The sequence below is a fragment of the Camelus dromedarius genome, chromosome 17, assembly GCF_036321535.1.
Source record: "Camelus dromedarius isolate mCamDro1 chromosome 17, mCamDro1.pat, whole genome shotgun sequence".
Taxonomy (NCBI): domain Eukaryota; kingdom Metazoa; phylum Chordata; class Mammalia; order Artiodactyla; family Camelidae; genus Camelus; species Camelus dromedarius.
The window spans coordinates 15,249,386-15,321,474 of record NC_087452.1 but is presented as its reverse complement, the minus strand read 5'-3'; the positions used below and the strand labels follow the sequence as shown (position 1 = coordinate 15,321,474).

Sequence of the window (72,089 nt, the reverse complement as noted above, 5' to 3'; positions counted from 1 at the left end):
ATATATCTTCTCCCCTCATTGAGAACTACCATTAATGAAATAAAGCCTTCTACCAGGAATGATTCACAATCTAATAAGAATGGATGGTTTGGGGTGTTTTTTGGCAGGGAGGGAGCGGGTATGATGCATTCTCACAAACTGTTGGACAAGAGGAATTTATCACCATTCCTCCACTCCAGTGTCCCCATAGACTTGTGCAGGTGATAAGCAAAATCATGAGTGTAAATGTATCTTCTTAGGCTATGACTATAAAGAGACCCCTGGGAATGCCTGTGCCTGTCACTTTACTGAGCATTTAGGTCTTATCAAAATAATAGCACTTCCTTTTTTACGATTGCTACTTTGGGTCTAGTGACAGAGTGAGTCTAAATATCATACTAGGAAATTGAGTTCTCTTACATCTAAATTATTGATATTAGAAATGATGGCAAGCACACAGAGTTGAAGGCAAAATGAAAGGGCTGATACCAGCTTTGGTATATTAAATGTTTAGAACTTGATAGTTATTTCTAATGGTTCCCCTGATTGTCTGCTACTATTCACATTTGCATGGTGGTTTAGGAGAAAGCTGACATAAAATTAAGAGGTCCTGTTCAAATGAGAGGAAGGTGGATAAGGTCAAGAACTGATTAAGAAAATAACTGGTGTACTACATGTTGAGATTTAAGCTTCTTAAGGTTACCATCTATTTAGATGCCACGGTATCTGGCATGCAAAGGATGACCATCAGAGCATGCCCTGCCTTATTTCTTTAACACACATTATTTCCACAAATGCCAGCTCAAAATCTATTTTCCAGCCCCTGTATCTCTGTCTGAAGAGTCTTTTTCCACTGCTGCCTGCTCTGCTTGCCTATGGGCAGGCTGGAGTGTTGGAAAATTAAAATGTCTGGGAGTAGCCCTCAATCACTGACTGACAAATATTGGTGGGTAAATACCCCAGCTCCCTCTCCTCTCAACTCTTTGTTGTCTATTCTAGAATTCCATCCCAGGATTCTACCATGGGAGCAGACTCAAACTGCCCACACTAGTAAATTCCTTGATATTATGTTCTTTATTGGCTTCCTTCCTTCTCTATCTCACTTATGCACCCTTCTACCAGCATTTCCTTGGATTTGGGCCCCAAATAAACCACTTGTACTCAAATCTATGTTTCATCATCTGCAACTGATAATTTTCTGACATCAGTAAAAAAACTGAATTTAAATAATACTTAATGGTTTTAGTTATTATGAGAATTCTTCCTCCTCCTCTCCTTCTCCTCTTCTTTTCCTTCTCCTCTTCCTCCTCCCCCCTCCTCCCCCTCCTCTCCTTCCTCTCCTTCTCCTCCTTCTTCTCCTTCTCCTCCTTCTTCTCTTTCTCCTTCTTTTTCTTCTTCTTTTCCTTCTCCTCCGTCTCCTCTTTCTTTTCCATCTTCATTTCCTTTTTGGAAAATTTGACTTAACTCCCAGCAAAAAATATTTGGAAATTTGCATTCTCATACATCCTCCTATTTACACTTCTCCCATCACTAGATTTTTATTAACTATTATTATCTGATGTATTCAAAGTTTATAACATTTACACTCCAGTCTGTAGCATGGCTACTATTTTAATTCTATTATGAATGACACCATAGTTGAGTGATCTAGTTTTTAGATCTCCAAAGATCCCCAAAAGCTCTTATCCTTTATTTTCCTTTTTAAGGTATGCCTTTTAAATGCATTTTATTTTAGACCAGGATTTTTTTTTTGTTTTTGCATTTATGACTTGTGTTTAACTTGTCACTAATATTGTTATACAACTTTGTTAAGGTATAATTGAAAATACCATAAACTAATCACTTTTAAATTTTCAATTTATTTTTATGGAAGTATAGTTGGTTTAAAATGTATTAATTTCTGATGTACAACATAGTGATTCATTTATACGTATATATATTCCTTTTTTTATTAGTAGACTTTATTTTTTTAGAGCAATTTCAGGTTCATAGCAGAATTGAGCAGAAATACAGAAATAAACTACTCATATTTAAAAGTACAATTTGATTGGTTGCAACTTATGTATGCTCCCTTGAAACTATTTCCACAATCACCGTAACAAATATTTCCACCACCCGTAATAGTCTCTTCATGCCCCTTTCAGTCCATCCCTTCTCTTACCCCTGTCCCCAGTTAACCATTAATCCACTTCCTTTTACTATGCATGAGTTTTACTACACATGAGCACATTCTAGGATTTATATAAATGGAATCATACATTATGTACTCTATTTTACTTGGCTGTATCACTCAGCATAATTGAGATTCATCCAGATTGTTGCATGTATCAATAATTCATTCTTTCTTATTGTTGAGTAATATTTCCTTCTTTGGATTAACCTTAGCTGGTTTATTCATCTTCCTGTTGATGGATTTGCTTGTCTCCAGTTTTTGGCCATTAAAAATAAAGCTATTATGGACGTTCATGAACACATCTTGGACATATTTTTCCATTTCTTTGGGTAAGATCTAGGACTGGAATGACTGGGCTCTATGGTAAATGTATGTTTAACTTTTCAAGAAATTGCTAAACTGTTTTCCTAGTTGGTTGTACCACTTACATTCCCACTAGCAGTTCATGTTGCTCTATATCCTTGCCAAGATTATACGAACAGTCTTTTTAGTTTTAGCCAATCTAGCGAGTATGAAATGGTATCTCATTGTGGTTTTCAGCTGCCTTTTCCTAGTGACTAATGATGTTGAACATCCTCTCATTTGCTCATTTGACATTCATATGTTTTCACTGGTGAAATATCTATTCAGACCTTTTGCCCATTTTATTAAAAATTGGATTGTTCATAGCTTATTCTTAAATTTTAGGAGTCATTACATATTCTGGATATAAATCCTTTGATGTACATGTTGCTAATATTTTTCATTAGTCTGCCTCTTGCCTTCTCTTTTTCTCAATTTGTCTTTCCAAGATCAAAAGATTTTATGATGGTAAGGTTCAATTTCTCAACTTTTTTGGGGTTTGTTTTATGCTTTGTGTTTTAAGAAATGATTGGCTGTCTCAAGTTGCAAAGATTTTTTTCCAGAAATTTTATAGTTTTAGGTTTTATACTGTTATAGACTGAATATTTGTGTCCCACCAGAATTCATATGTTGAAATCCTAAACCCCTATGATTGCACTTGGAGGTGGGGCCTTTGGGAGGTTATTAGGTCATGAGGGTAGATTAATGCCTTTATAAGAAGAAACACGAGAGACATTATTTTTCAGCCATGTGAGGACACACAATCCATTTTGAGTTAATTTTTATGTTCGGCAAGAGATAAGGGTTGACATTCATTGATTTCTGTATGTTTATCAGTTGATTCAACAGTTGACCCAACTGACTTGTGTCTAGCTGAATATTAATGTGTGGATCAATACTGAATAAGGGCAATTAAAGGCAATAGGCCTTTGTATCCATTCATTCACTCATTGATTCACTTAATATCTACCAACTAACTATTAAGTGCTAAAGTCCCTAGTAGGCTTTGAGATGCATGATGAATAAGATACAATGCCAACCTTCAAATAGGTATACTTTAATTCAGGAGATAAATATAAAAATAATTATAGTGTGGTATGAGAAAGGTATACTAGAGCTGTGTTTCATACTACAATTTAAAAAGTCACAGCCAGCTTTTGAGGGGAGGGTAGAGCTCAATGGTAGAGTGCGTGCCTACCATGCACAAAGCCCTGGGTTCAATCCCCAGTACCTCCATTAAAAAAGTAAATAAATAAGTAAACCTATTCACCTCCCTCTGCAAAAACAACAACGACAAAACAAACAATAACCTAAGAAAAAATGTTCCAAGTAACATCTTGGAAATGAAAATCAAAACAATACAGAGATATTATTTTTTTTTTCTCATCAGATTGACAAAAATTACTGAGTCCACAAGAGTGTGTGCATGCACATAATTTTGGAAGGTGACAGTGCTGTTTGAGGAAGTCGATTGCCAGGGTCGATGAAAAATGTGCCCATCCAAGAACTGCTCTCCTGGAAAAATGGTCACATAGTCACAGAGACACTTGCAGTAGGAGCACAGGTAATAATAATAGCGTAAAGGGGGTGGGGGTATAGCTCAGTTGGTAGAGCGCATGCTGAGCATGCATGAAGTACTTGGTTCAATTCCCAGTACCTCCATTTGAAAAAAAAAAAAAAAGAAACCAAAATGAATAAAAACAGCATAAAAACATAATCAAAGATTTGCCAGGCACTACTCTGGATCTCTTTTAATCCTCAGTCTTTTATGAAGTGAATACTGTCTCTAGTTTATAAAAGAGGACACTGAGATTTGACTTATGCGAGGCTTGTTTTTAACAGAGAAAAAAAATGGATAGCCCTCTATGTCATTCACAGGCGACTGGTTAAATAATAATATTCCATCCATACTTCAAAGTACTAAGCAAACTAATAATTTAATTAGTATCTCTAAAAATAAAACAGAAAGATCCCAAGACATATTGTTAAGTAGAAAACCAAAAATCAAATTGCAGAAGAATATGTTCCCCTTTGAGAGAAAGAGAGAAATTTAAGCCCAAAATGACTGATTTCAATATATGTTTATGCAACAAATAGGCACTTATCGAGCCCCCCAACAGTATACAGACACTGCACAAGGCTTCAAGGCACTTGGGAAAAACTAGTGAACAAAACGATTTTCTGTCCTTGGGTGTTTATGTTCTAGTAATGCAGACATAGGCAATAAACATATTTTTAAAAGGAAATGACAATATGTTACGAGATGAACAGGGCCATGAGCAAAAGAAACAAACAGAGCAGGGTATGGGGTTGGGGGTGGGTCAGGGGTGCAGGAGAAGGTGAGGGTGCCAAGTCACTAAGTGTGGCCTGAGTAGGAGACTTCATTGAGAGGCTGGGACTCAAGCAGATGAAGAGGTCCTGTGGATATCCTGGGGAAAAGGGATCCAGGCAGAAGGAGGAGCTAGGGCATCTTCTAGGTGGGGCGCATACTCACAGCTTAAGGATCCACCCTGGAGGCCAATGAGCAGCTTGAAGAAGGGTTGCAGAGAGGGGCGGTGGTAGGAGATGAAGTTGGGGGAGGGGAGTGGCACACTGTGTCTGTAGGACCAAAGTATGGCCACGGTAAGGACTGTGGCTTTTATTCTGAGCGAAATGAGGAGTAACTGCAGGGTTGGAGCAGAGGCACGGCATGATCTGATCTCCTTATTAACAATCCGTGTTGAAAATCAATTATGGGAAGGCAAGGATAGAAGGCAGAACAGTTGGAGGCTGCTGTGGTAATACAGGTGAGACACGTAAACCCCTAACAAACATCTGGAAAGACTCCACAAACTCATAAAGCTCCAGCTAGCAGTGGTGGGTATCGGGTTGGGGGACAGCATCTCAAGAGGCTTTTGTTTGCTCTGTATTCTTTGAATTGCTTTATAAAACATTTTTTATCAGTTATTTGGAAAATTTAAAATTATTATTATTGTTATTATAAATACTAATCATTTTTACCCTTCCTTCTGGAATAATTCAGTCTCAAACCAGTTAAGTGTGGCCAAGAAAAGTAGGAATCTGCAAGGGAGGGTGGAGAAGGTGGCCTGGTGCTGAGTGTCAGAGCCCAAGAGAGATGTGAAGGGCAGCTGTTAAAAAGGGACTGGCAGTGGTGACAGGTCGCATGTGCACCCAGGAGGTTGATAGAATAAATGTATATATTGAGGAGAATGGCAGCCAGATTGTTTAATGTTGGAGAGTTTTATATATATATGGAAAGGGAGAAAGCTGGAATGAATCCTCTAGTGTTGGACTGGAACTGGAAGCTGTGAACTCAGAGTTTATATGTATATAAAAAAAAATCTATATATATTTATATAGACAGATACAGAAATAAATATATGCATGGATATATCTGTCTGCCAATAGGGCCTGGGAGCAATGCTACCCCAATGGCGATGAACACCCTAGCAGCCTCACCTACATTCCTGTATAGCATTCCTCACCTAAAAGGACGTCTTGAAGAAATGGCTAATTCCAGGCTGGGAAAGGAAGATACAAGATGAGCCTGGAATAACCTTTTAGTACCAGAAAATAAAGAAGTGCTCCATGTGTGATGTGGACATGTCAAAAGGATGCAGAAGTCAGCTTGAAGAAGGTCTCACTGGCCAAATTTAGGAAAATTGAGGTATCAAAACAAGCAATGATCTCAATGAATCCTAACCCATTGAATAAAATAGGAATCAGTGAGTCTAAATTATTTATAAATAAAAAATGAATAAATGAGAGAAGATGACACTTCCCTTATGGTAGGATGTAAAAGGTATGATGGCGTTAGAAGACACCTTTGGCAACCATCATAGTAATAATTAATTCAACCAAGCAACATCAATGGATGTGAAAACTCCAAGAGTGAAAATTTAATGAGAAATGGGATATTTACAAAGTTTCAAAGTCCCTTCCCACAAAACACTTTTAATTACTATAGTGGGCTGGATGGTAGCTCTCGGAATGGTATGTCCACATCCTAATCCCTGGAACCAATGACTGTTGCCTTCTCCGGAAAAAGAGTGTTTGTAGATGTGATTTATGTTAAGAATCTTGAGCCGAGGAGATCAGCCTGGATCATCCAGATGGGCTATTAATCCAGCATCTAATGTCCTTTTAAGGGTAAGATCAAGGGAAATTTGACAGACAAGGCTGTGTGACGGCAGGGGCAGAGACTGGTGTGATGCACGCATAAGTCAAGGAATGCAGAAGCTGGGAGAAGTAAAGAACGCACTCTCCCCTAGAGCCCCCAGGGAGGGTGTGGCCCTCCTGACATCTTCGTGTCCAACCCTGGCCTCCAGGACTGCCAGAGAACAGATCTCTCTGTTGTTTTAAGCTGCCCATTTTATGTAACTTGTTAAAGCAGCCACAGGAAACCAATACAATTACAAAGGGGAAAAGCGTGATCTGAAGAGAAATCTGGCAGGCACTGCCTTTGTTACATGTTCAAAGTGAACATCACTGGTAATGGGACAAGGTAAAGAAAGTCAAGGGAAGACAGGAATCCTCTCAGCCTGGAGGAGACCAAAGCAATGTAACTACTGAATGCAACCTGCGACCCAGGACTGGATCCTTCTCGTAGAAAGGATATTATTGAGTCAATTGGTACAACTTAAATAGGTCTGAGGATCAGACAGAGGTAACATATCAATGCTAATTTCCTTATCTTGCTAGAATTGTGGTCAAGTAGCAGAGCATCCCCAGATTTGCATACTAAAAGAGCATGAAATTTTGGGGATTTCACGATATGTATTCAATAACTTGAACTCTCAAATGGCTCAGAAAAAAAATGTTCTTTGTGCTGTACTTGCAACTTTTGGGGGGAAGTTTGAAATTATTTCCAAAAAAAAAAAAAGTAAACCAAATCACAAATATTATTTTGATTTTATTCTTGACCTAAGTAACAACAATAGTTAATTTTGGTCGAGTCAGATGACTTGCTTAATTCTCATGCAAACCTAGGAGTCAAGTACCACTATTAATTCCAATCTGCAGATGAGGAAACTAGGGCATTTTGATGTTAATCATTCACCAGAGTTCACACAGCTAGGGCATGATAAGCCAGGGATTAAATCCAGATCTGTTTGATTTTAGACTTTTTTCTCTTAAGCAGTACTATTCAATTTTGCCATATTCAGTTATTAAATATTGTGGGTGTACATGTATGTGTCCATATATGTGTATATATATGTATTTGTCAGGATTTGGCAGAGAAACAGAATAGAGAGAGAGAGAGAGTATGTGTGTGCCTGTGTGCATAGGTATGCATTTATTATAAAGAATTGGCTTATAATAATCAGTGATTATGGAGGCTGGCAAGCCCCAAGATCTGCAGGGTCAGTCTGCAAGCTGGAGGCCCGGGGGAATCAATAGTTTAATTTCAGTCCGAGTCTAAAGCCCCAGGAGAGCTAATGCTGTAGTTCTAGTCTGAAGGCCAGTAGCCTGGAGACCCAGGAAGAGCCAAAGTTTCCATTTGAGTCCGAAGGCAGGCAAAAAAGCCAATGTCCCAGTTTGAAAGCCATCAGGTGGGAAGAATTCTCTCACAGTCAGGGAGAGGGGATGTCAGACTTTTGTTCTATTCAGGCCTTCAACTGATTGGATGAGGCTCACCCATGTTAAGGAGAGCACTTTGCTTTACTTACTTTACTGATTTAAAAGTTACTCATTTGAATGTACTGATTTAAATGTAGCTCAAAGAACACCAAGAATAATGTTTGACTGTGACTGAATATCTGGGCACTCTATGGCCCAGTCAAGTTGACACATATAATTAACCATAATGGTTTATATTTGCGTCTTTGTCTATGAGTCTGTGTATAGAGAGAGACCAGGCTAAAAATGGATATCTGATAGCGAAGAATTAAGTGCTACCCAGTCTTGCCTGAGGGAGAGCGAGAAATGGTGTTTCTTGCACACTCTGGAAGAGTGGAGGAGTGTACTCCTCACAAGGAGTGTGTGTGTCTGTTTGTGTGTGTGTGTCTGTGTGTGGATGGATTTGGGATGGTGTTTGCAAACAACACCCACAGTCTGGATGAACTGTCTCTCAGATTAGTCATTTGGTTGAACTCCATATGGCACCATCTGGCCTCCTGTGTGAGTTGGTTTGGGCCAGTCAGGCCTTGTTGTACTCATCTTTTGGGGGTCCCTGGTCACTGCTCCTCCTCCTTCTCTGGAAACTCTCCAGTGCCTGGCCTCTCTGTCCCCACATCCACGGCCAGAGTACTCAAGTTCACCCTGGGAGACTCTGTGTTCCAGGCCACAGTTGAGTGGACACTTGGTCCAAGTTGGGTCAGATAGTCTGGTTGTGACTGAGAGATGCTGATCAGCTGTCTTAGCAAGTCATTGGAAACAACATCTACCTGTGAGCAGTAAACAGTGATTCAGAGAGAGAGAGAGAGAAATGTGCCCGGCTGAAGAGAAGGACTATTGGGTTCACGAGAGTCCTGGATCTCATGGAGCACCCTACTCTCCTCATAAATTCCCATTTTCTTTCACACGGTTTGAAGTGAGCCCCCTGACTGCAGTAAAACTTAATGAAGGCCTCCACCTAGGCAGAACTGACTACTCTTTGCAGCCTCCTCTCCAACTCTGCTCTTCGACCCCGCATCGCCGCCAGCAGCAGCCACACCGCAGTGGCACCACAGAAAACAACCCCGGGTCTTTTGGAGCAGACCTTTGGTTGCCCTTATTTCCAGTAAAAAACTATTAGCTTTTGGAAACCTCTGGAAAAAAAAAAATTTACACAGTTGATATGTGAAGCTACCCTTTCATTTGTTTAGAAAATTGTATTCACCTTAATTTGTCCACTTTCCTACCTCAGCTTCCTCCTGGTACCTGTTGCGATTACAGATAAGGACTCAAAAGCATGAATTAAAGACCATGAATCTCAAAAGAGCCTCCAAGTCTTTCTGTAGGTGTTTTAACTCAGCCTATTCCATGTTCTTCAGCCCTTGTAGACGGTGTGTGGGTCTTCCTAGACCTTTCCTCAATCCTTCTTCCTGCCCCTTCCCACAGACTCATCTCAGAGTGATGGCCCAGCTCTGGTCATTCTCCCTGGGGTTACAAGAAGATCCTTGCATATTTCTTCTGACATAGTCCCAGCTCATTTCTCTTTCCCCCTTTCTTTCTGTCTGCATTGTCTACTTCCTACTCTCCGTCTTCAAGCTTTTCCCCTCCTGCCCACCCTGAGAGCAATGGGCTGGTCTTCTTGCAAGTCCACATTTGTTTAAGGTCCATGTCCTCCATTACACCATGACTCTGTGGGGGAAAGAGATCCCAGACTTGTCTTGTCCCCACACCAAGAAGGCCCTCATGGACTGTTTGCCTGGTAAATACCATTTCCTCTGCCTGGAAGCCTCTTCTCTTTCGGTGCAAATCTTTTCCAGTCTTTAAGTGAGTTCCTTCCAAAAAGCAACTTCCATCCTAGCCTAGAAGAGATTTCACTGGCCTCTGACCACCCGCTTTGCATACTTGCCTTCTACTTTGCATTGGAGTCTATACTTATGTCTTATCTCTCCTGGTGGTTTGCAAACTTCTTGAGGACATGAAAAAGCCTGGGGCTCTGATATCAGTTTAGGTTTGAATCATGGATCTGTCACTTGCCTGTGTAGTTGTGTGACCTTGGACAAGTTAGTTCACTTCTTTACATCTCAGTTTCCTCTTCTTTTAAGTGGGGATAATAATATCCCTTATCTCATAGGCTATTTGCAAGGATTAAATTGGATATTTTTATAAAGTGCTTAGAAGAAGGCTAGACACATGGAGAATACTTAATAAATCCTAGCTGTTACAATTAGTATTCTCATTTGTTGCATTAGTTACCTATTGCTGTGTAACAAATTATCTCAGAATTTAGAAGCTGAGCACAATTATAAACATTTGTCATTTTCATAGTTTCTGTGCATCAGGAATTGAGCCGCAGCTTAGAGCAGTGGTTTTGGCTTGGGATCCCTTATAAAGGTGTAGTCCAAATGCCAGTTGGGGCTGCGGCCATCCGAAGGATTTCCTGGGGCTGGAGCACCCATGTTAAAGGCATCAATTCTCCCTTTGGGCAATTCCCCAGGACTGCTCCGATGTTCTCGTGACATGGCAGCTGGCTTCGTCTAGAGAGAGCAGTCCAAGAGCCCAGAGCAGAAGCCTCAGCACCTTTTATGACTTAACCTCAGAAGTCAAGTGTCATCCCTTCTACCATGCTTATTGTTCACACAGACCTGCTCTGATTCACATGAAAGGAAACTACACTGGTGTATGAACCCCAGGAGGCAAGGATGACTGAGGGCAATCATGGAGCCTGGAGGTCATATTTTATTCTGTTTTGCTCTAAGGGAACTTGTACCAGTAGGAGGCTCTAGCAATCGCAGACATTGGGTTGCATGCTGGCTAGAAAAGAATTCCAAGGCAGAAGGAAGAAACGAACCAAACAAAATAATTCTTCAGCCTTATCCCTTGCCTCTTCTCATGGTGCACTCTTAAGCCAGGTTGAATTTCTTGTGGCTCTTCAGAAGCCACTTGGCTCTGCTCTCTCATTTCAAGGCCGGTGCACTTACAGTTTTTCTCTTTGAAAGATTCTCCTCTTCAGTTGGCTACTTTCTTCTCTTAATTCAGGTCTCAGTTGAAACGCTACTACTTCCTCTAGGGAAACTTTCCCTGATTCCCTTGGGCTGCCACTACTGTGTGTACTTTGTCTCCTTTCATGGACCTTCTCCAGTTTCCAGAAGTCGACGCATCTCCAAGTGAGGGGAACTGCTGACGAAAAAGGACAAAGCAAGGTGTGGAAGAAATGGGGATGGTATGGTCTCTAATGGAGAATTTCGAAAGAACTTTTGGCGATCATGGAATTTTCTCTCTGTGGGCTGTACAATATGAAAGTCACTAGCCATGTGGGGCTACTGAGTGCAGGAAATGTGGCTAGTGTGACTGAGAACGGAATTTTATTGAAGGACTCAGGAACTGAATTTTTAATTTATTTGATTTTAATTAGTTCAGAATTAAACACCCATACATGGCTAGTAGTAACTGTATTGTCCCCCACAGTTCTTACAGGAAGACACCTGCCAGAAGAAACTACAGGGTGGCATAGAGAGTGGAGGCCAAGCTTTGCTATGTAGAGGACAGGCCCCTTCAGACTGGAAGGGACAACAATAAACTAAATGCAGTGGGAAGAAAGTGCTGGCCAGGTGTGATGATACCACCCTTATACATCCCCCTGTAAGGCTATTTGTAATTGAGTGGGATGCTTGGACTAATGAAAGGGTCTAAAGACACTAGGGACTGGTCCTCTAATGGCAAAATTGAGAAAAGTATTTTGGGCTGGTGGGGGCTTTTGCCTACACCTCCCACCTAGGGTCAAGGTCAGAGCCACTGTCTTGTAAGAGGGTCAGTAGTTGAGATGACTGTGTCCAAATTTGCACCTTCTAACACCAGTCAAGGAGAAGTCTACTGTGCTCCTCCTACCCTTTCTCCCTTCCTTTCATGGCTTTAAGCTAAGCTTTGAGAAGAGAAGGTGGAACAATTCAGTATCTTTTCCTTGAAAAGTTCACAGACAAGGAAAGCTAATAAAAATGTCCACACACTAGCTGGTTGCCAGGTGTTTTGGGTTCTGCTGCTGTTTTGTCAGACTAGTTCTCTACGGCTCAGCGATACCACTTGTAGTGTCAGGGCGGGAGAGGACTTCTGAGGTCTCCGCCCTCTCTAACTTCCTGGGCGCTTATGTAATGTAATCAAAATCATAATGATAATAAAAACAGCAGCCACCATAACAGAATGCTTACGAGTTCTAGGCACTGCGCTCAAGGCTTCATCGTCACCATTTCACTTAAGCCTAGGGGCTGTTTTGCAAACTGCCATTTCGTAGATGAGGAAACTGAGGCTACGTGAGTTTTAAGTAACTAGGTCACCTAGGGAGTAGTTGAGCTGGGCTTTAAATCCAGCTGGTTCCATTACCTAAGCTTTTAATCCCTTTGCTGTGTGCATTGTTTCTCTTCAAGGGTGGGTCAGTGACGAGCTTTGGGTTCAGGCAGTGAGGTATTTTAGCTACAATTATTAATAATATTGAGAGTCTTTTAATGCATACTGTAAGCGCTATGCGTACACACAATTTTCACAGCAACTATATAGGGTGGTCCACCCTAGTGCCCTTATTCTACAGATGGGGAAAGGGAGGCTCAGAGAGACTCCGTAAATTGCTCAAGGTCACACAGGTAGCAAATGACACGGATTCACATCCAGGGGGCCTGGCCCCACCCCCTGCCTGGGCCACTCCTCCTCCAGCTCCGCGCAGGCACCTCCAGCCACCCCCCAGGGGAGAGGCGGGGCGGCTGCGCCTGGCGGGTCAGGGGCGGGTCCGGACGGCACGCCTCCGCCGCGCACGCGCTCTCGGGCTCCGGGTCGGGGCGAGCCGCGGGCGCGAGGACGGTGGCGGGGAGCGTGCGCGCGGTGACGTGCCGGGCGCCATGTTGGAGGGCTGGTGGTAGCGGCTCCGGGAGGTGCTCGCTCTCTCGGTCTCGCTCTCTCGCTCGCTTCCCCCGGCTCCCTTCGGTGCCCCCCCCGGTCGCCTGCGTGCCGGAGTGTGTGCAAGGGAGGGGGAGGGCGGCGGGGGGGTGGGGGGAGGCCATCCGGTCCCCGGGAGACCCACGGAAGGAGGCGGAGGCTGCGAGGGACTTCGGGAAGCCATGGACGTCGAGAGGCTGCAGGAGGCGCTGAAAGGTGGGGGTAGCTGCCCTCACTCCCTTCCTCACCCGCCGCGGTCCTCCTCTCTCTTCGGGGCGGGTGGCTCCGCGGGCCCAGGCCGGGCCGGGCTGTGGGGGGCGGCGCGCTTCTCCGGCTCCCATCCCCCTCCCACCTCCCCAGGGGCGGGGAGACCCGTGGGCAGCTCCCTCCCGCCCGGCTCTGGGCTTTGTGTCGGCCGCCGGCGTCTGGGCTGGGGGAGGGGAGCCAGGAAGCTCTCGTAGGGGCCCCGGCCTCTCCCCCCCCCCCCCCCGGGGTCAGGTTGTGGGCCCGCAGCCCCCTCCCAGGCAGGTTTCGTTCTCCATCAGGCACCCGCACGCCGACCTCGGGGGGAGAGAAAAAGTCAAAGGTTTCGGGAGGAGACTGAGTGGCAAAGCAACTTACTTGAAAGTGTCTCAGGAAGCCTTTTTCAGTGCTTCTGAAGTCTCTCCACGCGACCTGATTCTAAGGTGGTCGCCTTCCAAGCAACAGGCTTTGAGACCAGTGGTTCTCAAACTTAGCGTAGCATGATTTCAGCGGTTTGAGAATTAGGCTTTGACACCCAGGATCACTGGGGACTGTTACAAGACTGTTGGCTGGTGTTTCTTAAAACGCAGATTTATGAACCTAACGTAAAAAAACAATTGGTAGGAATCAGGGCCTGGGATTTGTTAACTGGTCTTGCTGATGAATCTGGTCCTGGTGTTCCCCCGGACCACACTTTGAGAAGCAGTGCAGTAAGGATGGTTTGTAGAGAAGTTGAGTATCCTCTTTAGAAGGATTCTTGTTACCTGTGACGAGAGTGACTTTCGAAGTCGAACATAGAGAGTCAGAGGTGGATAGTTGGTTGAAAGACTGATTTTTAAATTTTTTGTTTTTTATTTGCTGGATATGAGGAAGGACTGGGGGGAAAGTTTGTTTTTGGAGGGCATTGGAAATGGTTGGTGGACTTTGAGAAATACTGATAACTTTTCTTTCTTCCCTTATCTAGATTTTGAGAAGAGGGGGAAAAAAGAAGTTTGTCCGGTCCTGGATCAGTTTCTTTGTCATGTTGCCAAGACTGGAGAAACAATGTGAGTTGAAAATTTGTAATCGTTGTTACAGACTTGTGTATCCTTCGTAATTGCTTAGGAACTGGACAAAAGTGTATTCAGAAGCATTGAATGATCCATCTGTCTAAACCCTACAAGCCCTGGTGATTTAAAGCATTTACTAAATGTGTGGTTTTATTTACTTCATACATGCACTGAAATGAGTTTTAAAAATTTGTTAAGGTTTTATTTTTATGTATGCTTTTGCACATTTAGAATTTATTAGTCTGGAAGAGCCAGAGAAAGGAAGAATGCATGTTCCATTATGACCCTTTTTGGCCCTGACAAACAGGCCTGTTTCCAGAATTTTGTGGCTTAGATTCTGTTTCAGATTCTTTTGTTAGTGTTATTTTCTCATATTGTCCTGTATCCAACCTTTTGTTGTCATATTTATATATGTGGGTGCTTGAAGTGTCACTTCTGTTTATTCTCTTGAGAACTCAGGATGATTATCTGACAAATTCCAGATGCTGCAGTTTTGACTGTCCTGTAAACTTTCTAGGATAGCTGACTTGTTAACATATGCTCAGCATTTTATTAGGCTTGTTTCCAAACCTTGTGAATCTGAAACTTAAACTATGAAGTTAGAACTGTTTTCAAAGGAACATTTCAGTTCATTGTTGTGTGTGTAGTTTGTTTGGCAGGAATTGTTTCCACTCAGGCTAAGTTTATTTGTAGAGGGCAGTACAGATTTGGTGACTTAGTGTGGTCTTTGTGTAGGGAGTAGTGAGCAGGAAGGGGAGAGGGTTCTTTATGGGTAGTGTTAAAAGGTGGGCTTTCTTTTGGCTCCTCTACTTCAGGCCTAGTTTGTAAAATTCTTTTTGAGGCCCAATAAAGGAGTGTAAGCTTCAGCAAGTGATGTATACTTTCTTTGGCTTTATTAACAAATGTTCATTTCTCAAAAGATTTGCTTATGGTTGTAGCATAGCCTTTTGATGACTAGCTCGATTTTAGAAAGGAGAAAAAAAAAACTCTTCAATGGTTGTGCAAACAAGCTGGAACTCCTTAGTGCTTATTAAAATTACCAGCTAACTTTATGACTGTGATGTCTTCAATCTTAAATTTCTATTTAGTACACTTAAAAGGTGGGACCCTTTAGGGAAAAAAGGTCATTTCTGCCTCTGAATTATAGTCTCTTAGAACATCTTGATTGTTCAAAAATTTATGCAAAGTAATTTGTGCTTAAATTGATTGCTGGTTTGTCCAAACTTATACCTCTCTACAGTATCAAGAGGAAAAGCATTTTACTTTCAGAGTTTTGGTAAAAAAGATTTTTTGGAGTTAAATACTTAAAACCTCTTACCAAGCCTGTGCAAACTGCCCTCCCATTTTGATAAAATACATTGGCTGTAAATGTATAAATAGTTAAAAGTTTCTGCAAGAAAGCTTTTTAATATCCTGTCTGACTGGATCACCAGGTGGCTAGGGAAATTTAACCTGATTTTTCTGGACAGTAACTTGTCCTGATAGAGGACTTTGAGAAAAGGTCGTCAATTGTTCCCCTCCCTCTCCCCCTTCGGTTTTTGTACACTTACTAAGAATAGTTTGTATTAAAATGATTGGTTGTCAGTTCTTTATGAAGTTTGGAAAATATTTTTAAATTTATGATTCAAACAGCTGGTGTTTTCACATTTACCTTTATTTAGCCTGTTTGTTTTTTTTTTTTTTTTAATCAACATGGGCATGCCTTAACTTTGGTGCTGAAATTTATAGTTTCTGTAATTATTTTTGGCTAAACTGAGCTTTAACTGCTTAGATTGTAAACATGGGAATGAAAATCTGAAGAATAGCTGTTTAGATCTTTTTGGTGTTTTAGAATGGATAGCTTTCTTAAGATGAGAATTCCATAGTTCTCTTTCTATTTTCATTGATGCAATATAGTAAAGTATCACTAAGAAGAAATATGGAAACCTTTGTGGATGAAAATCAGTGACAGCTTAGGGTGTTTATCTTTTATTTGAAAAAACAACTGATTTGACACTTGTGTTTTTAGCTTTAGAGGGTTTCTAGAATTATAGGTTCTTATTCAGGAGGAGGTTATAGGGAAAATTAAGAGCACTGGAACAATTTTCTTTTTTAGTCTATTAAAAATTACCGTAAACGTCTAATATAGGAAATTTGGAGAGATGCCAAGACATGGGTTACTAAGCTGTTACGAAGGAGATTATTTGAAACAGTTAATCCCCAAATTAGTTGTTTTTGGCCACTTGAAAAAATTATCTTTGTGTTGGCAAGGTTACTTTCTCCTAAAAATGGGAATTTTCCTTGAGCAACAGTTTCCTGAAGGTAACAGTTTCTTTCTTAATGTCAAGTATAAATTATGTGCTGAATAAATGGAAACATATGCGGTAGGTTTCAATCATAAATTTGAACATTTGATGGGTTTTGGTTGTAATTATTCTTCTTGATGGTCAAATTGCCTCATCTTTGGCCAGTGGGAGCCTCTTCCAGTTGTTTCCCAGAGTCCTTTTGGCTTGATCCTAGTAGGCTTTGATGGCATCCTTATTCTCTGTTATGAGAATATATTCTAAGCTCACTCCTGTCCCTGACCTGAAATCAAACCATTTTTCAAGAAGCCGTGTCTTTTTTTAGTGGGTTATGGTGTTCAAAGACTACAACCTGGGTACTAGAGAAACTTATTACTGAGTTGGTCATTGTTTCTAGCTTCTTCAGGGGGCAGAACTAGATAAAATATTTCATGATTCATACTGATACTTCCAGTTCAAAATCGGGACTATAGGGTCTTTAACTTAACTTCTTCCACATCCAAAATTCTGGCTCTCAGGGACTCAGGGGTTGGTAGAATTAGAGTATCCTGTAATTGTTGATTATATTTAACAGTACACACCAAAAAGTCTGAGAATCAGGATACCTGATTAGTAAGAACATAAAATTTTTTTACTTATCTCCCGATTTCTAGTTCCCATTTAAAAAAACTACTTGCGTCTACGTTATCTGAGCATATAGCTGTTATATAACTCTCCCTTTTAACTGTCATTTAGTCTTAGTTTTGCAGTAGCTAAGTAGCTAATACCACCAGTCCTTTTGTCAGTGTCCTTTAGTCAGTTTGGTTGCCTGAAGCTCATTCTTTCATAGATTGTTTTGGCAGGGCTCGTGGGAACAATATTCCTTGAGTTCTTGTATGGTGTTAACAGTTTGTTTCCTTTATTCTTGAAGGTCAGTTTGGCTGGAAATAAAATCTGAAGATCTGCTTTTTGTCACTGTAGATGAATTTCTGTGTTCTAGAATTTTATATAAATGGAATCATACAGTGTGAATTCTTTGCCTTTTTTTTTCCCTCAGTATAATTTGAGGTTGACTCATGTTGTTCACTTATCAACAATTCATTCCTTTTTATTTCTGAGTAGTATTCATTACATGAATATCCTACAATTTTTAATACATTCCACCTGTTGATGGAAATTTGAGTTATTTTCATTTTTTCCTTTATTTAAAAAAAAGCTGCTATGAACATTTGTGTACGTGTCTTTGTATAGACATATGCATTCTTTTCTCTTGGATAAAAACCCAGCAGTGGAATGGTTGGATCATATGGTGAGTGTATGTTTAACTTAAGAAACTGCCAAACTGTTTTTCCAGAATGATTGTACCAGTTTGCTTTTCCACCAGTATTAAGGGAGTTTAGATCAGTTTCTCCACATCCTTTCCAATGCTTAGTATGGTCAGTCTTTCTCACTTTAGGTAGTCTAATAGGTGCATATTGCATAGTGGTTTTAATTTGTATTTGCCTAATGTTTAATGATGAGGATCTTCTCGTGTCTTGATTTGCCATTTGTATATCTATAGTAAATTGATTCCTCACAGTCTGCCCATTTTAAAATGAGGTTTTCTTATTGGGTTTTGAGAGTTCGATGGATACAGTTTCTTTATCTAATGTGGTTTGCAAATGCTTGTTACCACTGTGTAGCTTATCTTTTCATTCTCTTAATGGTGTCTTTCAAAGTGAAATTTTAAATTTAATTCCATTTTGACTTTTAAAAATTTCCTCCTTTTAAAGACTTCCTGCACTATCATTGTGATCATTTGTTCTTGTGTGCTTCCTAGATTAGTCTTTATTTCCTGAAATTATTTTTTCTCTTTTAATTCTTTGCTGAATTCTGTTGCTTCATTTTCTGAGTTTCTTCAATTCTGACTTATATAATTTTTCTCAACGTCTTTAGCTCTTTTGAACTGGTACATGGTTTTGATCTGTTTTTAAGCAAGTCTTTCTAGCTTCCCTTCACTATCTTTAGGGATTTTACTTTGCTCCTTATTCTCATTTTCTCTTAAGACGATTTCCTATTAGATTTGACCTTGATATTTTTCTGTTGTGCATTTTTATGTGAAATTAATTTTCCCGAACTTTGAAGAGGAGACATGGTTCAGAGTAGCTGTTCTAATTTCACAGAGCTTGTTGTTTTTGCGAAGTGATAAGAACATGGAGCTTGCTTTCTGAAATTTCTAGGCTCTGTTCTCCACTGTTACTTTTATTTTGACCTTGTCTTTTCCTTCATCTCTGTTCTCCCTTCCTCTTGTCTGTGGGGTCTCCTCTGGATGGGACTTGATGGGTTACCTTCAAGAGCTGGTGGGAGCATGACTCCTTCTCCCTTTCAGCTCTCTGGAGGTCTCTGATTCACTTAGTACTGGAGTGGCAGTGGCAAAACCCATCTCAGTTTCAGCTGCTGCTGTCAGATTGATCTGTTATGATTTCTTATGAATACCTGTTGGCTATTTTGTGGTTTTCCTATTCTTAGGCCCTTTGGGTGCACTATGACTTCTTTTTTCTCTTGTATACGTTCTGATAATTTACAGGTCGTGTGACCATCAGTCTGTCCTCATCCACTTATTTTTTGAGGTTTATGAGACAACCTTATCAGCTAGTTTTGTTGTAAATTTTTTTTTTTTTTATTGGCTTTGGGTTTTTCTGTCTAGTTATGTCTGACGTATGGGGTTTTGGAGAGATGAAAAACTACCACCTCTGCCGTGCTCTCAGAATTTCACTTTTTAGGAGAACTTTTTAAGTCAGTCCCTATTAAGTTAGTTTCATCATCTATAAAATAGGGATGGTAATAGTACCTCATAGTATGAGTACATAGTACATGGGAAGCTTAGGGCAGTGCGTGGTAAACAGTAAATGCTCAGTAAATAGTAGTTGTTATTGTGTTGATAATGCTTATATTGAGTCTACTTTTTTTCCCCTGTGGTTTCTGTGTTCAACAATTTTGACGTATCAGTAAAAAAAGAAAAGTTAAGTTACTTAAAAAGTAGTAGTAATCAACAACTGAGATCTGCATTATTTTAAATGAAGTCTCCTGAAGTCTTTCTGTTACATCCTTCTGTGGTTTTCGTTAGGGATGAATTTTGTTTTATCTAACAGTATGTATTGAACACTTGAACATTATTTCTAAAATGTCATTTCACATACTACTTTCATGATTTTTGCCACAACCTTCTAACATCTGTATAATTCTTTCCTTAATGCTCTTTTTTAGGTCAGCTTACTTTTTTTGTTCATTTTTTTTTAAGATGGAAAAACACTACAGATAGAGGTTAATCTCTCATTTTACCCCTCCCTAGAGGTATAATCAATATGTTAATTTTTCCCCTTATTCTTGTGAGAAGTAGGTCTGAAACCATTGGTTTGTTTCATTAGTTGTATCTTTCTACATCATTTTAAAATCTGTAAATACCAAAATAATTAATATAGATTATCCATGTGTTACCTAAATTTCTCTCATGTACTATTATCACAATGTACGCAAAGGAAGCACAGTAGATTTTCAGAAAATTTTAAAGTAACTGCATATAAATATTTTAGTAACTGCATTGATTAAGATGGGAACATGAAGAAAATTATAGTTGCTTTCTTTTGTTTCATCACATGCTGTAAACCTGATGTGTCTTGTATGCTGCACAAAATCTACTGAATGATGCACTGGAAGCTAGACATGCCAGCTTTGTTTTCTGACTGGAATTAACTTCAAGTCTTCAATCTTTTTAGTGTGCAAGTGAGTTCATATTTTCCATGTTCAGTCCAGATTTTTACCAGTAGTTGGCCAGTTCCCTAATTTTATGAAAGTTAGCATGTGGTAATGTCATTCTTGGAAGGCGCATGGCTTGATTCTGAATTTAGCTTGGCAGCTTCTCTGTGTGAATTAGGGCAAATCACTTGTGAGCTTGGTTCCTCACTTGAAAAATGGGGTTTATACTGGGTAGTTGCCTCAGGTATTGTGAGGATTTAAATAAATGAAAATAAACTTTGGGAGAGAATAAATATTAGAATTGTCTCTGTGTTGGGCATACATAGAATGCCTTTACCTTGTGAAAGAAGTTTGAAGTACTTAATCTTATGGAAAGAGCTCTGGTTTGAGAGTTAGGAGAGCCCCAAGACTGACCAGGGTTTGAATTACCAGCTCTACCACCTAGTTATTCTGTCACCAAGGCTAACTTCTGTGTGCCTTAATTTCCTAATCTATAAAATATGGGTAATAAAGTAAATCTTCCTCAAGGGATGTGATGGGGATTCACTGAGTTTGTACTTTATAAGCGCATAACACAATAACTATAGTGCATAGAGACCCACCCCCAGCTCCTATTTTGGTCTCCATTATTAAGTCACTGAAATTACTGTGGGCCACGTTTCCCTCAGGTACTAAATGAGGAGCTTGTAAAAGGTGATTTCCAAGTTCCATTCCAGCTCAAAAGCCCAGAGGAGTCTGTAATTACCAGGGGGTGTTAGTGCAGCAGCAGTGATTAAGGGTGGGGCACAGTGATGGTGGTGGTTGTTAAAAATGTCTGCTGATGGTGAAGATGTTAATTATTGGAACTCTGTTGCATGAGTGAGTGGTTTGGAGACATTCAAAAAAAAATTGAGAATCATTTGTCTATACTTGGACAAGAGAGACCAGTCAGTGTTAACTACTAACTCATGAGAGCCGCAAAGAGGTTCTGCAAATGCTGATCATTGTTACCTGTATGTGTATGTGTGGCTTTTATCTACATCCAGAGATCCTCTTTGTGCCTGCCAATGAGTGTGAGTTCACTGTGCTTATGGACTATTACTGGAAACCTATCACCAACTTCATGTTGTTTCAAAACATCTTATTACTAAGAAGATAAAGAATTTATGGTCCTTGTGGGAGGTTATATAGCTCAGTGGTAAAGTGCATACTTAGCATACACAAGGTCCTAGGTTCAATCTCTAGTACCCTCATTTTAAATAAATGAATGAATGAATCTATAATAACACCTCCCTCAAAAAAAAGAATTTATGGTTCATAATTTAAAAACGGTTTCCCTCTGTTCTGTGGACTGTAGGTCTTTTACCTTTCTGATATGAAAGTTTGCTTTTGGAGTGGGTAGGTGAGTGAATGAATGTGTGTATTTATGTCTGTCTACATAAATCAGTTTTCATTGTCGATAGCAAAAAAAAAAACTTTAATCAAAGACTGAAACTGAGTATACACTGTTGAAGAAGAGAATGTTGAATCAGGCTGCCTGGGTTTGACACTGCTTGTATGGAATCTACCTTGTGTAAAAGGCACTTTTGTAACCACCCTCCAAACTCCATTCCTGCCAAAATACGTTGAATATTATTGAGAACTTACACCACTGAATGTAAACTGTATAATAGCTAATTTAAGTCTCAGATTAATAGATACAAAATAATAGTGACCCATTGCTTTTAAAAGTTGTGCTGTGTATGTGACAGTTCAAGTAGGTCTTTTTTGTTATCACTTACCAGTTTGACTTTGTGGGGAGGGGAAATGTTTTATTGAGTATCTGCTGTAGAGTGAACACTCACTTGGAGTTGTTCATGTCAGAATATCTCCGTTGGCTCTGCTTACAATCTGCTTGATCCTAAGTTAGCAGGCAATCCTGGTTATAACCTATCTTAATGACTGTGACGGAACAAGTTAGTCACCTAAGCCCTCTTTCTTTGTCCCCCAACTGAAAATGTAACACCTAGGTCACTATATAGCAGCCATTCAGCAAATCTTAGATTCCTTACTTTGTTTACACACTGTGATATGAAAAATAAAAATTAGTAGTAAGAATAATTTTTAATACCACTGATTTTGATATCTAAAAGTTTTACAGTTTACTAATCCTAAGAATGAAAACATACTGACCACTAAGAGTGATCTGTCTCCAGGTCCAGGAGTTCCGTAATCTCATCAAGCTTCTTTATACTTACAACTGAGCTAGCCCTTCATTTTGCTTGCCGAAACTTTGGTTCACCTGTTAACATTTTCCTTCTTTCCTATAACGATGTCTGACTTAGACTCAGATGTGCGGTGCCTGTACTTGTACTACCTCCTTGTGATTTGTCTGGTCCCTGCGGGGGCTGGGGCCCCTTGATGATTCTTGACTCTTTAAGTCTTATTCTCCTAATGTTATTTTTTGTTGTCTGTGGTTCTTGTCAGTACTCCTACCTAGAGTCTTTGGTTGATTTTAAAATGATTAGCCAGAGATCTTTAAGGGACTAGGATTTTCGCACAAGAACTTCAGTTTTGAGTTACCATCGTTCTTTTTCTTCCTGAAAGGCAAACTTTTAAAGAACATTTTTTTTTTTTTGCCAGACAGTAGCAAATGTTTCATATGCCTATCCGATTTTAATCTTCACTACTACTCTGAAGTAGATACCTCTCCTTTTTAAAAAAAGGGTACTGAGGCTTGCAGAACTTAAAAAAGTTGAAGATTGTGCAACTGGTGAGTGACAGAATTGAGATTTAAACTCAAGCATTCTGATTTCAGATACTCCCATAACCTGTACTTTATACCACTTGTTACTTTTTCAGTTGTCTTCTCACATTCTTTCCTCTTTACTGTAGCTATCTGAGAATCCTTTAGAACTGCTTAGAATTTGAAGCTACACATCTGGTAGGGATCTGTCATCACTGTTGTTTTTTGTAATTTCTGAGACTTTGATGCTGCTTACCTAAGCCAGACCCCACGTACCTGTCCAGCCCTCCTTTCCTTGTGGTACATCATAATATGACCTTCTGAGCACTGATACCACAGATAGTTTCCTTGGTAAAGGGATTGTGGCAGGTATGGGAGGGTTGGGTCTGGTGGTTTGTGATTTAAGAAAGACTATGTTAAGGGATATTTACTGAAAGGGTAGGTAACTTGATGTACCCTAACTATTGTAATTTTGACCATTTTCTGGTGACCGCAAAGATGGAAAACTTTCAATAATTGTAATTTTGCAGAGGTATAAATTTGAAGCATATAGGTGGTGAAACCGATGTATTTTAGCTGGAATGTGTAAACCTCTTTAATATATGCATCTTGGATTTATTCTCAGTCACCCAAAAATCTTGGCTCTGCATTGTCGGGAGGTAGATAATAATATTTACTGGTGATGAAACTGGAGAAAATATATGCAGTAGAAAGATTTGAAATTTGAGCAATGTAGAAGTTCTTACAAGTGTTTTTGTAATTTTTGCACTATTGTGTATTGCTGGGAAGGAGGGTGCTTTTTGTTAACAAAATATTTCTATTCAGAATTGTTTGTACTAAAGTGAATTTAGTATTTTTGGAGATTGTTTTTATACTGGTCTTATTTTAAGACTAGTGTCCATGAGGACTTCAGGGTAACTTTTGAGATTGTGGCTATTTTTGTCTCAAAGTGGTTCTTTAATTGGAGACTAGTCCACCTTTTGTAGGGCCTTTGTGCACTAACGTAGTTCTGCAAGGCATAATATTTTTTTTGTTGTTTAATTGAAGTACAGTCAGTTACAGTGTTTCAGTTTCTGGTGTACAGCATAATGTCCCAGTCATACACATACATACGTATATTTGTTTTCATATTCTTTTTCGTTAAAAGATTATTATAAGATTTTGAACATAATTCCCTGTGCTATACAGAAGAAACTTTTTAAAAATCTATTTTTGTATATAGTGGTTAACATTTGTAAATCTCAAACTCCCAAATTTATCCCTCCTCACCCCCTTTCCCTGGTAACCATAAGATTGTTTACTATGTCTGCAAGTCTGTTTCTGTAGATGAGTTCATAATGTCCTTTTTTTTTTTCTTTTTTTCCCCCTTAGATTCCTCATATAAGTGATATATGGTATTTTTCTTAATCTTTCTGGCTTACTTAGAATGACAATCTCCAGGCCTATCCATGTTGCTGCAAATGGCATTATTTTATGGCTGAGTAGTATTCCATTGTATAAATATACCACAACTTCTTTATCCAGTCATCAGTTGATGGGCATTTAGGTTGCTTTCATGTCTTGGCTATTATATATAGTGTTGCTGTGAACATTGGGGTGCATGTATCTTTTCGAATTGGAGTTCTCTCCAGATACATACCCAAGAGTGGGATTACTGGTAAGTGGGATTTTATGGTAAGTCTTTTTTCAGTTTTTTGAGGAATCTCCATACTGTTTTCCATAATGGCTGTACCAGACTACATTCCCACCAGCAGTGTGGGAGGGTTTCCTTTTCTCCACGTGCTTTCCAGCATTTAGCATTCGTGGACTTCTGAATGATGGCCATTCTGATTGGTGTGAGGTGAGACTTCATTGCAGTTTTGATTTACATTTCTCTGATAATTAGTGATATTGAGCATCTTTTCATGTGCCTGTTGGCCATCTGTATGTCTTCATTGGAGAATTGCTTGTTTAGGCCATCTGCCCATTTTTGGATTGGGTTGTATTTTTTTGTTATTAAGTTGTATGAGCTGTTTTATATATTCTGGAAATTAAGTCCTTGTCAGTCACATCATTTGCAAATATTTTCTCCCATTCCATAGTTGGTCTTGCATTTTGTTTTGCTTATGGTTTCCTTTGCTGTTCAAAAGCTTGTAAGTTTAATTAGGTCCCATTTGTTTATTTTTGCTTAATTTCTGTTGTCTGGGTAGACTGCCGTAGGAGAACGTTGCTAAGATTTATGTCAGAATGTTTTGCCTATGTTTTCTTTGAGGAGATTTATTGTTGTCTTGTCTTAAATTTAAGTCTTTAAGTCATTTTGAGTTTATTTTTGTGTATGGAGTGAGGGAGTGTTCTAACTTCATTGATTTACATGCTGCTATCCAGTTTTCCCAACGCCAGTTGCTGAAGAGACTGTCTTTTCTCCATTGTATATTCTTGTGTGAGGCGTAATCTTGAATATGGGTAGAATGTGATCTGTTCTCTCCTGGTGAGAATTGTTGGTGAACTCCGGGTTTTCATGTTCATAGGCTGTTAGACAAGTTGTCTTTCTCTTCTTCCTGTATAGATGTTAATACTTCTCTAATCTTGAGAAGGTTCATGGGGATAATAACTTATCACCTTGCCATCCACTTTTCTTGTAAATGTTGTTCATAGCATTCGGTTTTGCCATCTTAGTTGCTCTAGCATATGGCAGAAGTGAATGCCATAGCTAGGATGTGGCCAGTTTGAAAAAATTTCAAAATTTATTAGGTGAGTATATGGACAGATGGTAAATATTAAGTACTTGTTTTAGAGCTTTCAGTCTTTCTTAAAGTATCTTTAAGATGGAGAATACCATATACATGTTTTTAAATTTCTTTCTCCATATTGGTTAACAAGAAGTTGGGTGAGAATAACTGCATTTTGAGTTTAGTGGATCACATAAACTAAATAATTATTATTGTGTCCATAATATGAAAAAACTCGTATACAAAGATTATAGAAATTAATTTAAAAAGTTTTTGTATTATAAAAGTGCTCATAGGAAAAAAGAATTCAAGCTTTACTGTTAACCAATTCTGTGTATATTCTTAATAGAATTTATGCATATATGTGTATATATGTTAATTTTTTAAAAAAAATATAGTATCAAACTGCAGTTTGCCTTTGATTACCTGAACATCTTGTCAAAACACATCAATTTTGGGGGGTTGCATAGTATTCCATTGTTTCGAGTATATTGTAAGTTATTTAACCTGTCCTCTTTGATGGTCTTTGTTATTTACAGGTAGAACAATTGAAATAATGCTTATGTGTACCTGATTATGTCGGCATAGGTGCAAGGATGGGATTTATGGGTTGAAGTTTATGTGCATTATCATCTTGACAGATAATGCCAGCTGGCCTTAAAAATTTTTTTTCAACATATACCAACAGTATATGAAAGTTACCTGTCCGATGTCAGTAATGAGCATTGTTAGGCTTTTAAATCTGAAAATCTGATATATGAAAAATACTATCTCATTTTAATTTGCTTTCTTTTGTTCTATGCCAGCATCTTTCCATTTGTTTATAGTCATTTGTAGTTTTCTTCCCCCCTCATTTATTAAGCTATGATTCTTTCCTTTTTCAGTTTTTTTTGCTAGATTTTTATTGATAAAAATAATAGAGTAGCTTGATAAAGTTACTAAATAAATTATTCTTTTGTTGTGTTAGGAATAATTTGAGTTTAAGACAATCTCAGGCAAGCAAGTTATTTAAAAAGGATGGTCTTGACTGTATAGCAAAGGACAATCTTTGTAATGATGGGTGAATTGAATTGTTACTTCTGGCATGTATCTTTCTTCGCTCACATTCCAGAGACAGGTAGTTGTATGTATTTGAAGTTTTTCTTACTGATAAAAAGTATGAGTAATGTCTTTAATTTCTGTGACTGTATATGAAATTTTGTCCTGCTAATTTCTTTTTTTGCAGTGTGGTCCTGATCTATTTATTTATAAATAGGTCAAAACAAGCATAGTTTGAGAGAAAAAAACCCCCACAAAACTACATTCTGCCCTTAGGTTGACTGAATACTGAGAACATGCTGAGATCTCACAAATGTCATAAAGTCCTAATTAAGCAGAAGAAGTGAAAACACTACCCACAAAAATATCTTGACACGTCTTTTGATTGTTCTCTACTATCTTAAAATTAGCTCTCAATAAATACATACTTTATTTAAATGTAAGTAAAATACTTGACTTACAGTGTATATTTAAACAATAAGCCTTGGTGGTAAACTGGAAATAAAAGTAATCAAAGATGTGCAAGATTTTTGAGATGTGGGATTTATCTTCAAATTTGCATTTAATTCTATATTTGTTTTTGCTTTCCTTTTCAGCACTTAATAACAGTGGTCCTCAACCAAGGGTAACAACATCTGGAGACATTTTTGGTTGTTTGGCGGGGGGGGGGGAGGGTGCAACTAGCGTGTAGTTTGTGGCCAAAAATGCTACTAACAACCTGTATTACACAGGATAACCCATAACAGCAAAGGGTTGTCAGACCCAAAATGACAATAGTGCTGAGATTGGGAGGTTTTCTGCTTCATAGGAAAAGGAATACTTTAAGCTTTAAAAAGTGTTTTGTAGTTGTGTTCCGTGATCTGTGAAGTGAAACACTGATGGGTATAAGACCATCAAGGTCTTTAACCAAAGCTTCTAGTTTTACCTTTCACAGTTCTATTTGAGAACTTAGGAAAGTCTAATTTTGAGAAATAAATACTACTTGTCAAAGATTGATAGTTTAATTAAAGTGTTCCCTTTCTAGTTTTCAGTTAAGGTGAAAGTTCCAAATGTTTTGCCTTTTATCTAATCAAATATTGTGTAGAAATCTTTTTCTCCTTGATGCTCACACTCAACATCACTTCTGATACTACATTGTGGGGAGGGTTTTTCCACACCAAGCAATTCTGTGACATCACCTGAGTGTCCTACAATTCAGTTCTGACATTTTTCTGTCAGATCTCAGAAGTTAAGGGCTTAGTCCCACAATACTGCCCCTTGACCCCCTTTAGATGCCAGTCACAAGTCCAAGTTGTTACCGTGCTTCTGACCAATAGGCTACAAATCAGAGGTTTCTAGGACCCCTTCCTCGGGTTCTTGTTAATTTGCTAAAATGGCTCACAAAGCTCAGGAAAACAGTTTACTTTCTAGATTACTGGTTTATTACACAGGGTATTAAAGATTATGAATAAACAGCTAGATGAAGAGATTTGTAGGGCAAGGTCTGGAAGGGTTCGAGCATAGACACCTCTGACCTTGAGGAGTTTGGGGTGCACCACTCTCAGCATGTGGATACATTCTGGTTTACTGACCTCGAAGTTCTCTGAGCCCCTACTTTACAGATTTTTATGGAGGCTTCATCGTGTTGGCATGATGGGTTAACTCTGCTTATAGCCTCTCTCCAGCGAATGGCAGTGGGAAGTGGGGCTGAAAGTTCCAAGCTTCTAATGGTGATGTGGTCTTTCTGGTGACCAGCCCCTATCTAGGAGCTTGCCAAGAGGGCCTTCATTAGAATAAAAGACATTTCTATCACCCAGGAAATTGCAAGGCATTTAGTAGCTGTGTATCAGGAACTTGGGATAGGGACTAAATATTAAAACAAAAGATTGTCCTGGCACTTTTGTTTTCAAGGATTTTAGGAGCTCTCTTAGGACCTGGGAGCAGAAAGCAAATGCATATTTCTTATTACTTGACAAATATATCCATCAGCTTGCTTCATTGGATCATTCTTATGCATAGGAGAGAGAGAACCTTTAATTCCTCATTTCATTGATGGACTGATAGCTTTATGTTTTCATTAACTGCTCTGCATATACCTAATCTATGATTACCCATGAACTCTACTGACTGGTAGCTTAGCAGCTATGTGTATCTCACAAAGTCACAGGCCACTACATACACATTTGGCCAGTATGCCATTGGAACATTATTGGCAGCAATGTTGACCACTTCTACTCCAGAGGAGTTAGCTGCCTTAGCCACCCCGTGCATACTGTCTTTGAAAGGGAAGGGTTAGATAAATTGAGCCTGGAATGGGTGAGACAGAGATTGGCTATTTCTGTCATCTTTCAGATTTAACTGCATGTTAAACTGAGGACTCTCTTCATTGCACTGCATATCATGAACAATCTGACAAGATCATAGAAATTGGAAGTACAAAGTAGAGAGCTCCACCAAACCTGCATATTTTATTGTAATTATTGATAACACTTAATTAAGTATGATACACATGGTAACTGGGTAGAACACCAGGAACAGATGTAGACCAGTAGGAAGTATGGTCGCTCTACTCTGTTTCCTTTGAAGTTTCCCTGGTATAGCATTACTAGTTTGTATCATTCTTATGCTTTTATCCTATTAGTGAAGCAAATACTGTTTTATTCTCTAAAATTAATACTTGATCTGGATTCTTTTTACCTTTCCAGTTTTGTCTCTTGCCACCGTATGTAACTTTGCCACGACTTGTAGTTCACTGAATATTCAGTTCTCTGTTTTGCTAGTATTAAATTCTAATAGCATCTTTCTGTTGGTTGCCTCTGACGTTTTTCCTTATGGGATAACTTGAGCTTGTCTTTTAAGACTGTTCAGACAGCTCCATTCAAATGCATACTAATCTACTGAAAAGCCCTCTTGGATCCAATCCTTTTCTCCATAGAAACTGCCATATTTCTGACATGCATTGATCATGTTTTCTGTTAGTCTGTTTCTACTTGTGATTCTGTAAGCTTTGAGGGGACTGAAATTGCCTTGCTGAAAATACGGTGCAAAGTAGGAGCTGGATTAAATGTGTAAATGGGAGAAAAACAAATCAAAACCTTGCCTTCATCTATTAAATATTTTAACTTTAGAAAATAATAGAAAATATTATTGATATCAGAATTTTGAGCTTTGTGTGTGTGAAAATTGATTGCTTTCTTCCCTTTCAGTTTCCGTGTGTGCAGGTTGTACTTACCCTTTCTCACAAAACAGTAATCTTGCCTTTCTAAAGTTTTCATTTTACCATTTTCTATTCTGTGTGGGTATTTTAATATAAATACCACTTTTCTTACCAAGCTAGGCCCTTAGAGTGCATGATTTGTTTTTTGATCAATGTACTCTGTATCATGTGTTTGTTCTTTGAAATAGTAGACTTGCTGTCTTAGCTTGGGCTACTATAAGAAAATATGGTAGACTGGGTGGCTTAAACAACAGAAATTATTTCCTTACAGTTATGGATGCTGGAAATCTGAGATCACAGTGCTGGCATGGTTGGATTCTGTTGAGAACTCTCTTCCTGGCTTGCAGAATGCCACCTTCTTGCTGTGTCCTTATGGAGGGGATAGGGGCTTGGGGATTGCTCTCCTGCCTGCCCTCCCTCTTATTTCTAATAAAAGTAGTAGTCCCATTGTGGGTTTAGAGGCTTCGACATAAGAAATTTGGGTGGACACAAACACAATCCATAACATTTGGCAGTGAATTGTATGTCTTTTTATATTTACTGATTACATTCAGCTATGGGTTGTTTTACGCAGATACATTCATAAAGTTTGATATTAATTGAGTTCTGTGAAGTAAACATTTTAGGTGTACACTGTTTAAAAGAAAATGGGAAGAAGAGGCTGGGATTTATTGAATGAATACTATGTGATAGTAAATGCGTATTATGTGACATTTTATGTAAAAAATGCTGGTGTGAAAGTTTTCTGAATACAGAGATTCCCTTGTTATGCAGTGTTCGCCAAGTTAGATTTTGTGTAGTTTCTGTGCATTGTTTGCTTAAGTTCTTTCACATCTTTATTGAGATGACAACAAATACTTGCTGTGCATATATTTTGTGCCAGTTACTGTGCTAGGTACCTTTGGATGCAGTGACCACACAACCACAGTCCCTTAGAGTATTTATTATTTTAAAAGTGTTATATTGTATTTAATATTTTGCTCACTGCTTTTGTCAGTATTTGCCTGTATCAACTATGTTAACTTCATATTTTAAATTAGGACAGGGGAACCTTAACAATGTAATTCTTTAAGAGTAATACTTTTTTCCAGTTGTTCCTTAAGTCAGCATATGCTGTGAGCCTAAGACTAGTCAGACATAGAAGAGATCAACCAATAATAATTATTATTTTTGATATACATTTCTGTTTTTAAATTTTGGGTGGGGAGGTGAAAGCTTTAGTGTCTAATACAGCTTCATAATGTATGAAGTGGGATATAGCTTGGTTAGATTAGGTGGGAATAAAATTGAAATTGCTTTAAATTTTTACTACTTGAATTTTTCTGCTTATGTATGTATAAATTCCAGATATTCCCAAAATTTTGACATAATTACAAATTTTATTAAAATAAAGGTTTAACTGTAGAATTTCTTTGCTACCCAGAAAGACATTTTAAAATTAAACTTCTATAAATATTCCTCACCAGTGTGTTTTTTTCTTGTTTTAATGTCTCTGAAATTCAGTGTCTTTCAAACATCAGTAGTGTCCTAGAATTCTTAAAAAAGTAATGGAGAGACTTACAGTTGATACTGATTTAGATTTGATGAATATAGTGTTGTTAGCTCTTTAAAGTTTAGGAAAAGCACATATTTAAGTGTTAGATGGCTAGTACAGGCATTTTGGAAGAATTATTTTGAAAGAAAGGCTTCTGAATATACAGTGTAAGACTGATTGAAGTGTTGGTGCATTTCAAGTAAGAAAAGGTTTTAAACATTTTTGTATTCCTTTTATATTTAGTTGGTAGGCTTTAAAAGTTAAGGTTGATATGAGGATTTGTGGGTACAATCATAAAATTGTATTTTTTTTAAAGTTTTTTTGGGGGGTAATTAGGTTTATTTATTTATTTATTTTTTAGAGGAGGCACTAGGGGATTGAACCCAGGACCTCCTGCATGCTAAGCATGGGCTCTACCACTTTGAGCCGTACCCTCCCCCTTTAAAGTCGTATCCTAATTTGCGATTTGCAGGTTTTGCTTTTAAAACATTTTTAGTTGAACTACAAAAATTTCAAATTACAGAGTCACATTAATGGGATCAAGTTTTCTTAAGTGTGCTCATTTTTAAGATTATTAAATTTAGTCTTTAAAAAAATTTTTATTGAAGTGTAGTTGATTTACAATGTTAGTTTCAGGTGTACAGCAAAGTGATTCAGTTATACATATACATACATATAGACATTTTCTTTACAGATTCCTTTCCATTATATGTTATTACAAGAAATTGAATATAGTTCCCTGTGCTATACAGTAGGTCCTTGTTTATTTTTTTCATTTTTCAGTTTTATTAGGTAGAATTGTTAGTTTGACTACACATACATAATGTATTGCATGTAAATACATATACACAATATACTGCACATATTTTTAAAATTTACATATATGTACTGTCCATTGTTTCTAAGAACATTTAGAGCTTTAGCTTTTTAAACTTACATAGTTATCAAAGGAATAAAGCCAACCACAAAATAAGAATTAATTAAAAAAGATACATACACCCCACTATTAACAGCAACATTATTTATAATTGCCAAGATATAGAAGCATCCTAAGTGTGCATCAATAGATGAATAGATAAAGGAGATGCCGCATATATGTAATGGAATACAACTCATCCATAAGAAAGAAGGATATTTTGCCATTTGAGGCCCTTCATTCACTTTTTTTTTTCCACTTCAAAAACCAGAATTTTATAACTGGCATAAACATTTCCATTGCATCAAAAACAACAAAATACCTAGAAATAAACTTAACCGAGGAGGTTACCTGTACTATGAAAATTGTAAAACACTGATGAAGGAAATTGAAGATGATACAAAGAAATGGAAAGATATCTTGTGCTCTTGGATTGGAAGAATCAACCTTATCAAAATGGCCGTACTACCCAAAGCACTCTACAGATCCAGTGTAACCTCTGTGAAAATACTCACGACATTCATCACAGAACTAGAACAAACAGTTCCAGGATTTTATGGAACCTAAAAAACCCCAAACTGCCATAGTATTCATGTGTAGGTCTTTTTTTTCCCCTCTTTTTGTTCTCTTTTCTTATAGTTTGATGACTAGAGAAGTTCCTTTAACATTTGTTGTAAAGCTGGTGGTGCTGAAAATTTTATCTTTTGTTTATCTGTGAAGCTTTTGATTTCTCCATCAGATTTGGTCTTGATGTGATAATTAAGAAATGTGGCTGAGTTTTTAAATGTATTTTTTAATTATAAGAGTAGGATATTATACCTTATTCAGAACAGTTTGAACAATGCACTATTTCATAAAAGAAGTAACAGTCACTCCCATTCCTGTGCCCCCAAATTTATTTAATATTTATATGCTCTCAGTAAAATAAAAAGGGAAGTGAGAATTTAGTTAGTAACTAGCTTTAAAAAAAAGTCTTCAGAAAAAGCTAAAGTATACTTGATCAAACCTTTGTGTTCTAAGTAATTAAGTTCAGATTTTTCAGGCATACTTGAAAAAAAAAAATGCCAGTAGCTCTTTACAAATATAATTGGATCAACTTTGCTTTTTAGAATTCAGTTTGAATGCTTTTTCTTCCTGAATTACAAAGTTTCACCATTTGTAGCTTAATTTTTCTAAATTTGTAATTTCACTGACTTTAGGCAATTAATTACCTTTTTTCCACTTTTAAAAGGTGAGGAAAATTCACATTAAAAAGAAACTTCATAGATATGATTGGTTGAAATGTACAGTCTTTAGTCTTTCAACTTTATAAATAACATACATTTTATAAATTCAAATCTCATTTGTAATGTAGGAACATCAAGCTTTAGGGCTGATGCAGGAGCATTTATGTATTTTGAAGGGCCAAGGTATTTATACTGGAAAAAAAGATAAAATTCACTGAACTATAGTCAAGGATAGAGTTCTCATAAAGTAGAAGATGGCCATTAAGTGATACGTCGTAAAAGAGATTATCAGTGTGTATACACAATCTTTGACATACCTGCAGAGAGATTTAAAACCCCAATTCTCTGAATACTGTGAGTATTCTGCTAGACCAAATATTCAAATGGCTCACTTGTGAAGGTGCACTCAGACTTGAATTAATTTACTAGTGTCACAGCATTTTAAATACTAAAATATAAGAAACTTTTAAGTTGTTTTTGAATTTTTTTTTTAAGGAAAAGCAAATTTGATACCCAGAAGAGACTTTTTTCACAGCTCAGATTTCTGCTTGAACTAGAGCATTAAAGATTTAATCCTGAAAGAATCTTTAGCTTTTTGGAAGCATCAAATTAATTGAAAACTTTTGCTTGCAAGAATCACAAACTGCTTTTAGTTCATGTAAGCCCAAAAGAAAATAAGAGAAAGATTTTTTAGAAGGATATTGAGACAGTGCTTAGAATCAAAGATTAAGCTATACCACCAAGCCAGGGATATGAGGATGGGGTATTTCAGGGCATCAGCAGTAGAAGTTGCTTTCCTCCCTCCCTCCCTCCCTCCCTTCCTCCCTCCCTCCCTCCCTCCCTCCCTCCCTCCCTCCCTCCCTTCCTCCCTTCCTTCCTTCCTTCCCCCCTCCCTTCCTTCCCCCCTCCCTTCCTTCCTTCCTTCCCTCCCTTCCTTCCTTCCTTCCTTCCTTCCTTCCTTCCTTCCTTCCTTCCTTCCTTCCTTCCATCCTTCCTTCCATCCTTCCTTCCATCCTTCCTTCCTTCCCCTGCCAAAGGGGTAACTTAGCTCCAATAAATTCCTGTCTCTGGGCTATCCCTATTTCATATTTTGGGGGGAGAATGTCTAATTGGCCTAACCCAGGATTAATTCAGTTTTAGCAGGGGAGTAGATGGTGTGGTCAGGGAAACATCTGGCTACTGTAGGCCCATCCTTGTATTATATCCTTTTCCAGGAAAGTGAAAACCATGAGCTGGGGAGCCAACTCATTGATATATGTTGTAATCACCACTTACGCATATACAGTACCCCCAGTTCATCATACAGGTAGTGTATTCAAGTTGTCTTAAAACTGCTGTGAAGTTACAACTGTGACTTATATGTCAGCAGGAAATTACCTTGACCTATATAAGGATCTAGATAAAGTTGGTGTGAACCCCTGTTTTGTTATTGTGAGAAATTTGGTGTTCTTACCAACCTCTCTGAATTGCTGAAATGCTTAATCATTATTTAAAGCTGTAGCTTTTGTTAAATTAGTATCAGAGTGTTTTCATGACAAAGACAGTTCCCTCCCAAAAGAGAAATTTTGTAGCATGATTCTTAGCCTCCTAAGATTCCTAACCTGATCTTGTAAGGAAAAAAAAAGACACAGAACTAGTAACTTTAATTATGGTCTGGGGCAAAAAATACAATTGTTGTTTCAAAATGCTTTGGGAGCATTAGAGTAAGAAGCTGATTTCCGGCTGGGAGGATTAGGGGGAGCTTTGTAGTGTGAGAGACATGCTTAGTCCATCTAAAAGGAACAGTGAGCAAAGAAATAGTCAGGAAAAATGTAGGGCTATGAAGGTAAATTTGGGATAGATCAGAGTTAATACATAGGGTTTTGCATTTAGAAAGACTTGACAAGTTATTGATGATTTTTGAGCGAGAGAGAGTGAGAGAGAGCGAGAGAGAGCGAGAGAGCGAGAGAGAGCGAGAGAGAGAGCGAGCGAGAGAGCGAGAGAGAGAGAGAGAGAGAGAGAGAGAGAGAGAGAGAGAGAAAGAGAGAGAGAGAGAGAAATGCGAGCTTTGCCCTGAGGGGCTTGAGTCTAATTCAGAGGCGTTAGGGCAGTCACTCAGTAGGCTATTACAGGAGTTTAAGCTTTACAGATGGCTTCACTGTACTCACAAATCAACCTTACTGGGTAAAACACAACCCCCACCAAATCTGTGCCTATACAGCAGCGCACATGGGTACAAAGTTATAGAAAAATGCACTGCCATGCTGGCTGGTCTCAAGTACACAACTAATGCTACCAAATTAATAGTTTATTTCCCTAGTTTATTCACTCCCAGACTCTTACAGATTTCCCATTTTCTCTCTCCTCAAACCCCCATTGAGTTCTTCCTCACTCTCACTATTAATGACCTTGAATTTCCAGAGTCCCACATTTACTAGTATGCTCATGCACACACTCTGAATTCCCACCTATTATAAACTATTCATGCATCTATTTACATTCCAGATTCTCCATTTGTGTACCTCCTCAGACACGTTATTGGTACTTGAGATATATATTGCTCACACATATTTGTTCACCAATATATCACAAGTACCAATAATATGTCTGACATATTGTGCATAAGTGCTCAATAATTATTTGGTGAATATCCTGAACCTTACTTTGGATCTCAACCCAGGCATTTTGGCTTCAGAATCCACATTCATAGTTAAATCAATAAATTTAATTATAGGAAAAGTATAAGCCCCCCTCCATCAAAAAAAGCCAATGCAGTTATGCATCTCTAAGCTATTCTGTAGCAGGAAAAGATAAAAAGAGAGTCTACTTGCCTTCAGGGAATTCACAATCTAAACAAAAAATAACAAAATATACATATAATGATAGAAGCAATCATGAAATATTTTAAGTGGGCACACCTACCCCAGAGTCAAAAAGTTTTCCTGACCCTTAGTATGTATGTTAAAAGATGAACACAAAGGAAAACAAAGGTCCTTGTTCTAGGGAGAGGAAACAACATATGCCTGGGTACTAAGATGAGGGAGTGTGATCCACCACTTTAGTTCATCCACTTTTTCCTTTGTATGACCTAAGAGAGAGAACTCTAGTCTCCCTGTGTTTCCCATCTGTGAAAATGGGGTAACACTGAACTATGAGGATTACATTAGTGTAAGCAGACGGCTGACACCTAGTAAGCACTCAGTGGCTGTTTGTCCTCAAGAAACTCAGGATGTGGAGAAAATCTGAGTAATGCCGTATATATGCTGAGAGCTTTACAGATCGCTTTCCAGGTGTTAAGAAAGAACTGAAACTGTGAGAAAGCCCTCCGTTAGATAAGATGGTTGGGTTTATCTTATGTACTGTCATGTAACAGATAAGTAACAACTTGAGGCAATCTCTCCAGCCTAAGAGCACTTCTAGAACGTCTCTATTCCCTTTTGCAGAGAAAGGAAAAAATTAATTTACCCAATATCCCTTCTTCACCCATTCACAAAACTTACTTCCTTTAATAAAAAATAAAGAAATGCAGTATTTTAGCTAACAGATAAGAATAGAGGAAAGGAAAAAACAACTATACATCACTCAGCTTTGTCAAACCTTACCTAGTCTTTATATATATATATATATATATATATATATATATACACATAGTTCTGGATGAACTAGAAGATATTTAAGTGTATTGCACTTACCCTAAAAATTCTTTGACTCTACCAGGATCTCCAGTCCATTGATCCTATCACCTTTTTACTGTTCCTCACCACCTTCATTATTCAGACTAATCATAATAATCATCAGTGACCCCCTTGCATTGATAATAAAAAGGATGAAATAATACTACCTAACTCATGGGGTTGTTGTGAGTTCTGAGTATAAAATGCTTAGAACAGTGTCTGTCATTAGTGGTAATGTGTTTGCTGCTATCACTCTTATGTGTTGTAGTTCAAATATGAATCTATGCTCCTATTGCTAAAACAGTTGCTTGTATGTACTTCCTAGATCTGCTTGGAAAGTGCGCAGCCCCTGGCAACTACCATTGTACTTTTCTGTCTCTGTGAACTTGGCATATTTCACTTAGCATAACATTTTTGAGATTCATCCATATTATAGTATGTGTCAGAATTTCCTTTTTTAAGGCTGAACATTTATTTTATATATATGTATACACACACATAAACATGTATATACACATCCCATTTTGTTTATCCATTCATCTGTAAATGGACATTTGGATTGTTTCCACTTTTTGGCTATTGTAGATAGATCATGTTGCTTTGAACATTGGTGATCAAGTATCTGAGTCCTTGCTCCAGTTCTTTTGGGTGTATACTTGGGAGTGGAGTTGCTGGATTTTACTGTATTTCTGTGTTTTAACTATTTGAGGCACTGTTACAAGTGGCTGTACCATTTTACATTTCCACTAACAGTGCTCAAAGGCTTCCAGTTTCTCTACATCCTTGCCAGTGGTTGTTATTTTCTGTTTTGGGAAATGTTTCTGATTTAAAGTAATTGGTGATTCTTTCTCCATTTTCTACATCCTTATCTGTTTGAACTCTGGTCATTTAGACCTTGAACTTCTCATGCTACCCTGATTTGCTGATTGCTTGCTTCTTTTCTGTTTCTTAAAGAGTATACCCTCTTTTCTAAAAAGTGTGCTAAATGGTGCCATTATTGAATCAGTACTTTTGTGCAGAATTATGCAGATACTGAGAAGATTTAGTAGACATTTCTGTTCCTCTAATTGTTTCATCTTAAAAAAAAAATCCTAATCCTACTTGATAACTGTCACTAGTTTTTTTCTCCCTGAAACATTAACCCGTTTTATTGAGCTCAGTGCATTCCTTTTTTCCCCTCAAGCTTTGTTAAGGTATCATTGACAAATCAAATTTTAAGATAGTTGAAGTGTATGTTGTGGTTTGATATTCATATATATTGTATATTTTGATGTATATTTGATATACTATATAGTATATATTGTATATTTGATATACATATATATTGTGAAAGGATTCCTTCTATTTAGTTAATTAGCACATCTGCAATCTCACATTTGTATATTTACTTATTTTGGATGAGAATTGTTAAGCTCTACTCTCAGCAAATCTCAGTTATATAATAGTGTTATGAACTGTAGTCATCTTGTCATATATGAGATCCTCAGACTTTCTTCATCTCAGAGTTGCACATTTGTACCCTTTACCTGCCTCTCCCTGTTTCCCTAACTGCCAGCCCCTGGCCACCACTTTTCTGCTCTCTGTTTCTATGAGTTTGATTTTTTTTTTAAGATTGCACATATAAGTGATGCCATTGATGACTTAAAAAATGCAAAATGTTAAAGTTGAGAGTTATGTTTTATTCTGCGAACATTTCTGAGGACTTAAGCATGGGATATAGCCTCTCTGATATCTCTGAGAGACTGCTTCAGAGAGGGGAGAGGATGCCAGGGGAGGAGCCAGGATATATAGGAGTTTTTGCAGCAAAGGCCAGGTAGTTGTAACATTAAAAAGAATACTGTTTAATAAAGAAAACTAGATATCTCAAGTTAAGGAATTTAGTGCTTTTCTATGTGTAGGAAGGTACAAAAGTTTGGGCTCATTGATATCATTCCTTTGACATCCACTAGCTGTCTAGGTGGGTATGCTAGCCAGTATCCCTAGCCCATCAGTTCTTTACCATCCTGAGTTCCCTCATGGTTCACTGTTGCGGGTGGCAGCAGAGGCCAGGCTGTCTGCTTGTCTCTATTCTGAGTTCCCAGTAGCTGATGACTTGATGGCTGCAGCATCCTTTGTTTACTGATATGGCAGGCAATATTTTTCTTTGTTTTTTTTTTAAATTATTTTATTTATTTTGTGGGAGTAGTAGTTAGGTTTATTTATTTAATTTTAGAGGAGATACTGGGGGTTGAACCCAGGACCTCACGCATGCTAAGCAAGCATGCATTTTACCAGTTGAGCTATACCCTCCCCCCCAATATTTTTCACTCACACCTTGCAGTATTTGTCTTTCTCTGCCTGGCTTATTTCACTTAGAATAGAATAATGCCCTCCAGGTTCATTCATGTTGTAGCAAATGACAGAATTCTGTCTTTTTAAAAGCTGAATAATATTCCATTATTTACATACACTACATTTCTTGATCCATTCTTCTATTGTCTTGGTAGTTCTATTTTTAATATTTTGAGATCTTCCTACCAATTAAAACAAAAAGTTCAAGAAATAGTGTGTTCTGATTAACTTGATTTATGCTTAACTCTTAGCTAACTTTTGACCCTTTATTGAAAATCATTCTCAAGTTTATTAATACCAACATGAACCCTTCCCTTCCGCATAGACGGCTGAACCAAACAAAGATGAACCAAAGATACATCTCCTCTAATTGTATGACTCAAGCTGAAGACAGCCAATTTAGAATTCAAGGGTCCTGGTTTTATTTTAATTGGTAGAGAGAGATGGATTGAGTGGAGGAATGTAACTTGACTCTTCAGACATGTTAGAATCCTTATCATCAGTATACAAGTTGCTCAAGAAGAAACCCAAGTTTACAGTGCAGTTACTATCTGAATGTTAGTGTTACCTGTTGAAGCTTTCTTTTTCATCTGATTGGATCCTTTATGTGTACAATCATCAGATATTTTAGCACTCTTAATTTGAAAAATTCACTTTTAGTGGCAGATACTTTCCCTTCAGAATTTGTGTCATAATTTTACTGCTTTGGAGCAGGTACCATGCCATCCTCAGATAGGAGTCTCTGAGCAAGGAAATGTATAACATTTCAAAGATAATTTCAAAATAGGAACAATTAGATAGATGTTTCAGTGTCACTTCAACCTTTATATAAAAACAATAATTTTTATTTTTGCAGCAGTCGGTACAAAATGAGAACCTGAAAGTTATGTTCATACCTGTGTTAGTAGTAATTTTTGTTTTTCCATGATACCTTGAGGGTAAGAAAAAGACCATTTTAAAGGGGTGGAGTAGGGCAGTGGTTTTTAACTGGGGATGCTGTTTGTCTCCCAGGGCAACATTTATAGACGTTTATTATTGCCACAACCTTTTGCGGAGTGAGGGTTGGCCACTACTGATTTCTAGGTAGAGATCAGGGGTGCCATTCAACTTTCTATATACAGTTCACGGGACATCACCCTCTGACAGAATTACCAGGCTTACAACGTCAGTGGTGCCAAAATTGAGGAACCCCAGAATAAGGGATTGCAAAGGACCTATTCAAAACCAAAAGAAGTGTCTTGTGGCCAGTAAACATAGGTAAAAATAATCAGTTTCGCTAGCAATGAATGAAAGGCAAATTAAAGTGTTTTTGTACTATTAAATATACAAGAGTTTTGAAAGCACGTAATAGTGGAATGAAATAGGTATTTCTATAATGATAGCACTATGAAGTGGTATAGCATTTCTTGAGGGGCTTTTGAAAATATGTATCAAAAGTCTTAATATTTATACTTCTTACGTTTGCCTCAGTAGTTGTACTTACAGGACACTATCCTAAGATAATAAACAGATGTCTACAAAGTTTATTATTGAGATATTAACCACAGTTATTTCTAATTGTAATGAACAGGAAGCAAGCCTACATTCTTTTTTAAGATAGTGGTTATTAAATAATGGCATAATATGTGATACACATTTTTAAAATCTTACTTTCAAAGACTCCTTTCCCATGACAAAATACACACAGTGAATGAGGTGGGGAAACGTAGGGAATTAATCTAGGATGCCAAATTTTAATTAATAAATATACATTAATGAAAAATGTACCAGAAAATGGACTTTAGTAATGATTACTGGGCACATTGTGGACAGTTCTCATTTTGTTTCTGTGTTTTGTAATTTTTATAATGACTATCCTAATTATATAACTAGAAAAGGAAAAAACAGACATCTTTAAAATTTTTAAACTCTAATGAAGTTTGGTAGTAGTACTACTGTCATTTCTTGGACTATCTACTGAAAAGTCTATCCTTTCTCATATATCAAGTTTCTATTTATGTATGGGTCTTTTTCTGGGCTCTCTTTTCCACTGATACATTTTAATGTTTGCTCAGTTAATTGATAAAATACAGTATGATGTATTATAAGGTATTTTTACGCAAAAGGAATGTCCTGATTGGGACCTCACTTGTAGAGGTTTTCTAAGCTAGTAATTTGTATTTTAAAGTTAGTTCTTAAATATGTTGTCATGATTTTATGTAATCAATTGTATTCTTATTTTTGCCCATCTTTCACTTCACCATTCAGGTTAAATTTACTTGTCTTTGCTCTAGTCACATAGCTAAGACTGAATTCTGTGACACAGTCTCCTGATTCAACGCCTGTCACCTTCTGTCAACAGTCAGCCCCATTAAATGTCTTTTTGTTTTTATTAATTCATTGTTTCCATATTCCCCCTTGTTTACAAATGGTGCAGTATCTGCTATCCCTTAGGGCCCTACTGTGTTAGTTTCTCGCACTGATTTTATGTGGAAAGCAATGAAGCTGAGTAGAAAGTGATCTTAATAGAATTTGGAACTGTAAGAGGCAACAAGTTGAGATTGTGGCTATTGGCCACTAAAATGTTTTAGAACCAGCTGGGAAATAAGGGATGGGTTTTCTGCCCTTGAGCCTCTGAAAATACCTTTAACCTGATAATTGTCAGGGAAACATGTTTGTTTTAATGTGAACTTCTGAGTTCCTATGGAGAAAAAAGGTCAGTACGGTGTTTAGTAGGAGGATATATTTATTAGTGATAGGAATTGTTTTGCCTTCCTAGAGGATAACCTGCGTAAATTGGAAAATGGAAGGGAAAGAGAAGAAAAAAGCGAAGGGAAGTGAAGTTAACTTTAAAAAAAAATTAATGGGTAATGAATTTCAGTAAATTCTTGTTAATTTTAGCAAAGCAGATTTAAAGTCTGACTATGTATTTTAATTGGGGAGGAAGTTTTAACGTGGAGGAATTGATCCTTAAGTTGAAAACGTTTTTGTTTCATGAGCATCTGTTCAGAATAATTTAATTTTCATTTGAAAAATAAGGGGTTTTTTGGTTTTCTTCCTTGTTTCTATTCATCCAATGAGTACATTCATAGGAAAATTATTTTTGTTGCCAAATTTTTAGTTGGTTTACTCATGGCTTGTTTTTGTGTTCAAATTACATAATTTTCAGGGAAGTTTTTTGCTTTTGTTTTTACCAAATAGTTGTGTTGTATCAGAAAGCATTATCTTTTGACATTTTATAGAAGTGTGTTTTTCTTCAATCATATATATGACATAGTAATTTTCAAATTACATCTCTTAGATCTGATTTAGAGTAACTACTTGATACTTTTAAACTTAAAAATATAAATTGTACACAATTCATTTCATTTTATGGGACTTAATTCCTGTCTGACCTGAAGCTAGTTGACCTAGATAGAGTCTGAAGCTCCCCCTAGTTTGCTTTACCTAGTTTCCATCACTTCTTGTCTCACCATTCCCATTAGTATGTTGTTGTTTGGATGTCACGGGTGGATTTGCAAGCAGTTAATGGAAAGATGGGTTTAAAAAAAAAAAACCTCTGTGTATGTGGAAATCCTAATTAGTAAAACGGGTTACGACTTAGTGGGTGATTATTAAAACTACAAGAAGAATTCTTAATTTAAGAAATCAAAAGTGTAAGACTCCTATTACATTAATCTTCCCTGATGTGTTTATGTATTAAATGCCTGTAGGGAGTCTAGTGAAATCTAAAGATAAATTTTAGTAACCATTGACAATTGTATATTACTTAAACTAATATTAGGCATGTCATAAATTATAATGTGCTGCCTCTGCTTGTTAAACATTAAATCCCCTTCCCATAATAGACTAGGGAAAGGAGGGAAAAGGTAATCATGCACATAGCTTTAATTAATCACCCTCACCCAATTTTAAAAATAATAGTAATAAAATTTATTTACCTTATAATTTACTCATTTAACAGAATGCAATAGTATCATACACATCAATTCTTTTTTAACTTTTTGAGGAACTGCCAACCCAAACTATTTTCCAAAATGGCTACATCTTTCTGCATTCCCATCAACAATGTATAGGTTTCCAGTTGCCCTACATCCTCCCCAACACTTGTTACTGTCTATCATTTTTTATTAGAACCTTCATGGGTGTGAAATGGTGTCTTGTGGTTTTGATGTGCATTTGTCTAATGGCTAAATGACTAACAGTGTTAACCATTTTTTTATGGACTTAATGGCCATTTATATGTTTTCTGAAACTCTGTACCCATTAAACATCTCACGCATCCCTTCTCCAAGCCCCTGGCAAGAGCCTTTCTGCTCTTTGGATTTGACTATTCCAAGTATCTCATACAAGTAGAATCACAATATTCGTTCTTTTGTGTCTGCCTTATTTTATTTAGCATAATGTGTTCAAGATTAATCATTGTTGTAGTATGTGTCAGAATTTCCTTTCTCTTTAAGGCTACATCCCATTGTGTATATATAGATACAGATATATCTGTATATCTCTACCACATTTTGTGTATCCATTTATCTGTTGATGGACATTGAGGTAGTTCCCACCATTGCATATAAGTATTTGATTGAGTTTCTATTTTCACATCTTTTGGGTATCCAGGAATGGAATTGCTAGATCATATAGTAATTCTTTGATTTTTTTTTTTTTTTTTGAGGATCCTGCATACTGTTTTCTACAGTGGCCCCACCATTTTATGTTCCCACAAGCAATACATGAGGGTTTCAGTTTCTCTATATCCTTTCCAGCCAGTAGTGGTTTGGTTTGGTTTGGTTTTGGGGTTTTTTCGGGGGTAGGGGGTGGATAACCATCAATTTAATGGATGTGGAGTTCTATCTTATTGTGATTTTGATACTCATTTCCCTAATGATTAGTGATGTTGAACGTATTTCCATTTGCTTGTTGGCCACATGTATATCTTTGAAGAAATGTCTATTTATGTACCTTGCCCATTTTTAAACAGGGTTGTTTCGTTTATTTGTTGTGGGAGTTCTTTATGTATGCTGGATATTTAACATCTTACCAGATAGATGATTTGTAAATAGTTTCTCCCACTCTTGGGGTTGCCTTTTCACTCTTTGCTGATAGTGTACTTTGATACACAAGTTTTTTATTTTGATGAAGTTCTGTTTCTTTTCTTCCCTGTACTTTTTTGGGGAGGGGTCACGCAGTATCTTTTATATCAACAATGATAGGTTTTAAAATGTGTTGGAAATTTATGAGGAACCTTTCAGGTTCACGGTGAGGAGTAAACATTGCTAGACTTCAAATTTTTTATTTTGAAGTTCAAGTTTTATCAGTGGCCACAAATATTTCAGTCGATTTTCTTGAAGTGATAGACTCACTTATTCATATTTGATAAAATGTCTACCAAATTCTCCTGGTCTACCAAATTCTCCTTTTCTGAATTAGCGTTATTTGTGTGACATTTTTTTCAAGTGAAGATGGCTTTCTATGAAAAATAGCTGGCAGCAATATTTAACTTATAATTACATGAGATGTCCGTAGTATTTTGTTATGCAGCAGAAGTCCTTTAGATGTACATCTCATCTTGTTACACAGGCTATTAAAGATGTGTTTGTATTCAAAGGTCGAGATTTAATTAAATTAGTAAATTTGTTTTGTTCTATTTAACTTTCAAGTGACACAGGTTTTTAAAAACTGAGTTTGTGGTGATAAAGAAGGCAATAATAACTACTATATAGTTTGGTACTGCTGCCTTGATTTATGCAGAAGTGTCATCGTTTTTACCCACTGCTGTTTTTGCACCTACAGTCTTTGCAAATGTCAACTCGGTGAAAAAGTCAACTCTGTTCTTAGGAAGATAGCTTTGACCTCTTGGGCCACACTTTGAGAACTGCTGCCTTAGTTTTTATAGGGTTGCTGGATGGGATGGAAGAGTGATTGCAGATGAGCAGTCTTATCTTGCTTAGGTAGTTTTCCTCTGTAAGAGATCTGCTCCCACTAACAAGTGTAGTGTTTAGAGAAATGGCATTCTTGAATTTAGGCTATTCAGGCAGGTATCACAAAATGTTATGTTAGTGGTAAAATATGAGGAGACAGGGTTAAAAAGATGTTTATATTGAGTTCATGAACATATATGAAAATACCTAAGGATGTTATGTATTTTTACTTTGCAAGATATATCTTGGGTAGATCCTATGATATATACCTTTTAAATGACAAAATACTAAAAATTTTAGTTGAAAGTAAAAGAAAAAGGAGAGATTGAAGTTTATTTTGCTTAAAGATAAAGACAAGAAACATTTACTAGTCTACATAAGTATTATAGCTTGGATATTAAGAGCTTAGGGTATGAAGTCATTCTGATTTGTCCCCTTAAAATTATAAAAATAAAGTTGGGCCAGTTTCTAATAACATGTTTTTAAATGTGGGCAGTAACACATTCCCTGGTTAGGTTTGTTGTGAAGGACAGAGTCAAAACAAAATAATGTTTTAAATATATGGAAAATGGCATTTAGTAAACTTTCTGCCAGAGTAGTTAATTTTAAAGATTTTAGTCTGAGATTTAGGTTTTGTTTGGGTCAGGTGTTGGGAGAATTGGATAGAACCAGCTTGGAACTTGTGAGTCAGATTGATCACGTGTGGTGCAGGCTGCTGAACAAAGATATTTTCACTACTACTTTTCCAGATCTTAATTTTGTTAGTGTAGTTTCATGGTAAATTCTGTATTTTTGTGCTTTATGCTGAAGAATTGTAAAGCTACATGGTATATTAAAAAAATTTTTTTTTTGCTTATAGGATTCAGTGGTCCCAATTCAAAGGCTATTTTATTTTCAAACTGGAGAAAGTGATGGATGATTTCAGAACTTCAGCTCCTGAACCAAGAGGTCCTCCCAACCCTAATGTCGAATATATTCCCTTTGATGAAATGAAGGAAAGAATACTGAAAATTGTCACTGGATTTAATGGGTATGCATTTAATACTACTTTAAAGGTTTAATTTTTAGCAGAGTATTACAGATTTTTCTGTTTTGATGTGTCTTGTTTGATAACTGATTATCCATTAGAATAAGTTCTATGTCTTGTATATTGATTTCCAACTTACAAGTATTCAAAAATACATATGGCTTAAAAAATTTTTTTTTTAAACTTGAACCACCTATATGGCTCAGTGGCATTTAGACTTTAAATGTGTATAACAATGGAAACTTGAATCAGAAAATATTTTTTAAATTTTCTTTCCATTTTATGTTTGATATTATACATCTTTATATTTTGTTTAGAACCTGTATATTGTTGATATAAATAACTTTTTTTTTAATGAAAAATAACAATTTATGAAAGGATTCTACTTAATGACTCTTTATTTAAAAACTTTTTTTTGGAGTACCTTTTTCCTCCAACAAGAAACCATTTTAATCCTTTGTAAAGCATTGCACAGAAAAGTTTCTCTCCACAAAAATGGAACTGACCTTTGAAAACATATTGCTGTGTGTCATACTCTGTTATTTTAAATACTTTCTTAAGACTGTGTTTTTAGGGTTCCCTTTATTGAAGGGAAGAACTATTCGTGAAGTTGTTCAGTATTTAGATTGGCATTAAAAATTTGTAGTGTTGGGTGACTATCTAATTTAATGAATTGTGGATATGTTAACATGAATTCACATTTAGGGGAAGTTTTTATTTGTGAATATTTTTAGGTAGCATAAATGGTCTCATTTTTTTCTTCAGCTACTTAATCACATGGGATTTGCAACAAGATAGTGTAATTCAGTTAACCTTTTGTTACATGCCACATTCCCCTGCTTTTATAAACAGTTTGGCTTAAAATATCAAATCTTTAAGCTTTGGTTTTAGGTATGTTGCTGAAATACTTTTATTTGGGGACAGTTTAAAGCCTTACCTTTGACCTGCCCTGGGACACTTGGGATGGGTAGGAGACTTATTTTCACTGTGTACTCTGTTGTGCTGTTGAAAATTATTTAACCATATTGCATATATTTTCTTATCAATACTAATTTTTTTTAAAGCCCGTGCCTAGATGAAGCCATGTGCTGTGTATTAGAAGTATGTTACTTATGTTAATAATTACTGTTGAATTGAATTTGCATTAAGAATACTTGGGGGTATTTCTAAACAGTGCAGAGGTAGATACTTAGATGTTATGGTAACTCTTCTTTTATTTCAGTAAATTATGACTGTCATTTAAAAGTAAGACTTACAGTGAAATAAGGCAAACTGTACTACTGCTTTGTGAATGTGAAGCTACTTCACTGGTGATTCTGAATTACTAATGCCATTTCCATTTCTTTCAAATTAAGTTGGATGAAACATAGTTATGTAGGTGTTAAATCTAAATATTCATAATTTCTTAATTTGTAAAACAAGTAATTGACCTACCGCTGAAATGACTTGAACGATAATTAAATGCCTAAATACTTAAACATAATCACTTGTAAAACATTTTTCATCTTTGAACTATAGATATTTTGAATTTATGTTTTTTAATTTGATTTTTCAGAGGTAGTTTTTGAATTATTTTCCTTAATCAAGCAGAATCCAAGTCTTAATCAGTGATAAATTAATATTTTTAATTTACTCATTTTTGTCTATCATTATATAGTGATACATGGTACATTGAAACATGTCTATAGTATTTTTCAGTTTTACTGTTGTATTTTGAATATACATAAATTGCATTTGAAAAAAAGTTTTGTGAAGAGTGATGAGTAGAAGTAGCATTTTGTTCTTTTTCAGTTCTAATTTGAGGGTTTCTCCTTGGGAGTATACCTCTTCCGCTATTTGTAATAGATCATCTTTTAAATTGTAAAAGTGACATAAGTACATTTGTAGTTTTAAAAAGATCCCCAACTGTCCTAGGTATATATATAAAGAAGAGAAAGTAGGATAATGTTATATGCTACTTGTATTTTACCTTTAGAAGAGCTTTGAAATCTTTATATCGGTACATGTATAGCTTTGTCTTTTCTTTGTCTATTTATTTGAAATGGCTACATTATTTTCTGTTATATGAACAGATTATATAATTCATTTTCTCTGTTCCCACTGGTGGTGGGCGTTTATTTTTTTGGCTGTTACAAGTTGTGCTTGTAGTGAGCATCTTTGTACATACCTTCTTGTGTTGATAAATGTCGTATGTTGAATATGGGTATAGATTGCCTTCTTTTTTTTTTAATTTGAAAAAAAGGAGTTGCTAGGTCATAGTGTATGCATACGTTACTGCCAAATTGACCTCACAAAATGTGTTCATTTGTGCTTCTGTGTGTATCTAAATGCAGGTAGTTTATTTTTTCAATATTTTTCTGGGTATGTACGTGAATTTCTCTGATTGCAAGTGAAATTGAACATCCATTTTCTTATTGGCTCTTTTATGAATTGTGGTTTCGTATCTTTGGTTTTCTTTTGGTGATTTTGGTAAGTTCATTTAGTTTTTGTTTTTGCTTTTAATTAGTGAAAGCTCTATATTAAATGCTTCATAGTATTCTAGCATGAAAAGCTTTCTGTTTCCTAAAATTAGAATTGTCAGCATATAAATTTTCTTTCTTTGAAGTGGAAATTGTTCATTCGTTTGCTTGATTTCCTGAACTGTAAGATTTTGGAGAGCAGGGGTGACTTTTCCTTACCAGGCCTACAACAGTGAATGCCTGAACACAGTAGGTTCTCAAACAGGTATTGAATGAGTGAATGAAAGGAATAAAACCACATTTCTGTATCTATTTTTGGTTTAATGGGGCATGGTAAGTAGATAGAATTACATTGTTGAATACTTAAGTTCTTTCTAAAAAATTTTATGTTTTCTTGTCCTTTAAAAATTATTTTTGAACTTTAAAGTTTTATAGAAGATGGATTATAGCTACTCTCCAGAACTAAAGTTATACTTTCTTAGGTGAGAAACACCAAAAATTGAAAATTAACGAAATTAGAAACTTTGATGAATTGTCATTTAAAAGGCATTTGTTGCCCTCAGTGTGGGATTATAATGAACAAAAGTTTATGGGCTTACTCAAACTGGGGCCATTTATAAAAATCCTTTTTCTGTCATAGACAACATGAATATACTTCAGAAACCAATTGTAGCTAGTAGTTCATTCCTGTAATGGTACACAAAGAGATTCTGAGAAGTAGAGAGAATATAACTTAACATTCCTTGTAGTTTTAAAAAAATCATTTTATATCCTCTGAATTTTTGAAATCGGAAAATAATGAATGTAAATTACTTAAGTCTTTCTGCTCTTTTGACAGTGCTATTAGACCCAAGACCTTTGTAAAATAAGCAGTACGTTTCACTTATTGTGGGTAGTTGACCACAATGGCATGGCTCTGTATTTATGAGGGGATCTAGGAAAGGTGCAGAACCATTTGGTACCTAAAAATCTTTCACTGTTAACATTTCTAAGGCAGATAAAGTCAGTCACAACTGAGGAGTGCTTATCTTTTGGCATGATAGTCTGGCCAGTTATTTTAATGTGCATAAGTAACTGGATTTTGCTCAGTCCTGGAAACTTTACTTGATTGTTTTGTCTGCACGTGTGCACAAATGCAGGTGTTTTTAAAGTTTCTACACCTGAGACTTTACCATTTAATACTGTTAAAAAAGAGGATCATATACAAGGTTTTTTAAATACTTTTAAATCTATAAAACATTTACTCCTTTTTTGATTTTGTGTTGTGTGCAGTTAGCTCGACGTTATTCGGGGATAAGAGAATGGATTCTAACCTTTTGTTACTTTGTTCTTTTACTCCTTTGACCCATTTTATTGCTAGCTGGACTTTCTGCTCCTCTGTTGGGGAAAATAGAATTTTTGCATGTTTTGTTAATTATTAGTGTCAGTATTTTTTGAGCATACTGAATCAGCTGAAAGATGTTTTGTTTTTCTCACTCCTTTTTCTTAGCGCAACTAGTTGAGAATCAAGAATTATTTAGTAACCTTCCCTCCGTATTCTGCTTTCGCCTTTCCTTGTCTGGGGGTAATACGGTTTGATATGATGTTCTTTCTAATAAAATTAGATAATTGAAAGAGAGGAAATAGCAGAAATCTAATTAACCTTAGTATTTTTATTTGATGCAAGTAAAATAATTCAGGTATTACAGAAGGTGGTTAACTTAATTAAAAATGTTGACAATTGCTGTAGATTTGTTCTAGAGTAGGGAATATGGTACAGATACTAATTTAGGGCTACTTACCATTATTGGAAGAGCCTAATTCTTCCATTTTCTTAATTTTTTCTACTCATCATTTTCCAGTGCTGTTTTCAGTAAATCTCAGAATTTCTTAACGTTTGATTTGAGGTGTAAAATACATGCATATGAATATTTATGATATGTATATTTATACAAATGTTAAATAAAACTTGATACAGAAAGATCATATTGCTCTAAGTAAAGTAATATCACAAGGTTCCAGTGCTATTTCTGACTTCTGTAAGACTTGAGTAAATAAAATTCCATCCATTTAACCTTTGATATATAAGAGAAATTTCCGTTAGTTTCCACTTGAATAGTTCATGTCAAACTCAAGTAATTCTGTAAACAACTAAGACATAGTATAATTGTGGCCATTAATAGTCAGAAAATAAAAACATAATAAAAATCACATCTTTATACATAAACAAAAGTGAACTGGCTATTTTAGCATTTTTTAAATAGAATGATTTTATGGTTATCTCTTTTGGCCTTTTACTTTAATGGCCTTTCATTTCTATTTTATACTCCTTTTATCATTTTTTTATAAGAAACATTGCTTACATAACAGAGGTAAGGTATAGGTTTTCTGATTTTTTAAAAAAAATCTTAGACTCTAAATGAAATGTGCATTTCTTCTTTTCCTTCTTCCTCCTTCATGCCTTCTTTCCAGCTGAATACCTTACTTTATATCTAGAATTACTGGCACATCTTGATCACATCTTTAAACAGATAAGATAAATTAAAAACATAATAAAATTTTAAGTCACTATAATCCTTCTTGGGTTAAAATACAAAATGTAGGAAATTGTACCTTTAGGGCTTTATTTTTTAAAATTTCTTTCTCTGATTTTCAGCTTTCTTTGTATTTGAATTCCCATAGCTCTTAGGTATGCAAGATGATTTTTGTTTTTTTAATCAGTAGATGGGGACAGATTGCAGTCAGATTCAGACAAATAACTAATGTAAAAATTCGTGATGCTGTTTCATTAGGGTTAACTACTTTCCTTGGAATTGAATATTTTTTAAAAGATTTTTTTGTTTGTTTTGTTTCATTGTAGTTGGTCTTTCAGGGGTTTGTGCCTTCTCACAGTCTACATTAAACATCAGATGGGATCAGGATGATGAGAGGAACTAAGATTTATCGAACACTTTATAAAATGTTTCAGTGATTTATATGCATGATTTATATGTATTTAGTGCTTGTGATAACCACATGAGAAGTGCGCTTTCAGAATCCCTGTTTCCCAGAAAAGGACATGGAGACTTAAGGGAGGTAAACTTGGGGGAGGTCTCCCAGTGGGCTAGCTAGTATTAGCGCACTACCTCGTAGGTGACGTGTGCATTAAAAGTGGACTCATTGACTGTGTGCTGTAGTGTTTCTGAGTAAGACCATTTGAAATAATTTTTTTAAAAAAATTTTATTGGATATTGTAGACATACTTTCTTGTTTGCTTATATCCTTTAAAAAATTTTTTTTCAGTTGCTTATGTGATCTTAGTTTTCATCTTACAGTGTGGGCAGATAAGGTAATGTATAGGTAATATATTGCAGAGTACCTCAATGCATTTTATTTGAAATAAACAAAAATATTTTTCTACTAAATTACTTTACTGTACACATGCTAATGAACATCTCCCCCACCCCCTAGCCATTCTCCAAAATTTAAGGGTTCTGGTTCACATTTTTTATTGAGAGTTAGTAGCATGCTTTTTTTTTTTTTTTCTTAGCACATGTCTTAATTTAGCTAGTGATGTTTTTGGGGGGAAACATTAACATTTTCAGGAGTTAGAATAAACTATCTTGTGTGCTTAATGTGTAATTGAAGAGTAACAGAAAGCAGACCTTTCATATAGTTATACCAAGTATTCATTTCAGATTTATCTGGTTTATTCTTAAACCTGTTTTAAAGACCCACCTCAGATTAAGTGTTCCCACGTTTATGCTTGATTCCCTGGCACACAGTTTTTTCTGTCTCCATAGCCCTGTATACACAACTTTATTAACATTTATTATTGTAATTGGGTTTTTTATTCTAATTATTTACATGTCTGTCAGGTCTGCTATTGAGTAAATATTTCTAGCTTACAGTAGGCTCTCACGTTTATTTAAAAGGTTAAAAAGTACAAACTGTATGAAGACGCCTTCAATCCAGTTGTCAAAATTAAAACGTTTCCAGTGGATCCTTTCACTTATAAGAAATGCTTGCATTTTAAGCCTATTCACTTGAGGACGGGGAGAGTTGTATAACATTTTGGTGCCATCTGTTGGACACTTGGTAAAATGACTTTAAAAGCTTCTGAAAGTGTCTTAAGAATGTAAACTCATTTTATCATAGGCTATTATTGCTGACATTGTTATCCAAACATAATACATTTTTCCTCCTAAAGCAGTGTTAATATTCACCTGCACGTACAATGTTAATAATTGACTACAATTTTACCTACCTTCCTAAAGAAAATTAGCCAAAACACTTAGTGTAAAAACACTGTTAAGCTGAAATTTGGAAGATACTTATGTTTTAAAGTTAATTTTAAGATAAAATACTAGTTATTGGTGTGTGAGAGAAATTAGTTGAAGGAAAGGACATAACAAGACAGTATCTGTTTTAAGTATCTATTAAATATTTGTGCTTAACATGGGTGCTATTTTGCTTATTTGTTTTGATTACACTATCAGCCTGAGATCATTAATGAGAGAATAGCATTGGAGAGAGTGTGTGTGTGTGTGATTTGTAAAGTAGTTAACTCAAAAGAGGGTCTAAGGTGCAGGTATACCATGAATACTCTGAAATCCATGATGGCGCTGCATTTCAGTTGTAGGTGTATATAAATTGTATATTGAGTATCGTGTGTGAAGAGATCCTGCCATTAAGAAGCTTTTAGTCAAATATGAAAAAAGATACAATTTGGAGAAACAAAGATACTAGTTATGGCAGCATCCTTTATTTTGAATTTCGAGTAAAAAGTACCAAAAAGTATTATTCTTTCTCAAAAACAGAAGAACTTTCCTTATAGCAGTTACGATGAATATCAGAAGTTTGTATTTCTATCTGCTTCTGAATATTCAGAATATCAGACACACATTTTGTCTTTTAGTTAATGCCTAGTCTTTAGGCAGAACTGTAGTTTTCTGACCTTTAGGCTTTGATACTACTTGAGAGAAGATTGATTCTTGGCCTCTCAAATAGCTAACATGTTTGTTTATGAGAACTAAACATCGTTTGTCCAGTTAGAAAATAGTATTTTAAGTATGTGTGTTATAATAGTAGAGAGGGCGTGGGATTTGCAGTTAGAGAAACCGAATTTGAGTCCTGCACTATTAATCAGTAGCTGCCTTACCTTGTGGGCAAGAGGGAATTTTGTGTAGAACTGCCTGTAAACTATAAATAACTTTGTGAATGATAACTATTAATTTGAGACTTTGTAATTGTATTTTATGAGGAGAATAAATAGATTTATATGGCAAATACTGAAGTCTGAAGTTTTGTTTGCACTTTTTAGCTGCATTTGTCATGTCTATGCTCAGATGTTTGCTATTCATATTGTAATTCTGAGGAATGCTCGTAGTATGAGAGATCAAAACTTTATTTTGCATGTATAAAATGATCTCAGGTTCAATTTATGTCAGTTTTGTATTTGCTATGATCAAGTGAAAATTTGATTCTGGTTGAAGTATTTGGTAAAGTTAACAAGTACTTAACAAAATACAGAGTGTATTTGTACAAAATATATGTGTTTTAAGTTTGATGAAACATGTCGGTCGTATATAAAATTATAATTATGGAGCAGAACCGTATTTATAATAACTTTTTCAGTGGAATCGTTTGTCTTATAATGTCTGATAACAAAACATTTGTAATTTGAACACTAAAGAAGAAATCTTTGTGTGCAAAAGAATACTTGAGAAAGTTTCTGTATTCAAATAAAGTCTGATTTGATTATTATTTGTGTTGCCTGTCTTGTAAACTTACAACTGAATTACTAGAATTAAGAATTAAAGTTTTTTCTAAGTTTTGAAGCTTTCTGTTAACTTTGGATGTTTTTTTAAATTGCTTTTTAAGGTAAGAGAGGGACATTGTTTTCTTGTTAAGAGGACAGGTGTGCCTATTGTCTCTTCTGTTTTTAAGTGATTCATTCCACTGTGGTAGCATTTTCTTTTGTAGTTTAACACACGAATGACTAGATAAAACTTTAACTAGCAAGAGTAATAATGTTCCTAATTTTCTTGATAATGAATCACCTCAAACTATAAAATTATATTCTTTTGCAGTATACCTTTTACTATTCAGCGACTATGTGAATTGCTGACAGATCCAAGGAGAAACTATACAGGAACAGACAAATTTCTCAGAGGAGTAGAAAAGGTATTTATTTTATTATTGGAATTCTATTAAACTGTAGCATAATAGGTTTCAGAAAAGAGCATTGAGTGGGCTCTGTTTCAGGCACCTTTTCTTGAAATCGGTTTCTCAGTCTACCTGAAGTTTTTCCAAAATGATTTTTGAGTTGTGTTTGAAGTTTCAGAGAAAGGTTTCATAAGAGAGAGAGAGAGGAATGCTTGAGATTAATTAAGTTTGGGAAAAGCAATTTATTACTGTCCCTTGGAAATTCTTAGTATACCTCAACATATTAACAGTTCTGAGAAGTTCTATAATCGATATCTTAATAATAGAGGGTTTTGCAAACTTGTTAGCAGAATTTATTTTTTCATTTCTGGAGTTCAGGAGTACACAACTTGGAAAAATTGCTGACAAAAAGCATTTAAGTTAGATGTTGAGAAAGATGTAGATCATGTTTAAGAATGAGAGAAGCATTAAGTTTTTTTGTGGGATAGAGAATGCTAAAAGGGGAGGCCATGCTGGACAGAGGAAACTGTGAGAAACAAAGATGTTAAAATGTTTGAAGGAAGGAAAAGCAAGAAATTGACTTGTCTGGAGTGAAGAATGAATGGAGGAGCCCTGTGGGAACCCAGATTGGACCATTGGTTTTGTAAATTCCTTTGGTGATTGATTCTAGAACATAGTCCAGTGTTCACTTTTAGGTTCTAATTCAAATTCAGTTTCCTTTATACTTGGAAAAGAAATCCAAAATCATTACTTAGTGATTTACAATGGATCTTTAGGACTGGATTAATATGTTTTATTGAGCTTCTGTGCCTTCAAGTTAGTAAGATTCCTGAAGGACAGGAAACAGATTATTCTTCACCACTTATTTTCAGCTCACAGACTTTTAAATGGCAATCTTTGGATGAAGAGGCAGTGCCATAATAGTCATAGTTGTGTGACCGTGGACCAGTTACATAACCTAAGTCTCAAGTTTCCTCATCTGTGAAGTGTGAATCATATCAGGGCTGTGAGGAGAATTCAATGTAAAGCATTTACTTTGGCTCAGTAAATTTTCAATGAGCGCTGACTATTAACAAAGTTATTATTACCAGGAAGATTAATACTAGTAAAAAGGTTTGATTCTCTTAGGTATATGATGCTGCATATCACACTTGATTGGACTACTTTATAAGAAAATTCATTATAGCTGGCCTAAATAAATCTCTGAATATCTTGGTATGATTCTATTTTAAATAAGAGAGTATAGTTTCATTGTATCCTAAATAATACATAAAATAATGTCAGGACTCCAAAGTAACTAGAGTGAAGTTAAAAGAAAAAAAACCCAAAACAAAATGAATAGTTCAGGTATTAGATTTTTGGTCTTTTGCTATTTTAGTTTTTTTTTTTTTTTTTTTTTTTTGCTGTTTGATTTTCATTTTTAACCATTTCCTTTATTAGTAAAATTGGAATAAATGTTAACTTAATACCAAGGTGATTTTGAGAAATTGAAAACAAATAATTACACTTGCACGTTATAGTACTTTTCCTCATATCAATCACCAGTTTTTGTTATTGCAGAATGTGATGGTTGTTAGCTGTGTTTATCCTTCTTCAGAGTAAGTATAGAGATTTTTCTGTTTCTCTATTTCTATTATATTCTAATTATATCATTTCTAATATATTAAGCTTAAAAATAGGTTGCATTTATTTTATATGTAATTAAGCATTAACATTTATTAATACTTGTGAACCTACCGGCCAGTCCCCAAAGTAGAATGTTACCAACAACCTTACCTGTATGTTTTTCCAGTGGAGAGATTCGGATTAAAGAGCTTCATGATTTACTACAGTCTTAACATTGTTGTGTTATGTACTGTCAGGGCACTCAGTGCCCTGGGATCCCATGCTAGCTACCTTTACAGGGCATTTCAAGGGCATAACTCCTAGGTTTGTAATAGCTACTTGATAACAACGTGATGTCATGATGGAAAAAGTATTTCCAGTTGTCAAGGTTTCTATAGTAAATTAAGGTAGCACTTTAGGGCACACTCCTTGGCACTACTGATACTTTATTATGAGTGAATGTCCTGGGATTACAGGAGGTTTGGCAGTGTCTGTGGCTTCCACGGAAAGCCAGTAATGTCCCCCAGTTGCCCCCAAAATGTCTTCAGACATTGCTAAATGTCCCCTGGGGATGTGGCCTGAGGTAAGGGGGGTTGTAGGAGGATGTTGCCCCCTGTTGAGAAACATTCGTTTAATGGTTAATATATCTCTGATTTGATAGAAAAGTAATGATGAATTTGTTTTTAGACTTGTATTGTTAAATAAGATACTAAGATAATCCTGTAATTATGTTATTTCTGTTAGAAGTCTTTCATTTGGTTTTGTGACAGGTCTTAACAAAAGATCATTTAGACCCATGATTCTCATCGGAATTAAAGAACTGAACTATCCATAAAAGTGTTTTTTTTTCTTTTCTCATAGGAAGAACAATTCCAATAGTTTAAATCGAATGAATGGTGTTATGTTTCCTGGAAATTCACCAAGTTACACTGAGAGGTGAGATTGTTGATTTTTATTATTCAAAGAGTTTGTGGTTTCTTAATTTTGAGTAGGAAGTTCAATATACTTTTTTAAAAAATTGGGCATTTGATGGAGGATATGTGATTTACCAAACAAAATTAATTAACTTGGTAAACCCATGGTTCTGAAAGTCAAAACTATAGCAGATAGTTCTGTGTTGTGTTCATATAAACAACCTTTGGGAGGGATGACTTTTTACAAACATGGGAAAACGATGTTCATTTATTTTACCATAGGTCTAATATAAATGGACCTGGAACACCCAGGCCACTTAATCGACCAAAGGTTTCTTTGTCAGTCCCCATGACAACAAATGGCTTGCCTGAGAGCACAGACAGCAAAGAGTCAAACTTAAAGCAAAATGAGGACAAAAATCACAGGTTTGTATGTGATTTATATTTAAAAACAAAAAATGTTTTCATGAACAGTTAACATTTATTGATGGGGTTTTTTTAGCACTCATTTACTTACAATTTACTGTTTTGAGGGATGGAAAAGGAGTTAAAGGAGCTGAGGCTTCTGTTTGCAGCATTAGCACATGCTGACGATGGTCAGAGGAAAGGCTTAAAACGGCTGGTTTGAGCGGTTCTATTTATAATAGGGTCTTAAGAAAGTAAAGTGGTCATGATACCTTTTTTCCCTTATTTTTGAAAGTTACTTAAAAAGAGAAGATATTTGTAAGTGAGTTGAAATTTTGGGAATAATTTTTTTATTTATATCCCATCTCAAATTTTCTGCATCACATTAAGAGAAAGAAAACTGAATGAGAGGACTTAGAGTATGTCCCTATGGACGACTTGTAGTTTTATTATAGGAGGACATTTAACTTACTTGGAGAATTGACCAGAAAGGTTGTGTAACTTACTGACTAGCTCCTAGTGAGAAATACTTATTTAACAGTTTAGGTCTCCTCGAAATTATTCTCTTGTGTTTTTCTTTGCCCAGATGTTATTATTTAACTTTGATACTGAAATACAGTTAAAACTTTATTAGTCCTTAAAAATGAAAATGTAGAAGATGAAGAAAGCAATCATTAATGACACTTTAAAAAAACATTTACAGTGACTCTTCAACATCTGAATCAGAAGGTTCCTCAGTGAGCCCTATAAAAAATAAACATCCAGACGAAGATGCTGTGGAAGCTGAGGGACACGAAGTAAAAAGACTCAGGTTTGACAAAGAAAGTGAAGTCAGAGAGATGGCCAGTCAGACATCTTCCAGTGAAATTTCTTCAGTTACGGTAGAGCAAACAGCAGCTCCGTCTTCATCTCAGGACAAAGACAAAGAAAGCAGTTGTTCCAGGAAGCACTGTACAGAAGAGGAGGAAGAGGAGGAGGAAGAGGAGGAAGAAGGTATTTAGAGGCCATCTGTAAAAGGGTGGAGTAAGGAGATCCTCACATTCTTGTACTTCATTTTGCCTGAGAGAGTGTGACGTAGTGGAACTCCTTATGAGGCTGATGTCGGGCTTTTCTCCCACCTGTGTGTAGTTGCTGCTGTTTCAGGGGATGTTATTTGAACTGTAGAATATCAGAGTTCGTGAAACTTAACTGTGGAGGTATTTTGAAAATCAAATTTAACTACAACAACGTTTGCTTATTTTTAGAGTCTTTTATGACATCAAGAGAAATGATCCCAGAAAGGAAAAATCAAGAAAAAGAATCTGATGATGCCTTAACTGTGAATGAAGAGACTTCTGAGGAAAATAATCAAATGGAGGAATCTGATCTGACTCAAGTTGAGAGAGATTTACATTCTGAAGGTAGTGAAAATACAGGCCCTGTAAGTAGTGGTTCCGACTGCCATGAAGCAGAGGAATTAGTAGGATCCAATTCCAGTAAAACTGGAGAGATTCTCTCAGAATCATCCATGGAAAATGACGAAGCCCCAGAAGTCACAGATGAACCAATGGAACAAGACTAACTATTTAGAAACATTTAGATGCAGTATTTTACATACAGTTCTGGTTTTACACTGTATAAAACTTTTATGTAATAAAGTGGACCTTTAGTTTTACAAGAGAAGCAGGTTGTAAAATAAAGTACTTTATGGGGTAAATCCTGAAAGAGTTGTACATGTAAGAACTGTGAATATCAGCTCCTCTGGGTCCTGCTTACCGCTGACTTTTTTTTTTGGTCTGGTCAAATCAGTGGTTTGTGTATAGATTTTTTTTTTTAATTTAGAATTAAAAATTTTAAACTGGAAGATAATTATAATTTTGAAAACTTTTTTGAAGATTATCATATTTAGTTAATACATATGCAAGAAAGCTTTTTGTCTTGTCTCTTTCTGACAGCTCTAGCAGTTTTCATATTTTGGTCATAGTTTCCACATTTTAACATGTGAATTATAGGGTTTCATGTTGGTTTCCAGATTTTATTGTTTGACTATGTACAATGGAACTTTAAGTCATATATACATATAAATATATATTATTCTAAGGGGGGAAATGTTCTATTTTTCTGTTTCTATAAGAGATGAATACAGTGGATACTTTTTCTATTGGTAATTGAGTTCACCTCTTTCAGAAGACAGTTTCTTTCTCTCCTGAGTAATTCAGATAAAATCTGGCCCTTGTGAAACCCTGGAAATCTTAAGTCTGTTGAAATACCAGGTTAAACACATTCCAAGAGATCTGTTCAAACTAAAATTCTTTTGTATACTTCTGAGGTGCCTGAGAAAAAGACTTCATTATTTATGAGAAAATGTGCTTTATCTTGGAAATTGTGTTCAAACATTAGCTCACTGTTTTGTAGAATGAATGCTTATAAAGCTGACATGAGACCATCTCAGAAGAACCGGGCAGGTTCCTTTACCTTTTGCTTGCTTTTCTGAACATTGTGAATATTACACATTTCTTTCTAAATTATTCTAGAGTATGCAAATGTCAATGGTATGAAACACCACTGTACTGGAAGAATTAATATATTACTTTAGTAATATACCGGAGCTAAATGACTAAAGCTTTAGAGGTGCATAGAAACCACCATAATTTGTATGACATTTTGAAGTGAATTAAATATTTTTGAACATGCTTCTTCGACAGCCAGTGTTATATTTTTCAGATCAACACAAAGCACAATGATTACTCCTAAACTCAATATTTTCAAATTCACATATTTAAAGTCATGCAAGCTGCAACTTCCCTGTCTAAATTACTGGCTGCCAAATTTATACCTGTTTCTTCAGCTGTACCTTTTGATATTTAGAATTTTTAAATTTCTGTAAAGTAGGTTTTGTAGAATGTAATGTGTTCACTGCCTTTGTGAAGCGGTATATAATTGTATAATTTCCTGTGTGTAAACTGAATGCTTGGGCTTTCAATACAGTATTCATATAAAGCAATAAATATTAATGTTATGAAATATTTGAGTACATTTTTATCAAAATATACAAGAATCCCTTTTTTAATTTCAGATACCTGAAGTACACAGATGAACTTATAAAAACTGATGCAAACATTTTCTGACACTGTATCATATATGCTCTGGGGTGATTTGGGCAGCAGCCACAAGTTTTGCATTTTGACTACTTCAATTGCTATGACTAAAAATACCAAAATGGGTTGGCTCCATTTCTGTCTCTAGGGTATTAATACTACTGACTGACTTGACTGTCAGGTTCACAGCAGCTAGGTGATATATTTGTGAATATGTCTAATAGTTGAAGTAAAACTGTATCCAAGAGAGGAAAGAAATCACATGTTGTAAATTTTTTAAAAAATTTTACAGAAATGTTAAAATGAAGCAAATTTTAAATGTGACATTCATTTGTAGTGACCTAGTCTTTTATTTTGTTGAGGGATATTTTGCCAATAAGAACAGATTTTAAACATTTTAAGTTTAGAAATTTTGAAATTTTCTTTAGACTATTTATGAAATTATTGTCAATAAACCTGTTCTTTAAGATCCTGTGACCTTTTGATATTTTTTATTTTAATTGTGCCATGGACCATTTGTAAACGGATTTACTTTTGTTGGATATAAGTTGAAGATTTAGCATCATGACTTTGAGGTCTGTGGTTTTATTTGTAAACTTGCAATTGCTATTTTTGCAAGAGCAAATGTATTTCTTTATTAAATAAAGTACAATGATGAATGTACCAAAATGCCATCACTCAACTCTATGAGAGATCTGCATTTTAATCTATAGTTTAATAGTTTTAATATTTATTAGATATTATGTTGATCATAGATCAGACTTGTTGCTGTTTATACAGATAATGTAGAATGCTCATGGAATATTTTCTTTAGGATAGGTGGAGTACTTCGGTAGTTAAACTGGGAAACCTTGTTCAGCTGGTTTAAGATGTTGATGCCCGTTGGGAAGTAAATTTCCTTAAGTATGCATAGGTGCACTTACACAGACTGTGCTTCTTGAAAATGTCAGTTCTAATAGTAACTGATTCAGATGTGTATTTTTAAAAGGCTAATTTTAGGCACATTTTCTTAACACACATACAAAGTCATGTTAAAAAATCTAAAGGAAGAATTGACCTCAATAATTAAAAATAACTGTTTTCTTTCTTGGCCTTGAGCAGATTGGTTTACCTGTTAGACTTTAGACTCTGAACCCAACATGTAAAAACAACTTGAAATGCTGATGAGGAAAGAGAAATCATATGTAATGTGTTTTTCGCACTTTTCCCTTTTAAGAAAATGAAAACAACCTTGTACATTTAAAAGTATATATATCTTTTCAGTTCTGAAAATGTAGGAGAACAGAAATGAGTAGTGGAAAATGTCATATTTTAAATGTTGATTACTAGATAAATTTAATCCACTTAGGGTTTATTGTAACTCCACCTTTCAAAAGTATGGATGGAGCAATGGAATTGCTCGTCAGAGCTGTAAACTCTGACTTGGAAAGGTAGCCCAGAAATCCTGGGTCAGAGATGTAGCCTATTAAAGCATGGAGGTTCAGAGTATTTTGTTTTGCTGGTGTAGATAGGCATGTACTAATGCATTTTTGCATTTGTAAAATCAGCAATTTTTCAAATAATGTAATTGTAATATGCTAGTTTACTTATAAAGGTACTTGGGGCAGAACCTAAAGCTGCTAAGATGTTTGATTATGAGAAATGTAACTTGTAAGGATGAAAATGCAACTTGTAGAACCAAAGGAAATAAAAATTTTGGATAGTGTTTCAAAATGTCTTAAACAGGAGTTTCTTAAATACATTGGTTTTGATTAAGTGAAGCTCAGTTCTCTCTTGAGATTTGTGCTTATCATAAAATGGATGAATGCAAAAACACCTTGTAATTTCATATGCAATTATTATGATTAGGTTTACTGGATTATTGGCCTAATAATGCTAGTATGTATTGGTTAGAATACATCTAATATTTCACATTTAAAAAATAATCAGTACACTTTCTTCAGAATTTTATTTCAACTTGGAGCCTAGATTACTTTGCCAAATAAATGTATTATTTTCATAATGCAATAAAATATAAATTAGAAGAATACTTTTATGTGTGGAATTACTTTATTTGCCATGACAGTTCACACCCCCTCCCTCCACCATCCCCTCCTCGCCTTAGGTCCGGATCCACAAGCATTTCCTGATCTATAGGGAGAAGAGCTTAATGCATGACTTCATTACATCTCTGTTGAAGTGGTAACAGGGTATTTCTGCAGAGATAGTGCATCATTGTTCTTTGCTGGGCAACTCAAACCTGATACTGAGAAATCCAGATTTATCAAGGAAAAATTCCTCTTGGCACAATTGGGCATTAGCTGGCGTGCACAGGTGTACAACATTTGTATTAGATTCATTTTAGAAGTGTCAGTTTTCAGAGAACTACACGGTAAGAAGTGTAGAGTTGCCCTAAGAGAAGAGGATGGATTTCATTTTCTTTTCTGGGTTCCCATGTCTTCATGCATGTTGCTGCATAGTAGGTGATGGTAAATAGTGACACCTTTGGCTGTGAACTCAGGAGTACTGATCAGCATATTTCTGAATTTAAATATTTTTTGAGTTTCAACTTGCTCATATTTGATCTTTACCTCACTTCATTATTTATGAAATGTATAGCTAGTGCGGAGTTTTCAGTTAATGATAGACTGATTCTTCCAGTGACTAGGAATAAGATGCGTCATCTCTGGCCACTTGCGCATCTAGAATAAAGAGTACACTATTATATTTTAACAGTGATAGAGCCACGGATTTGTCGGGGTTTTTTGTTTTGTTTAAAGTTTAAAATACAGCAGTAGAGTATGTGGTCTTTGGACTTACTTGTAAGCTTTCTGTTTTCCTTCCCAAAGGCAGTGCATTTTTGTAAACTAAAAGTAATGACAAATACACAAAAATGCCAGCAGTTGCCTGTGCCCTAGTGCATATACTCGACTGTTCTACTCACTTCAATAATCTCAGCTGGTCCTATGCTTGGCAAGTGATAACAGTTCAAATCAGGTGGGCTTTGTGATAACGTGTACACAGACACTTGGTTCCTGTGAACACTTTCTGCCCACTTCAAGGGTTCCAAGTCCATCCCTGAAGCTTTCCATTGCTGCTAGGTTTGTGGAGTTGGGAGCAGTACACATCCTGGATGTCCTTGCCAGGGAGTCCCTGGGCAGTTAAGATTGTGAATCACAGAAAATGTGCATCCCAGTAACAGACTTCTGACTGTATGACCAGCTCCCCCTGGCCCATAGAAAGGCACAATACCACACCCTTGCCTGATAGGAGGCAGGTGTTTCTGAAAGTGGGAAGTTGTGTCATTAAACTAGTGAAGTCCCTCTTTAATGTGGTACAATGGGACTTGATACTCGGTCAATAATGCTTTGCTTCAAGAAATCTTTGCAGTTGAGGTTTGCAAGTCTTAATGGTATCTATGTTTGCTGAGACTTTGAGGGATAAATACATGGTCAGTATTTCACTGTCTTCATTTTGGATTGTTTTCCTTTCCATTGCTTGCAGTGCTACAGAATGGAAGAGTAAGCTTAATTGATGGTGACTAACAATTCCCATACGCATTTAGGGATGCACAGGATATATCCCACTTTGAATCTGGGCACCTAGAATTCTCAGGTGGCAACTTGTATGAATTGCTGTGTATTTGGAGGGGGCTACAAGAGTAGACTCAGTCTACTGAGTCATCTGGAGAACAATTAACTATGCAAGTTTTTAGCTCAAGGTGGTTTGTGACTTGAAGAGATGCACAGGACATACAGGAGTGCCGTCGTGGCAGTCCGAGGAGGCTTCTCAGATGAGGTGGGATTCATTCTGGCCTTGAGAGGTGAGCAGGACAATCAGGGAGGTAGCATGGTATAATGGGCAGAGTACAGAGGCGTGGGAGCTGGCGATATGGGTTAAGTCACAACTTCACCATCCCCACTTGAGGTTCCTGGGTAAGTTACAGTAATTCTTTGAGCCTCAGTTTCCTCATTTATAAGAGAAAATGATAGTATCTACCTGGTAGGATTGTTGGGAGCATTCAAGGTAATTATGGGTAGAAAGCTAGATCTAGTCCAGGACCTGACATTTTTTTAAGGAGGAAAGTCATGGAGGGGGAAAATATGGATTGTCCCTGGGGAATGCAACAGCTTTACTGGAATCAAATTCAAGGTTTCAATCCTGGTCAATACCTGGGGTAATAACAGCAAGCACCAACTGATCACTTCATATTCCACGTATCCTTAGCACATGGGATGCATTCTCATGTAACCCATCAACCCTGTGAGATGCTTAATATCATCCCCATTTTACAGATGAAGTATTAGATGTAAAGAAAGGCAACTTGCCCTGGGACTCTTTGAAAGTAGACAGTCAAAACTCCAAAGCTCAATGGTTTTTATCCATTATGCTTAGGTGCCGTCTAGTCTTGGAAGGCCTGTAGACTTAGTGTGAGGGCAGGAGAGGAAGCCATTCCAGGTATCTGAAGGTTCTCAGAGAATCTGGCCTGATTTCCCTGGCCTACCCAAAGGTGTCCTGCTAAATGCACGTGTGCTCCTTGCTTTTTTCACTTTATCGATCCTGGTGCGCGCCCCATGCTTGACACCAAGATCGTCCTCCTCTTCACTGCATCCCGGAGGGCAATGGACCCTTGTTTCCAGTCTTTTTTTCCTTCTACCATAATGCCTCAGTGAGTCACCTTGCAAATAAGTCATCTGATTCATGCCCAGCGGTGTCTGAGAGGTGGATTCCCAGAAGTGGGATCTTGAGTCAAATGGTAACTGTGTGGAAATTTGGGTAGTTCCTGGCAAGTTCCCCTCCCCAGGGCTTATGCCCTTCCGTCCTCTCACCAGCAGTGAGGGACGGAATCCGCTTCCCAAGGCCTCCCCAACCATGTGGGTTTCTTATGTGTTCTCTGACACCCGTTCTCCCATTTTCCTATGGGGTGGTTGGTCTTCTTTCTTTTTTCCTTTTTTTTTTTTTTGAATCTCCAGAATCTCTTTATGTATTATGGGAATTAAGCCTTACTCTAATGATACGAGTTACAATCTCTTTTTTATTTTGCCCCCAAGTTTATCTTTTTCCTTTGATCTTTGCTTGGAAAAAAAAAATCGTAAGCCAAACATTGTTTTACGCAGCTGAATTTCTGAGTTTTTTTCTTTTAATATTTTCTGGATTTAAACTCCTTCAAAATTGATTTTTAGAAAGGCTTCCCCCATTGGAAGTTACATGGCTTCATTTCTTACATGGAGTACTTGGTCCACCTGGTGTTTATACTGGTGTGCTGCGTGAAGTCTGAATCTGAGTGTGTCTTCATGGCCTCACGTCATGTATCAAAACGCTCACCTTTATCACACTGATTTGATATGCTGCCTTTATCACATAGTAAATCCCTGGGTGCATTTGGGTGTATTTCTGGACCTTCGCTTTGTTCTGTCTGTCCACATGTGAGCCGATACCACGTTGGCTTAACTGCTGATATTTGTTAGTGTATTTTACTTTCTAGAACAGCTGATTCCTCCTCACTGCTCTTTTCCTGGGTTTTCCAGACCTAATCTTGCTTGTTTGTTTTTTCATGTGAACTTAATTTTTTTCCCAAGCTTTACTGAGATATAACTGACGGATAACATTGTGGATGTTTAAGGTGTACAGTGTGTTGATTTAATACATTTACATATTGCAAAAATGAAATGATTATCACCGTAGTGTATTAGCTAACATCTCATTACCACGTCTTTTTTTGTGGTGAGAACATTCATGATCTACTCTCTTAGCAACTTTCCAGTCTACAACACAGTATTTTCAGCTACATCGTATGAACTTCAGAATCAGGTTGTATAATTCCAGAAAAATAATCTGTTGGTATTTTAATTTGATCATAATACATTTTTAAATTAACTATGGAAGAATGGGCATCTTTATGATGTTGAATCTTTCTAATCAAGTACATGATATCTCTCTGTTCAACTTTACTTTTGTGACTTCAAAATTTAAAAAAATTTCCTCATGTGGGTTTTGCATGTTTTTCTTGTTAAGTTTGCTTCTGAATGCATTATCTGTTTTGTTTTTCTAACCCAGGGGTGGGCAGACCTCAAGCCCACTGCCTGTTTTGGTGTGTCCCGTGGGGTAAAAATAGTTTTTACATTTTAAATGGTTGGGGGGAAAAAACAGAAAGAAAAGCAATATTTTGTGATGCATGAAATATTACTTGAAATGCAACAAAGGGCCATAAAGACACACTTAGATCCAGTTTCAGTGTCTGTAATAAAGTTTTGCTGGAACACAGCCACACCCCTTCTTTTATGTCCCGGCTCCTGTCTTGCAGAGTTACGACTAAGACCATATGGCCCACTGAGCCCGAAATAGTTACCCTTTGACCCTCTACAGAGAACGTCTGCCAAGCTCTGTTCTGTGTAAACGTCTGTCTTCCAAGTTTGTAATCACTCATGACTAGCCCAATCCTACATTGAAGACAATTAATAACCTAACCGAAGTTGAAGAAAAAATTGCAGAAAAACAGCCTTGAAGGGCTACAATGGATAACTGAAACACTTAGAAATGTATCCAGTGGAGAAATAATTTCTACAACCATTGACAAAAGATTTAAAGTCTGTTTTCTCTTCCAAGTGAAATTTGCTTTCTTCCTTTACATGGGATTCCTTCTTGTGAGAGGTACAGTCAGTCTTCTTTGGGGAAAGAGATGAGGGTCAAACTACCTGGTCACAGAAGAGAAATGACAACTCACCCCCTAGGACCTACCATCCCACCGTGGTTTCCCGGGGCCCCCGTGGAGGTGGAGCCATCCCAGTTGGCATCAGATGCCTCGAGTCAGGGGTTCCCATCCTGGGAGGACCAGCTCTGTGTCTTCACTCTCTGTCAAGACTTTGCCCAGTCACTCTCCCCTTTGTGAAGGCCTTTGGACTTGGGTGAGCGACAGCTGGCTGCTCTGTGTCCTTCTTCTCATTCAGAAGTTGGAAGCCCAGGTCCCAGCCTGGTTTCTATTAAAAGAATATCAATCATGCTGTGGAACAGGAACAGACAGATGCATTAGTTTGGCTCAGTAAGGTACATCCCCACTTACGACAGCTCGTGAATAAGTCTGGAATAAGACTTAATTCCACTAGGATTTATTCCATGGTCACGAGAATGAATGGATCTGGAAAAAAAAATATTTTTCTGTGTCATGTCTCCAAAAACCACAGGTTCCTTAGTGTTGTGGCTTCCAGGTCTCCCTTCAGAGACACAGGGCAGCCCCTCCTCACACCGTTTCCAGGATGGGCGCCAACCTGTGTGGAAGTTTTCACTGGGTTTTGAAGAAATGCAGAAACTCAGGATGGTGTGGAGAATTTCTCACCTAAGTGCGTGGAGGCAATGTATGGAGCAGATCATTATTCTGATATTGTCTTTCCTCCTTTTAAAGTGTTCAGATCTCTCTTTTATGGAATGATGGGGATAGCAGGTGAGAGTTGGTTCTGTGTCAGTGTCTTTAGTTGATAAGTACAATAATGGAAACCTTTGGAGACTTGGTCAGTCTGTGGATGGGTACACACAAAGCCATGACCATCCACCTCCCCCTTGTCTGCCTTTACTGTGGAGGCTGGAAAGGTGACTCCTGGCTCCCAGGTCCCAGGAGCAGCCGCATCATACAGCTCTGGCCAGTGATGTGAAGGCAGAAGTCTGCAGGGAGCATTTCCTCACTAGGAGAATGGCTTTGTTCTTTGCCTCTGTACCCTTTGCCCTTTGTCCTTTTCTTCCCTCCCCCGGGCTCCTCTTCCTACATGTAACTCAGACCCACGTCTTGAAGAGAGCAGTCGTATTCTGCTTTGAGACTGAGGCCAGCGTGAGGGTGAAAACCAACACGTGAGGCATGGCTGAACAGAAATCAGAAATGACCTAGTTAATAAAACCCCAAAGTCTGGGAACCCCATCTTGGTGTTTGCTAAGTAGCATCTCATAAGCCTTGGTTACAAACTCTTACGGTCGCTAGAAACCTAAAATTAAAGTTTGCTGCTGTGATCGTCCAGTGAACTCTTCAGGTGTCTGTTGTTATTGAAACTCCTGTCTTCTTTATGAAGAGAGACTCCTTTAAAACAGAGTGTGGGCTTTCTGAGTTCCCGCCTTCCCTGCTCCTCCCCCCACCCTCCCATTCCGCACCCCGCCCCAACTTTGTGCTAAGCAGGCTTTTGATGTTCTGTGAAACCCTTGTCATTCAAATGCTTTCTAAAGTATTTTGAAGACGGTTTTATTTCAGTCATTGACCAGATGTTGTTGTCAAAAAGATCTAAAAGTAGGTCCTTAAATACCTCTCTATCTGCTGTGGTAGGAAGGTCTGAAACAAATGGCAGTTATCAAGGAGTGGTAGTATTCAGACGGTGGGTATAGCTCAGTGGCAGAGTGCATGCTTAGCGTGAACAATGTCCTGGGTTCAACCCCCAGTGCTTCCATTAAAAAAAAAATGACAATTTTCATGAATTTTTTTTGAATTTAAAAGTCCTGATATCTTTCCTGGCACCTTGTGTTGAATTTCAAAGGGGACCCAATTCATAACCCATAGCCACATAGACATGCTTCTTTTATGGCCGCCCGGAGATAGCATATTTCCAGCCATACCACCTGTCCAGACTGAGCATGTGAAATAAACAGTAATTTAGCATAGCCTTTCGGCATCCGTTATGCATCAGGTAATTTAGATTTACTTTTTCTGACCCTCACAACCTGGCTCATTGTTTTGTTGTAGAAATTAAAAAAAAAAATGTTGGCTCAGAGAGGCTAATTAATCTCTCTAATGACACACAGTTAAATATCAAAAGGGGTTCTCTGATGTCAGTTTTTCCTTTTGCCTCAACTCTATGTCAGGGCATCTGATAACGTCTACTTGCATGTTTAAAACCTTTTCCCATCCCCTCCTTCTCCTCACTTCTTCCAAATCCATGAAACCATCCTGTTTACAGAATCACTGAAGGTCAGAAGTTCCCTGTGAGGGTGTTACTATCTAAGAAATAGATGGAGGAGGATTGGCCCTCTTCATGATAAGATTGTTCAGGTCCCCTTTATCCTTTTCAACTACTCTATCAGTCTTGTTTGGAGATTCTATCATGGAGGAAATTTTCGTGAAGGCTGTAATTTACAGGAGTTTCAGATTTCTTTGCCTTACACTTCTAGCTGTTGCTCTGTGTGCTTTCACTCAACCCTGCTAAAAGAACTTAGGAGCATATTCGAGTAAATATGGTACTTTTAATTTCCTATTATCTGGATGAAGTTCTGCAGTTTGTTGTTATTGTTATTAATGTTGACCCAGTATTTAGTTTTCCAAGCCTGCTCCCCGAAGGGTGTATTATCACTGAGAGATGCCTATCTTGGAATGAAGAAAGATTAGGAATAAGGGTCCCTGTGTTTCACACCGTCGTCCCCACCTTCTCTCAATTTTCCATTTGGTTTACAAGAAGCAAAGCACGGCCTCAGGGGGCCCTCTTGTGGTCATATGTTTAGTTGCAGTACAGTGATGGAGTTTTTCTTAAAAATTAAAATAAAGAAAAAAGAGAAGGAAAAAAGAGGTCCTGCATATGTTTTTAGTCAGCAGTAAGTTTTGAGATGTGACAGTCCTGTCAAAACAGAACAATTCAACAAACTTCAAAGTAACCACAACAGTAGATATGTAGACACATGGAGGGAGGCTTGGTGACAGAGCCTGGCAGTGAAACGTGCCAAAAACTTTTTGAAGGACAAATTATAAGATCTGAAAGGGCAGTGGGGTAAGTCACACTTAGGTGTGTGAGAATTAGGACAGGGACCCAAAAGAACACTCGCTGAGAAGCAGAGGCAGGGCCTCAGTGAAAAGGCAGAGCAGAACTTCAATTTCCAATTTTCTGGCGCTGGAAGCTAAGTTTGCTGCCTGTTTTTAAAGAACACAAGTTCTCCGGTTCCTTTATTTATTCATCTCTCCAGTTGTGAACAGGACAGGGTCCTTGTCTTCATGGAGCTTACACTTGTGGAGTGGGGTGTGGTGGGGAGACAAGATAAACACGTAAAGGAACAAGATAATTTCAGAAAACAAAAAGTCGTTTGGAGAAAATAAAACTGCATGTTGAGATGACAATAGAAATTGAGACTGATGAAAAGAAATGGGAGAGAGAGAGGGAGAGGAAAGCTCTCAAAGAAAGAAGGGGTGAAATAATGGGTACGTCTAGAAGGTGGGCCTGACAAGGTTTGTCGACAGGTTGGCTATGGATGGTGAGAAAAAAATGAGCCAGGGTGATGCCAACGTTTTTGACTTGAGCAATGACCGTCTCCTGAGATGGGGACAGTCCAGATGGGGCCGCCCTAGGGAGGCAGGTCCTAGGGACACTGAATTTGCAGTACCTGCTGGACAGGTGTGCAAGTTGTGTTGAGCAGTGCGGTGGGGCAGACAGTGATTACCTGAGCTGCGCTCCACCTCCTGGCTCACCTGTGCGCACTGCGTGGTGAAACCAGTCACGGAGCTAAATCCTTCCTGTTAAAGGAGAGACTTGGGAAGGCCCCGTCTCCAGGGCAGGCGGAGGTGAGAGACAATAGCCCATTTAAGAGCTTCACGGAAAACAAAGAGCTCCTTGGTGAGTTTAGACCAAGTCCCTTCAGGGGACTGAGCTTTGAGCCTGAAGATCTTGGAGCTAGAAGCCTCTTGGCAGGAGGGAAGTCCCCGGGCTGCTGGTTCTGGACCAGGGACCGGCAGTGTAGGAGGGTGAGCAGGGTTGCGGGGGTGTCATTTCAAAACAAGCCTTCTGCTCTCTGCTCTGCAGTCTCCGAAGGGCCACACGCCTGCAGAGGGGTTTGCTGCATAGCTGACACAGAGGCCTTCCTGCTGACCCTCCCCAAGGTCACACAGGAGGAAAGAGCACCTCTATCAGCCAAGGGAGGCTGAAGAGGGATTTGAGGAGGTGAGCAGCCCAACTGGAAGAAAGTGCGAGGAGCCGGCATACTGCCTGAGGAGCGGACATGGAGCAAAACAGCACTTTATTACAGTACAAGCAGGTGGCGCACGT

General features: G+C 37.0%; 1 protein-coding gene across 1 annotated transcript; it reads left to right on the top strand.

Moving 5' to 3' along the window:
• The first annotated feature begins 12,965 nt into the window (after positions 1 to 12,965).
• PPP4R2 (protein phosphatase 4 regulatory subunit 2) lies at positions 12,966 to 63,142 on the top strand. Its single transcript, XM_031470738.2, has 9 exons — positions 12,966 to 13,225; positions 14,217 to 14,298; positions 46,360 to 46,530; positions 55,037 to 55,130; positions 56,673 to 56,710; positions 57,579 to 57,653; positions 57,914 to 58,057; positions 58,740 to 59,029; positions 59,281 to 63,142. The coding sequence occupies exons 1-9, from the start codon at positions 13,192 to 13,194 to the stop codon at positions 59,595 to 59,597; spliced, it is 1,245 nt and encodes a 414-aa protein (XP_031326598.2). The 5' UTR covers positions 12,966 to 13,191; the 3' UTR covers positions 59,598 to 63,142.
• The last annotated feature ends 8,947 nt before the right edge of the window (positions 63,143 to 72,089 follow it).

Coding starts and splice junctions, on each gene's coding strand:
- PPP4R2 (XM_031470738.2), top strand. CDS start 13,192: ATGGACGTCGAGAGGCTGCAGGAGGCGCTGAAAG. Junction 13,226..14,216: donor GCTGCAGGAGGCGCTGAAAG/GTGGGGGTAGCT, acceptor TCCCTTATCTAG/ATTTTGAGAAGAGGGGGAAA. Junction 56,711..57,578: donor TGTGTTTATCCTTCTTCAGA/GTAAGTATAGAG, acceptor CTTTTCTCATAG/GAAGAACAATTCCAATAGTT.